The 60948-nt window shown below is 37.8% G+C and overlaps 1 protein-coding gene across 3 annotated transcripts; it reads left to right on the top strand.

The window, feature by feature from the left end:
- Positions 1-3893: 3893 nt before the first annotated feature.
- Positions 3894-56761, top strand: FRMPD2 (FERM and PDZ domain containing 2). Of its 3 annotated transcripts, none has more exons than XM_083866371.1 (42): positions 3894-4026; positions 5747-5878; positions 8213-8297; positions 11691-11841; positions 12338-12409; positions 13083-13257; positions 13538-13688; positions 13785-13923; positions 14818-14970; positions 16330-16515; positions 17423-17579; positions 19990-20200; positions 21056-21159; positions 22126-22224; positions 23322-23429; positions 23551-23667; positions 24127-24362; positions 24930-25034; positions 25969-26062; positions 26573-26658; positions 26850-26997; positions 27891-28105; positions 28922-29020; positions 30189-30553; positions 33038-33233; positions 34113-34271; positions 34912-35086; positions 36170-36380; positions 37525-37562; positions 40068-40154; positions 40561-40625; positions 42064-42225; positions 43061-43211; positions 44450-44526; positions 46563-46648; positions 47182-47297; positions 49202-49350; positions 51060-51150; positions 51559-51893; positions 53375-53590; positions 53857-53919; positions 54746-56761. In XM_083866371.1, the coding sequence occupies exons 1-42, from the start codon at positions 4011-4013 to the stop codon at positions 54815-54817; spliced, it is 5853 nt and encodes a 1950-aa protein (XP_083722497.1). In that variant the 5' UTR covers positions 3894-4010; the 3' UTR covers positions 54818-56761. The 3 variants fall into 3 exon arrangements, with proteins under 3 accessions (XP_083722497.1, XP_083722496.1, XP_083722498.1); XM_083866370.1 differs by having other exon boundaries at positions 32939-33233; XM_083866372.1 differs by lacking the exons at positions 36170-36380; positions 37525-37562 and having other exon boundaries at positions 32939-33233.
- The last annotated feature ends 4187 nt before the right edge of the window (positions 56762-60948 follow it).

Raw genomic sequence — 60948 nt, 5'->3', positions numbered from 1 at the left:
CTGAGTGCGGTGAATTCAACACTAAGTTATCCATTATCTACTTCAACATTTTTTCAGACTCTTCCATCTGTGTGATTTGCCCATGGTCAGTACTACTGTCTGCTGAAGGAAATTTGTTCTTCCAAAATAATGCATCTCAGGCAGAAGCTGCCCCTTTCAGTCCACCAGAATTGCTCCACCGCCCAAGTAAAAACCAGCACTTTGGACTAACAAAGGTGAGGAATATTGCAAAGTGCATCTTGACAGCACCTCATGAAGACAAGCTTATGGGTTTTAATGCAACATACCAGGCACCTACTGTCACATCCCATTTCTAATAAAACTAATCAAATTAGGCTATAGTTACATGTATCTTGCAGCTTGCCATTGGGTTAGCATGCATGTCAACATCAAAATCAATTTTGAACATCAGCCCCACAGGCCTGCAGAAATGTATTATTCGTAAAGGCCCACAGAAAGGGAGAATTTGTAATCCCAGAAGCAGCAGGACTGCAGTATCAGGATAGAGAAGTCAGAAACATGTTCAGCTTTGTTACCAATTTATTTTTCTTCTCTCTGACAAATGAGTCCCTCTGGAAAGACAGCAAAATAAAATATTCAGGCACCTAAAAGCTTTGGATACCACTCATTTCCCTCAGGCAGAACACAGTATTTTCAGATTCCCATATAACTGACCACTCAGATACTAGGCAGAAAAAGCAAGCTGTGGAATAAGCAGCCTTATTCCAGTAATTATCTTCCTGCATTTAACAGCTAGTCAGTCCCACAGGTAGGAGAGAATTTTAATCAGCAATGGGAGAGCTTCAAAATTAAGAAAGAAGTTCAAATTTCTTTTCCTACTCCTGATATCATTGAGCAGAGGGCAGCGTGGCTCAGCCTCTCAAGCCGAACAGTAGTAATGATGCCAAGATGATTTTTTTCCCTTTTATTTTATATAACTTTTATGTACTCTCAGTATTCTTAGCTTGCCTACTTGTAATTCCTTAAGTCTGATAACTTAGCATAGTCCTAGTATTTTCTTAAACCAGGAGACCAAACATCCTTAAGGCCTCATAGTAGGAGGCTGGAAAAACCTATGCTACCTTGGGAAACCAAGATCTTCTCTAAAACATATCCTGTAAACTAGAGATTTGGTCCACCAAGGAGGGAATTCCTCACATGGGGGGATATCACACCATTCATCCAGGCCTCCCATTGGAGTATCCTTGTTAGATAGGCTAATTTGTAAATTTTTAAGATCTATAAATTGTATACATGATCTATCATATGGGTACATTGCAGCGCATCCCATCTTTGCAAAATGATGTGATGTAAGGATCCTTATTAAATACTGAGGTAAAATCCCCTTATCCCTTAACCACGCCTAGCTCTCTATTTTTTAAGACCAGGAAAAGGCGTCACTAATTACATGCAACTTAGTCCATAAGGTAAGAGTCACGATTTTACTTTTAGATACATTTAGGCCAGTTTTTTAAAATAGTCATATGTGTGACTTCTGCCATTTTGTGACCAAAGGCACAAAAAGATGGTGTATCTAGTTTGAGGCTTTTCTGTACTAAGTATTGATTTCACATAGGGTTTCCTTATTTGTTTTGACAGATGCTGGTGTATTCCTTAGGAATGACCCTCTATTGGTCAGCAGACTACCAGGTTCCTCCAAACCAGGCCAGTAACACAAGCATTTTTGTTTTCTTTTATTCTGGTGGCTCTAAGAATGAGAGGCATAATCTGAAGCATTAGTGTTTCGGACCTAGAAAAGAATTGAAGAGCTTGTGTCAAGGTCTAAGCTTCACCAAAAATACGAGTTCACACAAATCAGGGAATTTAGTTGGAGATCGTCTTTCCTTTCTTTTCCTTTCCCTCTTTTTTTTCCTTCTGTTTCTTCAAAAACCAGAATTGTTCCTCTTCAGACGAATTGTAACTTGATTTTAAGGGTGAAGATTATTTATTCCAAGATGATTAGGAACAAGCTACCCAGGGAAGTAGGTTGAATCTCATCCCTGGAGGTATTTAAAAGATGCATAGTTGTAGCACTTTGGGACATGACTTCGTGGTGGACTTGCCAGTGTTAGGTTTATGATTGCACTCGATATTCAAGGTCTTTTTCCACCTAAATTATTCTGTGATTCCATTAATCTAAGATAGATAGGAATTAAACAAAAACATCATGTTGGCATGATTGTGGTGCTGTGTGCATTTATGTGCTTTCTCAAAAATGAGATAGAAGAATAAAACTAAATAACTTCCCTTATTTCTGAGGAAATTCTATCAGCATCTCTGCTAGCTGAAATTATAAGTTTTTTGCTTACCCATAATCCTTTCAAAGACTCATAACATACATTTTGTTTCATTTCTATATTGATGCTTTTGGTTGTTTGTTCTCAGTTTGGAGAGCACAGGTTTCTAGTAGATTTAACCTCTCTTTCACATTCTGAGAGAAAAAGCTTTATAAGCTGAATTGCCTTAAAATATAAGTATCTGGTCTCTATGACAACAGTTTTGGCTGGTATAACTTCTCACCTTTTTGAAGCTAATGCTATCACATATCTTACTTCCATGAATCTTTGATTCACAGTCTAATTAACAAAGCTCTGGAGCAAACTGATCTGTCTGTCACCAAGAAGCCCCTAATTGGGCCGCCGATCATTCTTGGAGTTGTCAATTCCCTCCAAGGCTATCCTGGATCCCACCAGAGGTTCATTCAGTGCTGTTATGCTGCTTATCTGGAATTTTCCCAAAGTCTAAAGGAATTCAGTGTGTGTTTCTCACCCAGAGTGAAAGGCTTACAGAAATTCCTGGTCCCATTTTACACAGGATTTCAGTCCCCTGGGAGATGTCATTTGACAGTATCTCTATTTTGACTCAGTCCCTACAGCTGAGTGACCAACTACATACACTCTTGCTGACACTGTGTGAAGATCTGCCACATAGAAGACTTTCTCCTGAATCCATTCTGGAGGCGTGTGAAGCACATCAGAAGGAATCTGCTTCCTTACCAGCAAAATTCTACATAAAGAAAATGGTTCAGTTTGCAGTGGGAAGTGCCAGCGAGGTAGGTACTGCTCTTATACTCCAATTATCTATTTTTCTGTGATGAGAGAGGTGCACAACAACTTGGGACACAGGCGAGTGATTGCCAAAATTAATGCTTGTATGGATTAAAGAAGTGAGATTTGGTTCTAAACTTCTAGGCAGGAAATTGTGTGGGGACGTGTAGGGGCAAATAAAGCAATGAAGCTCTCTCACACAGCATTTCTACACTCCTGGGAAGTGATAGAGCTTTTGTACTTACAAAAAGTAAGTTTCTTTGGTTAGTACTGAAGCAATCATAGCCTTTATAGAGACCCCATATTTGCCAAAGTAAAGAACTTTACACAATAGTAAAGATTTCTCCCTTGCCACTCTGGTTTCAGACTTTCTTCATGAAATTCAAAGAAATCTCATTTACATCATGTTAAGAAATTAACATTGTTCTTGAGTAGAACTGAATTAACATTGTCCATGAGTGGAACTGAATATTTGCTCTGCAATCAAGCCTGGCCACATGAGGTCTTAATAAACAAGCACATAAGTTTATTCAAAATTTGAAATATCAAAACCCTTTTTTGTTGATAAGCTGAATGACAATGGAAGAAAAGACACCAGAATTTTTTTTGTTCTTGACCCGAATTCATTAAGATTCTGAGAATAATTTTTCCCTTGCACTCTTTCTTACTCTCTTTGCTGCTGTAACAGAGCCAACATACTCAGTCCCACTTTGTGTTAATGTGAGAAAATTCAGTTGCTTATACAAAGCAAATAAGCAGCCTCTGACAGCCAGAGGGCAAGGATCACTTCACTATGGGAGTCTGAAGTTCACATATCATATGACATTGACTTTCAATGTTACTGCCTTCTAGGCAGAGCAGGTGGTCACTGAAGACAGCACAGCCTCGCAGCTGAACAGGAGCCATGTGATAAGGAAAAGACTGCATGAAAAAATACCGGACACCTCAACACTCTCATCCCAGATGAATTTTCACCAAGGTAAAGAATAATTTAGAATCTGAACTCTCTAGTAAGGATACAGACAGCCTTTTCTGTGTCTTTCCCAAGGCAGATGGATAGTTTAATTTCATGTGGTAATGATTACATGTAGTGCTGGATAGGATAGTTAATGCTTTACATATAAATTACTTCATAATGGAAAGACTCTGAGGCAAGTCAGTGAGGTTTCTTTTCTGTATTTCCACAAAGGACAGTAGTCTCAGGGCTGTGAAGCAATGATAACAAATCAGCTTGCACAGATTTCATTCTTAAAGCACTTTGCATAAAACCTGTGCATATAAAACTCCTCTCCTTTCAAACTGACTTTGTACTTTGTATACTCCGGTGTATTTTTGAAGGTGGGATTCTGTGCAGTTATACTCCTGCCATTAAGGAATTCATCTTTCCTATTTGATTACTCAAGCAAAGATTTGTGGTTTCCTTTTTGATTTTAGTTTAATTTTCTATACAAAAGATATTTTATAAATTAATTGCTGGAATGATTTCAAGAAAAGGCCAAATCCTGCTCACTATATAAGTAAACCAATTTTTTATTTTATCTGAATAAGATCAAGATTTATTATCCCTCAGAGTAATTCTATTATTGTATCTTTTTTTTAGTGTCTACACTGTACTGTTCACTTTGACAGAGATCTCTGATTTTGGGGCAAGGGGGAAGCTGGCCCAAGCTATACAGGCCTTTTTTTGGATATGCTCAACATTAGGTATATGAGCAATACAATTCATATTCAGCAAATCACACATATGCTCCTTGAAATCAGCTAGAATCAAACACAGACTTAAATACATCTGGAACATTTCTATTGGGTATTATTGGTTATAAGAAAAGGGGATTCTTTTGAAGACATACAAACAAACTACCCCTCAAGCCATATCAGTTCACTTACTCAAGAACTGAGCTTGTAGATTCACACTTTGCAAAAGTAGGTAGAAATTCTGCTCCTACCAAAAGGGATGGCCCCATCTTCAACCCCATATTAGCCACAAATTCCTGCCAGTTTCCTTACACTGGTTCTAGGGATAATGTATCTGGTGTGATCTCTGTGTTTGCCAGTGATTCAGGTCACTTGATTTACACTTGCCAAAGGACTTCAACGAGTCAGGGTGTCAGTTACACTGAAAATGTGTGAGCAGCACTTTGCAAGACAGCATTCCATTTCTTCCTTTGTTTTTGACTAAAAATTATGCTTCTGTAGAAGCATAAGAAAGAATACAAGCCAAGTCAGTGTGCAAGAAAAATATGTACATCCTAATGAATTAGGGTGACCCCCTTAATGGAATTTCTGCATCTGTCTCTGGTAGTGGATTCTGTCTAGGCTTTGTCCACACTGCACACAGAAAGAAGAAGGTATAGCTCAAGGTTTTGGACCTCAGTACAAGGAATAAGAACTTTGCAGATTATCTGCACTTTGCAACCTTTCAGTTAAACATGTAGAACAGAATTAATGTATTGGATTTGTTTTATATGGAACAGTAGAGAACTATGAAAACCAATTTTGGTCAGAAAAAGATTATGAAAGTAATAGAATGAAGTTACCAAGCTTTCCTCAGTCTTTGAGGAATTGAAGTCAGGGTTAGAAGACAGGAGGATGTGAACTATATAAAAATTAGCCGATCCAGATGTTATTTATCTTAACATGCAAATACGATGATTTATAATAAAAGTATATGATTCACCACATTTCTTTTCTGTTTTCAGACAAAGGGTCCAGATTAATGAACTATAGTCAGTCAACAGAAGATTACAGACAACTTTCTGTGGATTATAGTGACTCTAATAGTATTTCTGAAAGTACATCTTTGATACTGTCTAACCGAGGACACAGGAGAGGTAAGATTTTTATAAAAGACTATGTTTGCAAATAATGTATTCACCTCTGTTGTATCCTGAAGTGTGGGACTGACCATGTACCAAGTGATTGGCAGTCCCGTGAAACTTGTGGTTGTGTGACTGAGGAGGTGTATTTGTGCTAAGTTGTAGAGAAGAAAGATACTTTTATATTAGATTCTTTTTCACTTGTCTCCTACTGTAAAGCTACACAGTTACCATGTAGCCCCATCACCTCTTTCTTGCTTCATGCCCCCTTTGCCAGGTAAAGTTGTTCAGCAGATCACAAAGCCTGATATTGTCTTTTTAGCACGTGGGGTCTTGGCACAGAAAAGGTGGGGCTACCCCATAAATGCATATGGTGGGCAATGTCAAGATGTCAGCTTTGAAATCAGTTGAACCTATATATAATACCAAAGAGTGAATGTTCTATGAGGACATAATTCAGAAATTGGCCACATCCTGGGGAAAAAAAAATAAAAAATCGTGTCATAGCCTCTCACTCCTAAGCCCTCAACCCAAGGATGAGAAAAGTGAGGCTGCTCATGTTAATGCTCTCCTCCTGCAAGGCGCTTTTCTGAAGCTCCAGAATTGCAGTCAAAGCCAGCAGCAATAAAACCTGAGACTGCAGCTGCTCCCTGAGTGACACATACGTGTCAGCCACAGGCACATGTAGTGAAGGCAAACTCAGAATAGAAGCCTGATTTGTAAGTACTAAAAAAAAAACTATTTTGGTCATAAACTTGACAAAGGTTCATTCCAGTGACTTTGCGCATGTCTCAGTCTCCACTGAAACACTGATAGCAGTTCATACCCAGGAATTTGTAAGACAAGATTCTAAAAATACCTGAGTAAACACAGAATGTGAGAGTTTGTTTGTCACAAACATTCTTTCATAAAATATTTTTTTAAAAAGCATTCCTCTCTGAAAATAAATATTACCATCTAGTAGAGCACCATTATCAAAGGAGATCAATATCTCTATCAAAATTCTACTTTAGAAGCTCCTTTAACATATAGTAAGTCTACAGGATCAACTTCTTTTAAAAATACATGTTAATTTAATGTCAGGTAGGTGCTAGATTTGTGATCAAAGCATGGCATTCTGGCCACTGAAAGTAGCCAAGTTGTCCCACTACTGTGACAGCTGATATAGAAAGACTAAGGAGAATTTTATCTGCTTGTCAAAATATATTTTTGCAATTATGTGAAAACCACAGGGCAAGCAGAGAATTTTGTAAGGTTTTCCCATTAAAAAGCATGTAGTTTCAGAACACAGGACTGAATCTTAACTTTGGTAACTAGCTTATCTCAAATCTCACATTTTGTCACTACCATCTGCAGCTTGAAAAAACCCCACATGTTTATGCTTATTTTAGCAATGTGACTGTAGATTTTCTAGGTTACAAAATTGCAGTTGGTTGGTTGGTACACTAGAATTCAGTGTCACATTTTCATGTTGGAATTCAGAGTGAAATCTCAGGGCGCAGTGCATGAGTGTTTTATCTAAATGATTGCTTCTGCACAGCTTATCTTACCACCTCTATCATGCTGTTTATGTAATAGTGTGATATGCAATTCTCCAAACAAGATCAATGAAATGATCCAAGTGAAGAAAAATTTAACCTTCTCACCCTTCCCTAAAGATTTCAAACATCTCCCCTGATACAAGAAACATTCATAGAACTGGCATAACCCTCTCTGGTTCTGCCTCTAAGTTCCAACCTTCATGTATTTGGACAAAGCAAAACCTGTAAATTCTGTAGCAATAGAGATGATTGAAGGTGAAAAACAATGCAATCCTTATTTGCTAAGGACCCACAAACCATCCACTACTCCCACCATGGTTTTATTATGTAAAAACATTCAGAATATATTTAACATAGCAAGTAACCAGTGGAATAGATACAATAATTTTCATTTCATTGATTTCATATTCTACTCTTATTAAGCCAGAGAAGTTTCATGGCTTTTTCTGCCCATTTTACACCTGAAAATAGAAGAACAAAAATTGGGCATAATTTCTGAAGAGAACAAGCTGTTTCACAAATTACCCCCATACAGATGGAAATGACAGTCATTGTACCTACATAACTGTTTTCCAAATTACATTCACATAAAGGGTTATGAAGAGGAAGTAAAAATAACTAGGGAACTGGGAATACTGCTGGTGTAGTGTTCATTAACCTTATTAAATAGCCATTTATCACGTCCAAGTGAGGACACAAGAGGGGAAGTTGCCAGTCTAAATTTCTTCCTTGTTGTAATTGTCCCAACATCTGATGCTGAGCGCTGCTACTATTGTGTGAATTTTGAAATTTCCTTTATTTATTTCAGGAAGAGTTCCAGAGACACAGAGATCATGTGACACCACACTTAGTGGGTCAAGGACACAAAGCAGCTACAAGCTCTTCATAAACAGGTAAACTCAATTCAGATTTTTATAAGATGGAACCTGTTTCATAACCAAGTGAAGCCAGCAACTAGTGTGGCAATGCCAGTGTCAGAAAATGCCTGAATTGCCATCTGAGCCTGTTTTGATAATAGATACTATTCATATAGAATAAATAACTTTATGAATACACAATATTCTCTTATTTACAATAAATAAATAATGTTCACCTACACTTAATCAAGTGTTCCAAGTGGAATGGTCCAAAAGCTCTAGTGAGATGGAATTTGGGCCCTGAACAACCCATAAAAAACCAAGCAAATTCAGGATTTCCACATTTATTCTGTACTCCTGTGTCCTGCCAGATGCCACACACCTCCCAGAACAGTTGCCCCCAGCTGTGTCTCCACCAGGCAGGGAACTAGCACTAGCCCTCTGTGACTGAAACTACTGAGAAGCTGCTCCACAGAGACTGTGAAAGGATGGATTTGAAGTTATTAGAGGTCTTTTTCTAACCATAATAATCATATAATTTTATGAAGGGAAAAATCTTTTGAAAAGGTATGAATAGTCATTGCTTTCCCTGTCAAGGCATTCTGTCAGAGTCTTCATTTCTCCACATTCAGATTTTGCCTTGCTGTCACTTTAAAGGGCTGTCACACCTTATGTGTTCTGGAGTGGTTATGTCAGACCATGTATATAATGCATAATTTTAATTTGCATTTCCACCTCACTCCTTAGATTGGTTTCTCAACTTGTGTCAGTCATATCCAGCCCTGCACTGCCACTTTGCTGGAGAGTTGCAGCTAACCCAGGGACACAAGACCTCTGCTCTGTCATGAGGATTAGCCTTGTTTCAGCCATGGCACTGCCAGCAGCCCTGTAGACACTGACAAAGAAAACTGGGAAGTGTACAAGTGATACTGACTCCTTTTCAAAAGCCAGGGAAACACCACTGCTGCCAAACAAGGGTTTTCTAGACTGGGTGTTAGCACAGTGCAGCTATAATCATGGTTGTTTCCAAACAAAAAAGAGATGTAAGTACTGTCAGCCTCTAGGCACCACAAAGACCAGAATCCCATAGTTAAGCACCATGTAATCCCTATAGACATCCCATTTAAATTGGGTTCTTGACCCAGTTAAACAGGAGTTTCTTCTTTTAACCATGACACAAATAATTGAGGCCCACAGGAAATGCTCAATTTAGATCAACTCCCAATTAAATGTGTCCTGAGTAAACAGTTTGAACTTCCTGATAAATCAGCCATGATAATCTGGGCAGTATGAGATATCCCAGTACACCTGTAAAACTGCAACAAGAGAGATCTAAAAGCAGATTGCAGGATTTTGTCAAGAAAGAAGTCTCTGTCTACTTGTCTGACTACACAGACATACATTTATATGTGTGTTCACAGACATTTATATATGCATCATATATCTAGCAGTTATACGAGTGACAGAGGATTTATTTACTGAGTACTTCAGAGCAATTGCCATGCCTCTGACTAACAACCTGAATATGATCTTAATATGCTTGATCTAAAATCATGCTGCCAAGAATAAAAGTTCCCCTCCTCTGCTGAAAGATGAACTCTGTTCTCCAAATTTCCAGCAAGCTGTTTCCCATAGAACTTCAAGGACTGCAAACCCCACTCCTGGTTGTAAACATCTGCAACCGAATTTCTACCATAGTCACCATCCTATTACAAGTACCATGACACAGTGGAGTGGAAATTACTTTGGAAATCACCAGTTTCCCATGTAGGAGTACAACCAACACAAAAATTAGTGATGGGTTTACTATATATAAAGCTTACTAATATCATCATGCTCATTCTGTAGGCTGCCCAATTAACATAATTTACATGTCACAAAGTGAATCTCACAAGCAAGGCTCTGGTCTATATCTAAGGAACACACAACTGTCAAATCTGGCATCTCTCACCTAACAGGAAGTGTTTTCCACAGGATAAGAAAGCCTTCTTAACAAAGAATCTTGGATTTTGAGTTAATAATACTTTTTTGCTCACAAAGGTCACTTCAAGTAATTTTGAGCCACATTTCTTATGTGAAAGAAGGGAAGAAGAAGAAGAAGAAGAAGAAGAAGAAGGAGAAGGAGAAGGAGAAGGAGAAGGAGAAGGAGAAGGAGAAGGAGAAGGAGAAGGAGAAGGAGAAAAGAGAAGAGGAGAAAGAGAAGAGAAGAGAAGAGAAGAGAAGAGAAGAGAAGAGAAGAGAAGAGAAGAGAAGAGAAGAGAAGAGAAGAGAAGAGAAGAGAAGAGAAGAGAAGAGAAGAGTTGAATTCAATTGGAAGAGACTCAATTATCTAGTCCAACTGCTTGACCACTACAGGGCTGATCAAAAGTTAAAGCATGTTATTAAGGGCACCTCCAAATGCCTCTTAAAAGCTGACAGGCTTGGACCAGTGACCATCTCTCTAGAAAGTCTGTTCCAGTGTTTGGCCCCCTTCTAAGTAAAAAAATGGCTCCTAACATCATCTCTGGACCCCACCTACTGTAGTTTTGAACCACTCCCACATTCCTTGTTATTGGATACTAGGCAGAAGAGATGAGAAACTACTCCAGTTAATTTGTTAAAAACTTTCAGAAAATCCTTGAATAGTTTCCTGAAGTAAGTCTGCAATGTGCAAAAGAAAAGGATGAAACTTTGGGATAATGGAAAAGCTTCCATGTGTCTTTGGCTTTTGTTGAAAAAATACAATTAATAAAAATCCACCTCAACGAAACCCCTACTTCTGAACCACATAATCATTATTTGTTCATTTAGTATGTAGTATATTTGAAGTTTATTCTAAGGATACACATCTGCTCACATAGAAAACGCCATTACTTTCTGCATTAAAATTATAGTACAAGAACAGCTTTCTGATCTGAAATTTCACACACCTTTTTCTTAATTAAATTGAAAATTCCCTCAGTTCCCTAGGACATTAATTTATCCTAATGAATTAGTATTCAAATAATTTAATTCCCATTCTTGGAAAATTCTGAATAATGTAACAACAAATATTAAGGTTTTCTGAAGCTTTTTTCTTGAGAAAATAATAAAGGAGGAATTTGCTTCATCCTGTAGAATTCCCAGAAGGGAATGGGGCTACACTCTTTGCCTGTTGGCTTCACCAAACTTAAACCAGCTGGATCTGGATCACCAAATGAAAAAAGAAACAAACCTGACTCTATTGAATCAAAGCAGAGTTTAGATTTATCTGTAAAGGGCACCAGTAGTATTACTCCTGTTAAATTATTTCTTTTTTTCTGTAAAGAAACATTGAGGAGCTTATAACAGACATTGCTCTGGACTTCATAGTATTCCAGTAGTTACTGTACCTTAAGCTGTCTGTCCCCAAGTTGGTGTTGTGTTGATTGCATGTTAAATGTTTTTCTCACTATGACATTTCCCTTAAAGGTCGGTGAGTGCTGTAGAAGAAATCCCAGGTGGAACTCAGAAGAACAGTCGACAGAACCTGCTGAGCTTGGGCTCCACCTTCTCTGTGTCTACAAAGGACTACTCAGCAGCTGCTGCATCACAGAAATGTTTGTTCCACAGGAAGGAAAAGGTGAATGATGAAAAACATATAAGCTGATTTCAAAATGTAAATATCACTAAAGAGAAGCTTCTCATCTAATTTTTGTTCGGTAGTGATATGCATATTAGCTACTGAGTTATCTTATTAGATTAGTATTCTAAATTGACAGATTCAAAATTAGGCATGATCCAATTGTGCTGTCAGAACTGAAGGCAGAAAAAGCAATTGTCCATAAAGACTATTCAAAAGCTGATAACTGAACCCCCTCTGACCTACATATGTGATTTCTTCAAAGCATGAAATCCCATATGGATTTTTTCACCAACCACTTTGACAGCAGCTTCAGAAAAGCAAAAAAAAAATTACAGAGACACTTAACCCAAACATTTTCCAGCCAATGGTGCTCAAAGGACGTAATTTTTTCTACAACACATGTCTGTACAGATCAGCAGAAATGGGTTTCATTGATACTTGTGTTTGGGATCTTCATTCCATTAGGAAGACTTACTAAATTTCTAAATTGCAGTTTTCAGGTCCAGAATTTATTATTTTGGCTAGTGAACCACCAGTGACCTTACAGCTACCTGGATCAATTGTGGTAAGTATGAACTTTAACAATTTAGAAATTATCCAGTGACATTTTAGTCAGGGCTCTTTGTAAGTTGCACCTGAGTCTCAACCCAGTATTCTTTCCATGTCCTCCTCTCAAAACAAGTTAGGGTTCCTGCAGAGATATTGAGACTTGAAAGGATGTGCTTTAATTCTTAGTGCTATTTAGTTATTTCTGTTGGTGCTAAAAAAGCTTAATTTATCCTTCTCAGCTAAGAATGCTCACTTTAGCCCCAGATTTTTGAGACAAAGACTGTACAGCAAATCTGCAACATGACGTCTAGTTCCAATCTATGGGACTTCTCCAGCCTACAAGCACATACTTTGTGTTTCATTAAGATAAGGTAGAAAGTTGACAGCAGACAGCAGGAAAAATGAGGGCAAAGTGAATTTGGACTTAGCTCCAAATCTAGACTAACCCTGGTGACTTTAGAATTTGAGTATGCTCAGCTGTTTTGTTGTGGTTCTCTGGATTTTAAAAAATTAGAAATGTTTGTGATATTAATTTATGAGAAGGGAGACAGAGATTAGCATGGTGTTGTGACCAATTCCATCAGATTGTATAGAGCCAGGCTACTAGTGGGCCTCAGTAATAACATGCTGTGGAACTTGCATTGCTTGTACTCAGTACTCATTCTTCATTCTTTCTTGTGTGTTCTTAGACTAAAAAAGGGAAATCATATTTGTCCCAAAGGGATCTCAATGTGATTCTACTCAATGGCCAGTGCCTTGAGGTGCAATGTGACATCAAGACCAAGGCAAGAGATGTTTTCAACACCGTGGTGGCGTATGCAAACTTGGTGGAACATTTCTACTTTGGCTTGGCTTACCTGAAAGGTAATGAAACAACTAAGTACCATGACAGCCCTGTGCCTCAATGCCTCTGTAGTTCATACCAATCCAGCAACTAACATTTGTAATCCAAAAATTACATATTGTCCTAAGTTCTCCATCAAAGGAGCAATAAGTTAAATCATGACACAGAGAAGTAAATCTCAGCTGACATCCCCAATCCATTTTATTTTTTATTGCTAGTGATGCACTCTATAAAGACAGCAGAGCTTAAAGCTGCTGAGTATATCCAGGTTTATCACACAACCCAAATTTCTCATTTCAGGTAAAGAATTCTTCTTTTTGGATGAGGAGACCAAACTCTACAAAGTGGCCCCAGATGGCTGGAATGACCAACCCAAGAAGAAAATGTCCATCATTAATTTCACACTCTTTCTAAGGATAAAATTCTTTGTCAACCACTTCAATGTTATTCAGTAAGTGCACAGTTCTGCTGACTGAAGGAAAAGCAGTAGCATTTAGGGATACCATTCAAAGCTCCTCCTGAGTTCCTAAACCCTTCTCTGTTCCAGGCACGGCTTGACAAGGCATCAGTTTTACCTGCAGCTTCGTAAAGATATTTTGGAGGAGCGATTATATTGCAGTGATGAGACTGCTCTGAAACTCGGCGCTTTGGCTCTACAGGCAGAGCTTGGCAATTACGCTGCTGAGGTGTGGAGAAATAATGCAGTATTTCTCAGAGGTCTCTCTCTACAACTTTTGCAATTTTTGTTTGTCACATAGCATTTAAAGAAGAAATGTGAATAACAGAATACTTCAGTTAAGTCTTCCAGATAAGTCCTTCAGACTTAATTTTAAAAATTACAACATCTTTTCTGATTATGGAGTAGTAATGGGCGAGGTGAATTTGCCAGGAAATATGGCAGAATGATGAGAGAGTCTAGGTCCTTCATAATTGATAATATATCCTAAAACTCCAGAAAATCTGTAGAAAGTTTCCAACACAGGCCCAGCTTGAATGTGTGGAGGGGTTTAAAGAGATTAGTAAATAGGGAAGAGAAAAGCAAAGGAGCACTTCAGAATTCACAGCTATTTTATGTGTAGGCTCAGATCCACGAGCTGCAAAGTCAGGGAGGTCTCTGTATATCTGAACTAGCTGTCCTAGTTTACAGGTGTATAGAAAACACCCATTTATGTTGTCTTCCATACCTTCAGCTATGTAAATCAGTGTAGCTCTGTTAATTGAACTCTGAGTGGTCTGATCCATGTAGTCAGATCTATCATGGCAATGGGCCCCCTGCTGTAGGTTGTACAGATGCAGCTGTAGCTGTCAGCTCTAAGTGCAGGACACACCTGTAGGCCCAGCTCCTTTCCCCCCTCTGCCCAAAGAAGTGGTGTGTGCTTTGAGCAGCTGCCTGAGCACGGGGACAAGAGGCAGTTTGGCTGTCAGGACACTGTGTGCTGTTCCCACTTTCCTTTGGGAAATGGCAGCAGGGTGACTTTTGCAGATGGGTCACCCTGAAAACGAAACGCAATGAATAAGAAAAGTCAAAAAAGAACAACAGGCTCCTATCTCTTTGTTTTTTCCATTTTTTTCCACCACAGATGCATGGAAAGAGCTATTTTCGTGTTGAAGACTACGTTCCAGCAAGTCGAATAGAGAAGATGACCCTGGCATATGTACAGAGAGAACTTGCTAAGTTACATCGTATGAACCGCTCCCTATTTGAGGATGAAGCTGAACTAGAATTTTTAAAGGTAACTTACTATACCTCAAACACTATTTATTAATTTTGAGGTAGAAAGCCCCTCTCTATTTACCTTTTTTTTTTTTTTTTCTTGCCTAATACAGAGGATTTTAGATATGGTGAAAAAATATGAATAGTCAACAAAAAACTGCAGAATTTCATTCTGCTGTAGATACTGTCACTTATCACTGAGAGTTTTTATAACACTTTTTGGTGTATTTGCAGCATTCTAAGGCTTGATGTAAATTTTTGGCATGTTACCAACATGTCTGGGCTCCAGAAGATTATAAAACATGAGAATAAACACTTTTTTGACTTCTGAAATTACAGCGGCTGTTCAGCCACTTTCTAAACATGTAGTGATTGTTTGCTTAAAAATATCTGTGAACCCTGGAAGTGAGAAAGGAGTTATCAGAAATATTTTCTCACTTGACTATTTCTCTAGTGTTCTAAAGTGTAATGATGACGCAGGATTTAACTTTTTCCCTGCTAATTTCTCTTTCTCCCCAAACCTCTCTGCTTTTGATTAGATGAAAAATACCAGGGACTAGATAATGGATAAATACCAGTAGTCATTAAATACCAGTAGTCATTTTGCTGCAGTGCCACATGCTGTTATTTATAGCATCATTTTACTTTAGTTGCTATTTCATTATATTAGTTCCTCATCTAACACTGTCAGTGCAATTGAAGAAATAGATTGAAGCTTAGCCTTAATGACAGTCCCATCATGCATGGCAAATCCAATGAAGAAAAGCAGCTTTGTTAGTATCTGTTTCAATGAATAAGTCTGTAGAAGGAGCCAACACATTATACAAAGTGAGAAAGACAGACCCCATGGCAAGAACATGAAAATTCCAAATATGAAAGGGATTAAAAATTAAAACCCAGATTCAGCTAGTGATTATAGATGCCCCAGTTTTCAGGACCTGAACATTTGTATTATAGTTACTTTCTGGAAAAAACAGATTTTCTTAAAGTGTTTTATTTTGGTCACTGGAAATCTCTGTTCACAATTGAAAAGTCATTTGAGGATTCTACAGTAGCTTCCCAGAAAGAAAATATAAGGTTTTAGGATAAACACATATTGGTCTGCAGACCAGACAGTAAATCCTAATCATATTCCGTAGTTCTGTAAAGTGTCTGAGTCACATTTAACCTTTTTGTGGCCAAGTACAGGAGGTAGAAAGACAAGCCTGAACCCCCAGAACCTCTGGGTGAGTTCCTCAGAATATCCCCTGCACGGTTAGATGGCAGGGATAGACACTGGTTCCTCAGACACTCAAAAGAATTTTCTCCTCCATCTACCTAATTTTCTTCCCATTAATCATTTTGAGTAAGGCATGGTAAAAGCACTTTTTCTCTACAGGTGACTCAGCAACTTCCTGAATATGGAGTGTTATTCTATCGTGTATCCCAAGAGAAGAAAGGGACAGAAGGGGACATCATCCTGGGAATCTGTGCCAAAGGCATCATTGTCTATGAGAACAAAAATCACACAAGAATTGCCAGTTTAAGATTCCAGTGGCGTGAAACAGAGAGAATTTCAGCTCATGTGAGTTGGAACTAACTGAATCTCTTCTCTACTCTACTACTTTACTGCCTTTCTTCCTGTTGCTTTGATAAATTTAGTGCATTCATAGAGAGAATTAGAATAACTCTGTACAAGTAAGTCCATTCCGAAAAGAGTTTAAAATCCAAGCTGGATCTGGATGTGGATATGAAGATACTGAATTTTTTGTGAGGTATAGTTCTGTAGTATTTATGCTGAGGCCAAAGACAAATTACTATAAAACTCAACAATCTGGTGCTGACTATTACAGACACTATTCCAAATTTCTCCATGGCATATTCCATGATCATTCCTCTCTTGTCCTTACTGCTCTTTTCTTCTGTTTTTCTGCCTACATCAGGTCATGGGACCATGCCTTCCACTTTCCAGATCTCATTATCCACATCCTCATATCTTAGTATATTGATGTCTGCTAACAAAACAGTATTGGTGATGAGATTGTGACCCATTTCTAAATGTCATTTTGACATTAGAGGTATATCAATGTACTGTTGTGTGATTTAGGTGTCATATTGAATCACATATTTCCCAGCTTGTTTGCTCTCCAAAAATGGTCCTTCTCCCCCTTGAAGATATGTTCCTTTTCATATTAAATTTGTTTAATAATTTTAAGGTCTTTAGGACCAAATCCTGCAGTTTCAGCAACCTGCTATCAATGCATTCAATGTCCTAAGGCTCTTGACTTTCGACATAGAAGAGTTATGATCCCAGTGACAGACATCTGGCTTACAAGTGCTGAATTTACAACAGACACTTACTGCATGCAAAAGGGATGCAGTCAGGCATAAATACAACTGAACAAACCAACAAGATTATATAAATGAACTGTCAATGCCTCAGAGTAATGACTGATATATGAAGCAACCTGTGCTTTTTTTTTTCCCTTCAGAGAAAAAAATTCATGATTGAAAGCAGCTTCAGTGGCAAGAAACACACCTTCATTACTGACACAGCAAAGACATGTAAATACCTACTGGACCTCTGCTCTGCCCAGCACAAATTCAATGCACAGATGAATTCTAGGCAACTTCGGCAAATTTCATCAGGTGAGCTATAAATGCACTTTTGTTACTGGGACCATAGGACAAGGTTATGTTTTAGGTAAGGTACATGCACCAAATCTGAGAATTAGAATCTACCACCTCAGTTTCACTCTGCTTCAGTTGGAAAACAATGTCTTCTACTACACTGAAAGTTAGAAGAGCCTGATTTGTCTGATTAAGTCTAATTTGGCACATACATGTTAGTAGGCAAATGTACCCCAAATGTAACCTGAAAAATGTTCCACACAAATTAAAACTATAATAGTGCCCAGACATGCTGGAGCTGAACTTAGTTATTTTGCTTAAGACAGGGCTGCAATCCAATGGTTCAGCCCCAGGACAAAACCACTAAACCACTAAAGACACATGAGTCATACCCACTTAACTATATAGCTGCTAGCACCTCTTATCTTATGTCTGTGGAAGATATGAATAGTACCTCCTCAGGCTTCAGATTTTCCACAGTTTCTGAGACAAGATTCTGCTCCATCCAGGGCAGGTACACAGCACATCTCATCCACAGTTCTCAGCATATTCTGTAAAGATGGGTGTGGATTATTATGGGGAAACCGGGGCACACAAGAAATAAGAGCCTAAGCTGACAACTGTCATCACTCTAGACTTCAGTGGAGCAACATGAATTTTCACTAGCTCATCCACTGCCTTCAACAGAACCATGGTCATTTACAACCCCTGAGTGTTTGACCTGGTGAGTCACTGCAGGAGAATCAAGTGTCATGCCTTATCTGCTGAAATGCTCCTTTCTGTAGTAAAACTCTAGAAGTGTTGGTGACCATGGAATGTAACAGCATGATTGATACATTGCCTCTTTACCACTAAAATTGTTTCATGAAAGGTGGATTTTTTGCACAAAATTACCATGGAAAAAGGCTCTAGGATGGCATTTAGGTTCAAGTCATCTTGAGCCTAAATGTTTGTTGTTTGACATCTCCAGCTTCTAACATAATTTAGTGGGACTGTGCTTTATTACATTCAGATGACTCCTAATAGTGCATCTTACAGTTTCCTGTGTCACATTTGCTTGTGGTAATTTATCTTAAAAATTACATTCCATATATAAGAGAATAAAATTATTGAGAGCTAAGAAAATTATAACCCAAGTACTGATTACAAGTACACCAAATCACAGAAACAAGCCAGACTTACACAAGCACACGTGACTGCAGGTTCTGGGGTTCAGTGTGTGCTTGCTGTCCCAGAAAATAAGCTTAGAAAGGCAGTGACAGACAGTAGTTCAAAATTCTGCCTTTGGCACCACAGTGAGGCTGGAAGAGGTTATGAGGCTCTTTCTGCATGCTTCTGCCTCCAATGCACTGTTCAGATGTATAAGTCACCATCACTTCAAAAGCTGAAGCATCCCTCTACTTCAGAATCACCGTGGCAGCTACCAGGCTGCACTAATACTGCACTCATACTCTGGACTGTTAAGCCTTCTGATGCCTTAAGAAATGCCTCTGATCAAAGCCACTGAGGAAAGAGGGAACTTAGATTTAATGCTGCAGAGCAGTGTTCTAGAAAGCTGTATTCAGGCTACCATTTGTTAGGAAAACACACGGGAGTTTAGTCATGTACAAGCAGAATTTAAGCTCATGTTTATGCTAGCCTGTTTCAAGTGGAGGTTTTGTTTTACTTTCCTGTGTGTCTCCAATTGCCTGCTGTCTTTCTGTCCTCAAAGTTCCCTCTCCAGCCCACCCACTGAGAACCTAAATAAATTAATGTCTCCTTCAGCACCACCTCGTTTAAGAAAAATGAAATCTTTTGAGAGGACAGATTTGTATATTGCAGAGCCCAGGTGTCATTAAGCAAGTAGTAGATTTCACAGAAAGGTAGACAACTGGATAGCATGTGTTGCCACCAAGATGGTCCCCATTTGACTTGTACAAATGACTCAGTTCCTTGGTGTCTCATTGAACTTTGGAGAGCATGTGTTCCTAGAGTTCCAATGTGTTCCTAGAGTTCCTGTCTTCTTGGATATAAATATACTGGAGTGCAGGGCCTGTGAAGGATGAGAAACTACCAATCTGGATAATTCAGACTCATAAGACAAATGTTTCTCATACACCAATCATTTACAAAACGCACTTTACAGAAATATTTGGGTCTAAATTAAATAGGGCTGTACATTTCACCTGTCTTTGTGGAAAGTGCATTTGTAATACAATTCACAGAAATTAAACCTAAATGCAGCATATACTTTTTATGAAACTAAGCTCCTTCTATTCACCTCAAGGCCTAAGTATCCTCAAGGATAAAAGAACAACTATATCTGTAATGTCAATATTTTTTCTGGCACATTCAAAAGATTTTATTTAAAGTTCCTTTGAGCTTAAAAAGATGTGATAATATCACTGGATTTGTCTTTGCTTCTTCCCTTCTCTTGTTTCTCATTCAGAGGACAGTAAATTTGTGGAAATAGACAAATCAAATTCTGCATATGCAGCTCAGCGTGAACACCTTGCCCTTATTCAGAGATTGTCTCGCTCAGAGAATGTGCTTTATGGAGCAAACCTGGAAAACCTTTCTGCTGGGATGATGAGCAAATCTTGTGATAACCTCAGTGTGGAAACCAACAACAGGACTAGAGACAAAAGCAATCTTGGCAGGTAGGTTTGCTTTTTCTGAGTGGGTGTAAGAAGACTCAGACATAAACATTTTTTTTTTTGGTTCTTGTGGTCACACCAAAAAAGGTCTGGGGCTCCATGGTGCCAGCAGTAATGCAAACACAGGTAGCAAGTTAATAAAATAACAAAGAAGAACTTGAAAAAGAGTGACATTTAAATTTTACCAGACTCTAGAAGAAACTAATATTTGGGTTATCGGGAAGTATAAAAATGAGGGAGAATTAATGTAAAATATTTCATGTCTATGTATCTTCACTGGAAATTACAGTATTCAGAACCATCAGAAGCTGGTTTTGATCCGGAATACAGAGATCATTACCTAGTTGATTCCTCCATGTCCAAATGTGCAAATCACAGGGAACAGCGCAAGAACTTCTCCCTCTTTGTTTTGGTGCAATCACCTGTGTAGGTGGTTACTATAGCTGCGCAGCCTCAAGGCCTTTGATGAATTCTAGTGCCTTTTAGAATGCTAAGAGTTAGAATAGAGTCAAGGAGAACATGAATTACCAGAAAAATTTTCAGGCATGGTTTTGTCTAAGTGGACTAAATTTAGCAGAACTAAATGAATCATGGTGAAGCTCTGCTGTGTTTTCCTGATACCTGCAGTCAGCTCAGAGCAAAACACAGGAGGAATCAGTCATCATATGAATGGTCTAATGGCAGCTGTTATTACCTCTCCCCTAGAATGAAATATGCCACAGAAATCAGAATACTCACTGAAAGGCTATAAACCTGTGCATTCCCAACTTGGCTCTGAACAGACTAATAACAATGAAGAGTGCTAAATACCATTTCTGATTTTTTATTGTAACACAGTCTTCCTTTCTTGCCTTGCAGATCTTTATCAGGGCTATCCCAGTCAGAAATGCACATCAATTTGAATGGAAAGCAAAGGAGTTACGACTTCCTCTCTATCCATTCAGCTCAGAACACCATAAGTGGTGAGTATAATAATCAGAAACAGAGACAGTACCCTTCATGTTTATTGTTTCACTAGAAGGAGACCAACATATATTTTACTGACAGATTAAAGACTATCCTTTTTTACTTCTAATCCTGGAAACTAATCCAGAGTTTAGCAAGACAAGCTGTTTTCTTCCCTTTAACTCCTGCTCTGCATCAGGTTCGGTGGTAAGGGACTTTGTGATAGAATTATTCTATAATGGTGCCTAATGCTCCGCGGGGATGTAGTTTAGTACCATGGAGCAATATCCCTGTGCTCAGAGGCCATTGTTTGGTTCAAAACTGAGATCTACAAATCAATAAATAATGCATGAAACAGCATAGGCTCCAGGTCTTTCCTCTCCTCTTGCACTTGCATGACACTTCCTGCAATAAGGACTGGATATTTAATTTTCTCTCAGAGGCCAGACTGCATGCACATGGGGAGCCAATCTCTGGAATATGAAGCTATGCTTATCTGGTTAGTCAACCTAAAAATTAGAACTGCACTTTAAACACACCGTGACAATTGCTCAATATAAGGAGTCACTATTGCAATTGGTGTTGGTTGGATTGCACTTTCGGTGCCAAAAGAGCCCACAGGGCCTTAGGCTAGGGCCCACACAAGATTTTGTGTCCAAATCACCCTCAAGTTCAATGGGCACTGCATGCCTCACTCTTTAAATATTTTAATCTTACTAAAAATATTGCAGAAAAACATACATTCACCCAGAAAAGGAACATTGTAGGAAGACCTTGCACAGCTCTGTACAGAGTTTTTTTGAAAGAATGAAAACTTCTGAAGACTTGTTTGAACTTCCTTCCAGAATTATATTGATTCAAAAGTAATGTTGAAATTAAGGATTAAATATATATTAATTTTTGTAGCTCCAGTTTTGCATAATACACAAATATACTGTCTCCTGCATTAATCTACATTTATTCTAGCTGTTTTGTTTCTGCAGCACCTGGATCACCAGCCATGCAAAAGGAAGTTTTGCTAAGTGGTCTAGAAAGAGAAATCATTTGTGTCAGACTAAAACGTGACCCTAAGAATGGATTTGGTAAGTGAGGAACGTAAATGTTGTTTGTTACTGGGAATATCAGATCCTGGTGCTAACACTGATGCTTTCTGACTCAGGCTGGGCAAGACTGTAAACTCCTTTAGTCTGTCTATTCTTCTTATAGAGTAAGAGTACTCACAAAGAGTCCATCTTTGTGAAGGACTCAGAATTTCCAAGACTGAAAAGGACTAAGCACATAAATCGATACCATTGTATTTTCAGAAGATTAACTAAGGCCACAGAGACCAAAGAAACAAAGTGTTAAGAGTAGAATGAAAGTAAAATGGTTTTAGTTTTGTATCTGAAACACACATGTACTGATTTTATTTATCTTAGACCTTAGAGGAGGTGCCCTTGGGGGTGGAAAATGTTTACACAAACTTGGCATGAACGTTTCTCAACTTTTGGATTGTTATTTGGATAATATTTTTGTTATCTAATACCTTAATCACACTGTGTCCGGTTCTTGTGGATGAGTTCAGACCATCAGGTTTCACAAATTACCATTAATACAATTAAAAATCAAATTTATAAATGGTGCAGGCCTGTGTGTAATATCTAATCACAAACCCAACTATTATAGCAATGAGAAGAATATATTTCAATAATCAGAGTTAGGATAGTGAAACTGAACTACTGAACAATAAATTTAATTTTCTTAGATCTCTTACATTAGAAGTTTACGTCGCCCACCTCAGGTTTCCTGGTTCCATGATGTAGAATGATATTCAAATTTATCTAAGGAGCTTTTATATCATTTCCCTCCTGCACATGTTAAATGCTACAGGTCCACTCAGTTCATGACTCATGCAAGAAAGTAGTTAGAGTCTTTAAAAGTACCAAGCCAGGAAAACGTTTTTTTTTTTATTGTTTAATTTATATCTAAATAGTGACCAAAGTCACCTGCACACTTTAATTATAATGTAAGTTTAAAGCTCTCCCAAGTCAAGACCTTGCTGTGCTGTAAATCAAAGCTCCTCATCCTTCAGATCATATACAAGACTTATGCCATTGGAGTAAGAGCCTTTTGTGCTCCTAAGATTAATCTTTTTCAATACTGCCAGCGTTTGCACTCTCATGCTATCTCGTTTTTGCAGGTTTTGTAATTATTGGAGGAGAAAATGTAGGAAAATTAGACCTTGGTATCTTCATCGCTTCAATTATCCCTGGGGGACCTGCAGACAGAGCTGGAAATATCAAACCAGGTCATTTTCTGTAGTTTTTAATTAGAATTAAAATACTTGCATAGTTCAAAGTTAGCTACTCTGGATTTATTTCCTTATTTAGACGTGCTTTCTCTTGCTTTTATCATTTTTTTTTTTTAAGGAGGACGACTCATCTCTGTGAATAATATTAGTCTTGAAGGTGTTTCATTTAATACTGCAGTTAAAATCATACAGAACTCTCCTGATGAAGTGGAGCTCATCATCTCTCAACCCAAAGGTATAAAGGCAAATGCCTCTGCTGGCTCTGGGATGCTAATAGTTAACTCAGGACACTCATATTTATTGGGCACTGGGAGGTAGTACTATGTTCCTGCTACTGACTGCCAGTTAGAACAACCATACACTAAAATAGTCGACTTCTAGGAGGTATCATGTGATGTCTCTGCTACATCAGTGTGAAAAATCTCTTATGGGCTGCCTTGCTGAGCACTAAAGGAATTTTGGCATTTCTTTCTCTGCCAGAGAGTGATAGTCCTCTGCAGTGAGGAAGCACACACGTTTCTGAACACTTACAATAGCAGTGCTCCATTTTACACTAACTCATTTTATAGATCTGATTTCACAATCAGTTGACATATGAAGTTACTTGGTCCTCTTGTGCTGGGTTATAACAGTATTTTTCTCTCAGTTTACTTGCTATTTGCATTCAACGTCTTATTTTGGTATGGCTTTACAGACATATATGAAGAAGGATTAAATGAAGAAAAGAATCTATCAAGAGGAAACAGCACTAGTGGATCTGAGATCTCTTGTGTAGACAGTGGGAGAAAAAAGATTCAGGATTGTCATACAGCTCTCCCCAAAGAACAGGACACAAATATAGATGAACCTGAGAAGACTCTCTCTTGGAATTTAGCATCAAAATTGGGCCCTAGGATGCCAGTCCCTTCAGCAGATAGCCTGGATATAGAGGTAACTGAGATTTTGATGCTGCTCAGTAATGTTACACCCAGAACACAACATATAACAACATACCAGATACATGTAGAAGGGAAAGTAACTGTGAAGGAAAGGAGACAGAAAACCTTGGAATAAATTACATTGGAAATGTCAAAATGATAGACATGTCTGGAATATGTGAATAGATGGGGAAACTGTTCTACAAAATGTTTTAGAAATTCTCCTTCCTTTTCCAGTGGAGGGACAAAATTTTGATTATTTTCTTGTGATATTTAAGTTTTCAAACCAGTCACAGAACATGCCGTGTCTAATATCCTACTTTTAGACATCCTCCCTATATATACTCAGGTTATGTGCATTTAGACAGATTGCATGTTGAGCTTCATTAGCATAAGCTTCCAATAACATCAGGGATATAAATGGTATCGCTCCAGGTTTACAGTGACAGCAGAATCAAACCTTTTACATCTTCTGGATATGCTCTCTTCCTTTTTTTAAAAAATTCCTTTCCCCCCCACTTTCTTTTTAAATCGAGATGCTGTAATCTCATTAAAGTTTTTGGGGTTTTTTTTGAGACAGGCAGCTGGTTCTTCCCACTTGCCGTCTCCATCAGAAACCAACTCAAAGGAAATCTACACGGTGGAACTTGTTAAAGAAGATGGGACTTTTGGAATCAGCATTACTGCAAGTGTTACTGTTAATCTTTAATTGTCTCTCAAATTGTTAACTGACTGAGAACAAAGACAGAAGATAGACTGAAAGAGAAACTGTTAGCATGGCACATTTTAAACCTCAGTGTCCAACTGTTTGACACAGAATGCATGAAATACTGTCTTTGCTCATTCTGTGGTTCTTACCCACACCATCTGTGAAAGAAGTGTCCTGGCACAAAACACATGGCAGTACAAACCCTTTTTGTCCTACTCAATTTGAGAACAAGATCTACTACCGAAAGCAGAGTTTGGTCAGGGAGGACTAGACATGGAGCAATGAAAACTGTCTGCTGTATTTGGATAACAAATCCTTGTCCTAGATATTTAAGTTGAATTTATCCCTCCAGGCTGAGATGTCCTTACAGTCTTTGCTGAAATGGAATGTGAAGCAACAGCCATTTCATTGCCTGCAGAAGAAATTAAGGGCTGTTTTTTTCATCTGAATTTGGCCAGGGGATGTAGATGGACATAATATGATTCTTAGGTTAATCTGGAGTTTCTCTGAGTGCCCAATTTCAGGTCCATGCCTGATATATTGTCTGAAAGATTAATAATTGAAGAATGGATATTGCATAGCTTAGAAGCTGTGCTAGAGAATAACTGAAAGCATAGTGAAAACTATATATGAGCATAGGGAAAACTTTATGAACATTTTGTAAATATTTTTATATAGTCACATAAAAATACATTGCATTTTCCTGAGAAAAGAAAAATAAGATTACTGCCTATAGAAGTATATTACAACTTGATGGGGTTTTGGAGTAATATCCTCTTCCCCTTTTTTCCAATATTTAAAGAAGAAAGTAATTCCTGAAGCAGTTACTTTGCAATGCTTGTGTAAGTTGCTTTGATTTTTACCCTAGGAAGAATATATGAAGACTCTAATCTGTGGGCATGTTTTGCAGGGTGGAATTAACACCAGTGTGCGCCATGGCGGGATATATGTGAAGTCAATTATTCCCAGGGGACCAGCAGATAAGGATGGACAAATAAAGATAGGTAACACGTCTGGCAATAAAATCCTGGGCTGCAGAACTCACTGTTAGTGTGGACAATCAAACACATTTGGGATTGGAGGTGTTACAACTGCAAAATGTAATATATGGTCCATCATTCCTCAGTGTCCCTGTACTACATGTAGGGATCCCACTTAAAAAACAGAAGCCTCATACCAACATTGTAGAGATACCCTCTGTAGCTGCTATGAGGCTAGTGACTCTGACATCACTGTCACTGTGATAACCAGATGCTATCACTGTATTTGCTTACAGAATGTCCTGGAATGTTTTAGCTATAGAATTTAGTTATAGAATGCTGTACAGCAAGCAGTATTCCTTTCCTATGAATTAATATTAATTTGACACATGTAAGCATAAAGATCTATTGTAACATGGGCAGCCTCAATGTTTACACCCTCTGAATCTGAACATCAAAGCAACTTAATGACTTAATGTCTTTTTTTTTTTTTTTTTTTTTTTTTTTTTTTTTTTTTTTTTTTTTTAACCTCAGGTGATCGTCTGCTGGAAGTGGATGGCATCAGCCTCTGTGGCATCACCCACAAACAGGCTGTGGAACACCTTAAGAAATCTGGCCAGGTTTGTACAACAGCAGAGATCAATAAGATACCCAGCAGACTAAACTGGACTTAGTGTGAAGCGCAGTAGCCAAGCTTGGCTGAAAGAACCACCCCCTCTCTGCTCCAACCCCATTCCTCTAAACAGAAAAGTAAGAAGACTTAGGGCTCACTGTGTCCTGTGTAACTGGAACCTGCTCATCACTGTTTTAGATTGCCAAACTGGTTCTAGAAAGGGGAAACTACCAATTGGCAGAGCCATGTCTGACTGCTAATGACAGAAAGGAGGACCAATGTGCAGTTGTTTCTGTGGCAACATCTCTCACAGATGGCACCAAGGACGGCTGCTTTTTGACAGATGGTGAGTGATAAAGAAGGAACTCAGGGCGACTTCCTACAATGTGCAGGAAGGGAATGAATGAAAATAATTCTATGAAATTTCTGTGGGTTGGAAGGAAAACTGTATACTGAATAAAATTATAATATTTTATATTAATGACATTATCAAAAATCAATTCTGAGCAAAATATTTCTGATGCTCATAGAGTTATAGTGGCTAGATATAGCTGAATTTTTCCTTGGCATAAATACTGTCTCTCTCAGCCTTTGTGAAGCTGGGCTGGCAAGGGGACACCCCTGTCTGTACTCCACAGCACCCTGGGGCAGGAAGCACCTTTAGAGATCACTTATACTGAATTTAGCCAACAAATAAATGCTGTATCTTTTACTGAAGGTTGTCTCATAAACACTAAGTATTAACTATACTTTTCCATGGGGCAGTTACTCCTCTACACTGGAATTCAGCTACAAGCCTGGTGTTTGGGAAAGGCCTCATCTCTCATTCTTCACTGGAAAGAGCAGTAGCTCCAATTTAGATTATGCTGGTTACTGAAAGACCTAAACTAATACCAGGCAGCTACAGAATAGTAAAATTTATGTAACACTTAGAGAAGAATGTCAGAAAAAGATAGAACGTGCATCTCTTTATGTTGATACAAAAAGCTTTCTCCTTAATGGGCTTGTGCCAAACTGTGAACACGTGGTGGAAGAGATTCCAGTTCTCCCTATTCTGACTGAGATTTAAAAAATTACATAAGATAAAGGAACACCTAAACCCTATTTTGACTTTAGTATCAGTAGATCTACTTCTGCAGACACAGGGAAAAAGTCTTTTGAGAATATGGTTTATACTGGCTCCTCAGGGGGCACATGTGCCATGGTTCCAACTTCTTTTCCAATCTCTGATTTGAGCAGATAACACATTTGAAGTGAAATTAACCAAGAATTCTGGAGGCCTTGGATTTAGTGTTCTGCAGATGGAAGGAGATACTTGTGAACACCTTGGAGGAGCTATAGTCAGGATCAAAAGACTCTTTCCAGGGCAGCCAGCTGAAGAGAATGGAGAAATTGAAGTTGGAGACGTCATTTTAGCTGTGAATGGGAAACCTCTCAAAGGGCTCCTGTACCAGGTAGCAGGAAGTATTATTACTGGGGCCCCATCTGGGTAACAGGTTAATAAAGACAATGCATTTAAACTTAATTATCACCAGAGGGAGGCAGAATTTGCATATAATTAATCTGATTTTTATGTAGGATATCTCTCTAGAACTCCTATGTAGAATTTCCTTTCTAAATGAATTCTGACAGCGAATTTCTTCTGCTATTTAATTTATAAGTTTCTACCACTGGTGTATGAATGCTATTGTTAGATGCACACCAGTTGTTAATTAGTTGGAATCTTTGTTGCTGTTATGCATGATTGGAACAATTTTACCCCTGTGGTCATTTGTGCTTTGTAATGTCATGCTAAATACAATGCCCCAGATTCAAATTTCTACCAAGAGTGGTAAGTCCTGTGTAAGTTTTTAACCTGGAATGAGAAATTCTATTAAATGGTAATGGCCTACGTGTGGATTTATTTTTTTTTCATTGGAATATGGCAGTTTAGGGAACTATGCTGAAATAATTGACCAAAGATGTGTTACTGCCATATGTAGTTTGAATGAATTTGCCTGAAAATTCTGTTTTCTTAAAGAAAATAATTATCCTAAACCTATGTGCCTGATGGTGAAATAGAAGTTTGTAAACAGAACTGACTTGACTTTAGATACATGTTCACATATAAACTATGGTCCATTTGTATGAAAATCCTTCAGTGATAAATATGAGAGGCACAAATACAGAAATGTAACATTCACAGCAAAAACTTTCTCCATCTTGGTAAAAATGACACGTTCGATATACTGTGTTCCATCAGAAATATAACATTCCTTCTTTCTGTTTAGGATGTCCTTCATTTGTTAAGAGGAGCTCCTCGAGATGTTACACTGCTACTTTGCAGACCACCAAAAGGTGTTCTTCCAGAAATAGAGCAGATTGCTCTGGTAAGGCAAAGCTTCTCACAGAAACTTGCTTCTGTTAACCTGGAAAGACACTACTACATTTTCTGTGCAGTCTTAATTAGGGCAACTTTCCCTTTTCTCCAAGGCCCTCTATTCCATTTCTTTCCCTTCCTGGTTTCAACTCATCCTGCAGAGTTCAACTGACATTTTCTTAGCAACCAACATAACACAAATCTGGCAGACATGAAATATATTTCTCCCAGTCCAACAACTTTTGAGTTGCTATACTATCATTGGAGTGAAACAGCACCTACCCAAGCAGGTCTTCTAGTGGTGCTTCTAAAAATACTCTACCAGATCCTCAGCCAGAAACTGCAGATATTCTCAAATGCAGCTATTTTAACTCCACAAAGTGAGAAGAAAATAAAGAACTTTTCCTATCCAGACTATTTCTTAATGAAGTAAAATAAATGAAATAATGTTTCAACCAATTATTCAGGTTCTAATCAATAGTTAGCAGAATCTGCAGGAGGGGAAACAAAACACAAACAAAAAATATCCCCAAACCATAGACACTTCAGAGACTAAAACATTGCCATTAGATGTGGCAGAATTTTTACTCCTGCCTCTTGAACACAACTCATGGATACATAACAAGTACTTTTACAAGGAATATGCATTTGCACTACTCTTGCTCCATTCAGAATGTCCCAGGTATTGTTCCCGTCCCACCAGGATTTATAGCCACCCACAGGCAGACAGAAATGAGAGTCAGAACCATCTGCAGATAATAAGCTGACTCCTGCTGCTCTGCTGCAGTGTGCCCTTGGCTGATTTCTGTGGTCAGTTGCATGGGTGTCAAGTCTGGAATCCACATCCATGGAATGAAGAAAATATAGACACAACACTGAGGCACAGTATGAACGGAAATATTAAAAATAGCCACTAGCAAATAATTAATTGGGAAAAGTAAACTGGTGTAGTAGTTTTGATTGGAACTCTTGTTGAACATGAAAAATAAGCATTAAGACAAAAGAGTTATTTGGTGAGAGAGTACCTCCTATTTTTTCTCCTTCCTTCCAGCTATCATTAGGTATTTTCCCATTCAAAAGCTTATCAGTATTTCCTTTTCAAAATATTTTGCTCTTGAAGGAAAAAAAAGATGGGAAATTAAAAAGAAGTTAAACTAACCTTTCTGGTTCTTTGGTAGACTCCAGCACCATCTCCAGTTAAGGACTTTGTGGCAGAAATGCCAGGCAGCACAGAGGCAGGAAACAGTATGGATCAATCTACCAGTGATGGAGGTAGCACCTCTCCAGACCTGGAAGACTGCCTTGATTCTCCAGTGGGAGAAGATTTCAGTGAGCCTCCTGAGGATGACAGCTCAGCTTACGAAGAGCAGGAAGATGAGCTTCGAGAGAAGCCAATGCAGAAACTCCCCACTTCCAGAGAGAGTTTCTATAAGCATCTTTGGAACATGCACCAAGAAGCTTCCAGTTCTGAAGTCTACCCCTCTCTAGAGGAGGAAGTGAAGCAGAACTGCTACTCACCATGTGAATTTGGACAGGCCAAAAGGTAGGGAATACCAAAATCTGTCCTGCAGCCCTTCCTTCAACTCTTAGAACTTTGAAAGTTAAATGCTAAGGTTTAAGTACAGGGCTCTGTGCATCTAATCACGCCTGATTACTGAAGATTTTTTTTATCATCTTATTCTGACTAGCCTAATCTGCTTTCCTTATTTACTCTCATCTTATTAGAATTTTGCAAAAGTCTGCATTGCAAGATGCTTGTAAGACTTCTGCACCACTGTAACATTTATGTTGTGCAGCTGAAGGTGGTTGCCATTTGAAATCAGTGGAAAGACTCCTGTTCACCTAAATAGGAGACAAATACTATATAGATTATATGATTTCTTACTTTCTTTTTTTCAGAGTTGACTTAAATAGGCACCAAATTTTTTTCTTATTGTGTGATCTCTCCATTTCAAATTTTTTCATAGGAAATAAAAACACCTCAGAAGACAAACTAAGATCATGGAGGAAAAAAAAAGGTTATTTTCTGTTTTCTGGTCTTCAGAAGCCAATAGAACCCCTGAGCCAGTGGAATTATACAATAAAATATAGTGCAAATGGACTCAGTGTCTTTTTATACTCCTTTGGATATATCAGACACTGTCACACAGAAGACAATCCATTCCATTTTCATCATCTTTCCCAGTGCAGAAAAGTATAAATTATCAGAAAGAATTGATGCAAAGACAAATTGAAAGTCTTCTAGAGGCCTTTAACTTACAGCTTTAATTTAATTTCTATTTCTCCACACAGTCACTTGAAATCATTTTGTTACTTTTGGCACTCATCAAGCCCAGCCCCAGACAGTCCAGTCTCTGGGGAGTGACAGCACTACCTGACCCTGCAAGTCAAGTGGGATCATAATGGCAGTTCATAATTTCAGCTTCTCTTTGTCGAGTGGAGAAGCTTCACTTGATTCATGAATGAAGCTCCTGCTTAATTATATGCTTCTGTACTTCTGAGAGTAAAACCAGCAGAAATATTTCTGCAGCAAACGTATTTGCCAAGAGATAATACAGCTTCAACAAAACTAAGTTTATTGTTGGAAAATATAAATTCCAAGAAAAGTTTTGGATTCTTCCCAAGAAGGAAATTCCGAAACAAATGTTTTTGTTTGATACATTTTCAGTATCATGTATTATCAGCTTTTGAATTTTTAAAAGGCAGCTAGAGACGGTTAGGATGCCATGAATTTTAAACAATATTTTAAATATAATCTCAATTTAAATCCTTCCAGCTAAAATCCCCAGAAGAAAATAGGCATTAATAAAGGACTTCCTTTTGATTAATGAAGAATTTTCACCAGACTGCTCAAAACCTTTCATGCAAATGTATAGACTTTCTGATATGAATTTTATAGAGATCTTCCATGATTTCATACACGATGTGCAATTTGTTTTCATTTTAGTTGTCTATGTTTATTTGGGAGATGATGGACCGTTCACTTGTATCAAAGAGCAAAAGATCCTGGCTGACTTAGATATGAATATGCCATTTTAGGTGTTTTTAAGATGAATGAGGTTTAGCAATATTTCAATAAGGATGGATATGAAGAAAACATACTTGAGAAAAAATGTGTTTCCACCATTTTTATGAGCTTTAATAGTAAACTTTTGGGAGAGTACCACAGTTGTTCCTAGGGTTCATGAAGGACAACAGCCAAAACTATTAAACACAGCATGTAAGATTACAGTTTGGGCTTGAACATCAAAAGTGCTGAATACTGCAATATAGTGGAATAGAATCAATAATAATTTTAATTCAATTAATTTAATAAGTCCATTGAAGTTTTTCAGACAAGTCGTAAGCTTCAAAGCAAGCATAAGAATAAAGGCAAGCTTACAAAGAGGAGTAAGGACTCCTACTTTTCATGAACAAACAGGAATTACTTCATATTGCATGTTTCTGGTCTGTGCCCAGTACCGAGGAAAGATCTGTAGAAGCCAGAAATGTGGCTGGCGTTCCTTTTTCCAGAAAATTGCTAATATAAAAATTATAGTGATATTTTAATGTCCATACTTCTTACCAGAAAAGTTAATTAATTTGTTTATGGAAGATGAAATAATTAATGGTCTGGGCTTTGTCCAAGTATTCTTTTCAAGAAGCAAGCAAAGTACTAATTAATACCTTAAAAAAATTAGAAGAGTGTAAGATTTTGCAAAGGTAAATAAGGAAAGCTTTGTAATTTTTTAAGTAGCTTTGCAAAATATTGATTACTTATTTGTTTCTATACTACCATTGGAGGATTCAGACAGCAATTCAATACCATAACTAGTAATTCAGTAATTTTCATTAAAATGAAAATAAGGTAATGCAGTAGACTTTTCAGTGGCCATCTAATAAAGCATATGGAGGAAAACCCCAGCACTGCAATCTTTTTATTTTCCAGCCGCGTGTTTAATAAGAGTCATGATGCCCTATTGAACACAAAATGTATGCCTGAAACTCTCTCTCTAACCCCTATTGATGAAGAGTATCTCACTGTCAGCTCAATGTCTGTGACCTCCCTTCCACGAGGAGGAAGCTCCAAGACAGTCTCTGCAACCACTGTGACCCCACGGCCACTTATTTGTGGTCCCTCATCATCATCCCTGCCTGGGAGAGAGACACATGACAGTGACAATGAATGGGAAGACTTGGAGGAACCAGAAGAAGAGAAGGAAGAAAATGAAGACTGCACTCAGGTATGTGATGGGCAGCAAATTACCAACAGGTAGAATACAAGGGAAAAGAAACAATTTTAAGAATGTTACAGCCTTAAACATTAATTTTAACTCATTTTCTGTGCTATTTCCACGTGACTTCTTCTTCTTCTTTTTTTTTTTTTTTTTTACTTTCTTGAATATCCATAATCTTCAAATAAAGCAGACCTTCCACTATGCCCAGCTATTTGCCTTAAGGCTACTTCTTTTTTTCTTGACATCTTACTATTTCTCCAACTTTCCAAAATTCTGCATTATTATTCTCAGTGTACAAAGGCCTAAAAGCTCTCTAGTAGCTTCTAAACTTAATTGGAGTCAGCTACTTGGGTTTTTTCTGCCATGTTTCAAGGCCATGCAGAAAATCACTTTGTTACAGTGATATTGCTGTAATGTCCTGATAAGAAAGTATGATCCTTGCGCTAATTACTATTCAAAATGTAAGGCTCAGTCCTGCCAAATGCTGAACATCTTGCGTTCCTTACAACACTAATGAGCTCTGAATTCCTACTAATTTGAGAGCACTGTGGACAAAATTTAGCTCTAGGCATTTCCTTCAGTGGGACAGCAATAGCAGTAACAACAGTAATCTTTGCACCCTGCTATTGCAACGCTTGTCAGCTCAGAGGACTACAAGCCTTTTTTCACACATTCCAAAGGCCTAATCCCACGTCCTGGTGGCATTTTCTGCCCTATAAATCAATCAACATGAACCTCCACAATTCTGGGATATGGCAGAACACCTTTTGCATACTCTTATATCATCTGAGGATCTGATTCCTACCTGCATATAAAAATTATGGAAGATGTTACTGAAGCAACAGAAAAGCCCACATCAAACACACCCTGTGCTTGTTTTAATAGGAAATGGAGATCTTTGTGACTTTGACCAAGTCAGAGAACAGTGGTTATGGATTCTCTGTAGTTCTTAACAAAATTGACACCTGCCTGTACGTTGATGAAATCTTGAATGATCCTGCCCTTTCTGATGGAAGATTGAGAAGGGGAGACAGAATCATTATGGTACAGTACCTGTTTGAATTTGTTTATGTAGAGAAAATATTTGCGGATCAGTGTAATTTAGCTTTGGCATTCTTCATTTTGTATCACTCATTTATCATGTATTTAGGTATGTAAATAAATGATATAACAAATCTAATTCTGCTGACCTCAGTTGGATAAATTTCAGACTGAACAGATTATAGGACCAGGTAAATAACATGAATCTTAGAGCAATTCAAGACAGGAGAGACATTAAATATCTTCCCAATTAAATGACATAACCTGAATTGATGTAATAAGATGATAGGTGACACACAAAGGATGCAGGAATTATGTACTAAGAATAAAACCTTTTTTTCAGCCTGGTTCAGGTTCAAATTTTTGCATAAGACCCTCTTCCTTGTTTTTTGCAACAAGATCTTGAGCTTCAATGGGAAAAAAGCTACTTTTATTAAAGCTCTGCATTCGGAAAAGTAAAAGTTCTGAAAATAAATATTACTGCAATCTTAACTGTTTAATTTATTGACATTAAATACCACAGCAAAGCAATAACAAGGAGGAAAAACTAATTAAAGTTCATAGGCAAAAAATTAAAAGTAGAGGGAGAAGTGAATGATGGTCAATGAGATCCATGAAATGATTTTACTGGTTTGTCATTTAGGTGAATGGAATTGATGTCACATCTTTGCCATGCAATGAAGTCCTGACTTTACTGCAAAGCTCTCCTCCAGATCTGCACCTTGTGGTTGGTCGTGCTGACAGTGACCCACGTCCCTCAATTAGCCCAGATGAGATTCCTGAAATTACTCTCACAAAGGGTGCCGATGGACAGCTAGGTGTGTAGTAAATGCTGTATTTGCTATTTTGTACAGGAATGACAGCATAAGATAATCATAAGCAAATATGGTCTTGAATCAGTATGATCCAAATTGACCTTGACACCTTTGTGCTCTTCATGATCATCCATGACCAAGGAATGAGAGTTTTATTTTGGGCAACACCTAAGAGGGAAGACTAGTATCTCTTATTAGACTAATGAAGATAGCTGGAAAAATGATCTTTGCATCCTCACCCTATTAACTGAAGTTTCTAGGAGATTTCCAGTCTCATATTTTTATGGTACTGATATACATAAGTCTTGGGTAGTTGGATAATAATATCTACTACCTGCAGAGACACATAAAGATCTATTTGGTGGGAAATAAAAAAAAATAATTGAAGAAAAGGTAAAGTTTAAGAAGGATGAGCCACAGATTGAGACTACAGTTTGCTATTCAAAAATTCTCCACTTGAATCCTTGATTCACCACAGACACAAGGCTTTATCTACATTGTGCAATACAAATGATAAAAGAAATCCCCAAAATGTGTCTTGATATTTCTGAAGCCTGTTATGAGCACTGCACACAGATGAAACTGTAGACTCAGGAAACAGCATGGCTGTATTTGCTCATATACAACATCCTGTTTCCAGCTAGGAATTAGTTTGTTCAGAGATTCCTTGAATGTCATTTGCACTGTGTAAGCACCTCCTCAGCTGTCATAGGCCTGCCTACCCAATGGCACCCTGAAGACTACAAGGCATTTAAGTGTGCTGGTAATGAGGGAGCTGCTGCCATGCAGCTCAGTGTCCTATTGCAATGACTATTGAACATCAGGTGAATAAAGCACTATGGCAGCACTGAAACACAGAGATAGAAATCCACCATTTAAGTTTGTCCATACTTTTTTTAACACCTAATGGCATTTCACTCTTTCAGTCCAGCTTATACACCCCATCTTACTGAGGCAAGACTGTTATTTATGTCAGTGATTTCTTCAGCCTATCTTTCAATGACTCACATTTATTCCACTTTAAGTCACTGACAGTGAAATTCAAAACACTCTGCCACAAAAGATACTTTCTCTGCATTATTCTAGGCTTGAAGCTGACAGGAGGAGCTGGAAGCAAGTTACAAGGTATTTATGTGCTAGAGATAGTGCCTGGCTCTCCTGCCAGTGTGGAAGGCAGTTTGCAGCCACGAGATCAGATTGTTTACATCTGTGGACTGTGCACTGAGGGCATTAGCCTGGATGATGCAGTGAGAGTGTGTGAAGCTGCCACCCAGAATGTTCAAATCAAAGCCACAAGGTAAATCTGAGCATACTTGATCCTAATGCTGAAGCAAGTTTCTAAATTTTACATCAACAAATCAGACAACACAAAACAGAAAAATGCTTTATCTCAAAGGTCTGAATGTTGCAATCTTATGTCTTAACTCCCTTTAATTACAACTAACACAGCAAGTACAAGTAGACTCATACAACGCAAATGAGAACTCTTCAAACTTCATTATCCAAAACCAAATGTGAAGCCTTTAACTGTGAGGCTGAGCACTATTTTCATATGTCTTGTTCTCTAGGGAAAATCTTTGTATTTCCATCACTAGTGTCAACTTTCTCCTTACAACCTCAGATTCACAACTACAAGCAAGAAACTATCTCTGATCAGAAATTATGAGATAATTCCAAGAGCCAAACATTTTAGAAAGGTACTAAAAATGCAGCATTTAACCTGCAGCATGACCAGAAAGTCTTTCCAGGCCTGAAAAATAATTGGCTTTAAAGGATTTCACTTATCAGTTCACGGCTGCACTTTAGATTCATTGTGTTCCACAGTCTGATATCACACCAGCTCAGGTTCTGGACTGATGCAGAAATAGCTTCCAAAGATCTCAGAGGAATAGTAAAATATTAACCTAAAGCATGTGAGAAGGGAGTTATATAACCAGAGCATGTGACAGAATGGCTGTCACAGCTGTCTTAACGTAGTTCAAACTTTGATTATTGTTTCATTAACTTGTGCTTCTGTAACAAAAGAAACTTCTGCCTCCTTATACAACTTGCTTTACAAGTTAATAGGCAGCACCTCCTGATTGTCAGAATTTACAAACTAAGGAGGTAAACAGAAATAGGGTAAAGGAACTTACAAAAGAGCATTCCACATTATACAGGAGGTAACCAAAGCTGATTTCAAAATGGACCAGAAAGCAGTTCTGTATTGGGCCAGGTGATTAAACATGCTTATTTTTTTCCCCAACACATTTCAATAAAATGTTTCACTAAGTCAAATATTTTCATATACTGATATCAATTCTCTTTAGAAAGGCACCACTAACGAAATCAGAAGGGGAACTACTATTTAGATAATTGAATTTCTAAAAATAATTTTCATATGTGCTTTACAAAGCATGCAGCACTTAATGGCTCACATATTTCACTCTTTCTGCCCCCAGAAATGGCAATCCAGTGGCTCCTATAGAGAAGGAAAATAGTAAGTAAGGCTAATATTTTTGGATTTTAGTTCAAAACTTGCTTCTAATTTTAAAAGTAAGCATAAGTTATTGATTCATTGCATTTAAAAGTTATTAACAAATTGTAACTTGGCATTCAATATTTCTGTTATGGCCACTTTAAGGGTCTGAAGAAAATTTGGTAGCTGTTTAAAGACAGAAATAAAATGTATAATTCTCTATAAAAAAAGTAATTTGTTACATATTCAGTTTCTATTTTTTTAATTTCTTATTAAATAGGAATTTTATGTGGTCATATTTCAATATCTGTTTTGACTGCAACTACTCTCTAAGGAGTTTTCCAGCACTTCTTGAGCCACTATTTAATATGAGCCACTACTTCATCATCTAGACCACCTTTTTAATATAGTTATTAATAAACTATATAAAATCAGCAGGCAGCAGTAATATCTGTTAGTTAATATGAAAGCATTCCTGCCAGGGGAGATATTTGGAACTCTAACTGATACAAAACTTCAGTAATCATCTGCACTACAAAGACTTGACCAGAATTGCTCTAGCAGAGGAAGGAGTCTCAGCAATCACAGGCTGCACCTGCACCCTCAGGTGGAAGGAGAGGTAGCACATCTAGGTCAGCACATAGAAAAGGTGTTAGTTATGCAAGTAGTACTTTCCAATGCACACTTGACTGCAGCATTAATTCAGGCCTAACCCCAGTTTCGTTTACCTGACTCGATATCTCAATTTTTTTTTTTTTTTTTTAAATCATGCAAAGATGACCTTAAAAAGTAAGCCTGGGCCATAATTGTTCACATGCCTACACTCATCTGAATACTGGCATATGGTTACATCAAGAACTTATTCCAAGTCAAGTTAGTTATAGATTTCCTACTTTACCACACGTAGCCATGTGTTCGTTTCTATAAACTGAAGCAATTTTCTACAAGATACGGATAAAGTTATGTGTACTCTCAGTTAACATGATAGAACCAAAGCATGGCAAATGTATATCCTGGTAGGACCTTGCTTACACAGGCTTGTGTGAGCTTTGCAGATTCCAAGGTTTCTCAAGACACTTCAGATGGGTAACCAGACCTGATGAACCTCACAGAGTTATGAACGCTATACAGAACTCTATACAGTTACCTCTCCTATAAGACAAGCTGTGAAAGGTCCTGCACATGGGTGAGAACAATCCCAAGCATTGACACAGGCTGGGCAGAGAAGGGATTGAGAGCAGCCCTGAGAAGGACTTGAGGGTGTTGGTTGATGAGAGGCTAAACATGATGGAGCAATGTGCAATCACAGCCCAGAAAGCATGTCCTGGGCTGCACCAAAAGCAGTTTGACCATCAGGCTGAGGGAGGGGACTGTGCCCCAATACTCTGTGGGACCCCACCTGGAGTGCTGCATGCAGCTCTGCAGTCCCCAGCATAGGAAGCAAATGGACCTGTTGGAGCAATATAAAGAGGAAGCCAATAAAGATGGTCAGAGGGCTGGAGCACCTCTCCTATGAAAACAGGGACAGTTGGAGTTGTTCAGCCTGGACAAGAGAAGACTCTGGGGAGACCTTAAAGCATCTTCCAGTCCTTAAAAGTGTACTGGAGAGGGACTTTTGACAAAGGCATGTAGTGATAGGACAAGGGGGAATGACATCAAAATGAAAGAGGGCAGGTTTAGATTAGATAGTAGGGAGAAATTCTTTACTGTGAGTGTGGTCCAACACTAGAACAGGTTGGCCAGAATTTGTGGACACCTCATGCTTGAAAATCCTCAGGTCCAGGCTGGGTGCGGCTTTGAGCAACCTGGTCTAGTGAAAGGTGTCCCTGCTCATGGCAGAGGGTGGGAACTAGATGATCTTTAAGGTCCTTTCCAACACAAACCGCTCTATGATTCTATGATTCTTCCCTTTTATAGACACTTTGAAAAATCTATAATAATTTTGTATTTGGTGTTCCATTTGCTATCATCACTGATAGATTTATAGATAAATCTGTAATAACTTGTTGTTAAGAAAGCAAGCCTTCATTTTTATAGGCTTAGTTACAAGAACACATACTAAAATTGCAATTGCAAAAGGTACCTTTTTTTTAAACTACAGGACATCCATTATTTACCATAATTCACACATTAAGAATACTTTGTGGAAGACAGCTAAGATATCAATGAAATATGATAAAGCAAAGCCACAAAACTAGAGGGGGGGTGGGTAGAAGTGGGAATGTTCCTTCATCTGCCTGATCATTGCCACGTGTCTAGAGTGACTCAGTCTGGTCTCTGATTGCTCTTACAATTTTTAAAATAGCAATGGCTAAGATGCAATATCTCTGCAATTCATGACTGAAATGTTTATTTCTCTGTGCAAACTGGCAAACTTAATCATGCAGTGATCTCACACTGCTCCATACGGTATCAATATTGGACATTGATGCTTTGTTTAATAAGCTAAGAACAGAGCTTACATTCCATGTGTACACTAAGTTTAGCAGGAGGCCTGTCAGAACAAACATGCCTGTATGTTTTTAGGGCCACCAGCTGAAACAGAGAAAGCCAATATTTCTTTGTCAAATGAAAACCTGAACTCCCAGGAACAGCACCTGCTGCATCAACATGGTAAGGAAATTTGCATTTTTCAATTAGGGTTAGTAAAATTGTGCACCTTTGCTTTGAAAGAAAATAAGTCTATAGGTGATAATGGTATTGCCTAGGAAAGATTAATTCTTCATACAAAAACCTGCCTCCCTCAGAGATTTGGAGAACATTTATGCATTTCTGTTGTCCATCTGGTGTCTCTGTAGCACGCAGCTCTTAAAGCTTGTTTTGGAACCTGCTCACAGGGAGGTAAAAAGTCACAGTCAGATTCACATTTCAGGAGTTCTAGGCCACATAAATCCATAGGATTTATTTTATATTTCACATATAAAATGCTTTATTGTTTCTCTGAATGAGATTTTGAGTGTTATACTGTAGAATATTTTACCAGGACAACTATCTAAAAATTGTTGTTGCTTTTTCACAGAGAAACATTTGGAGGAAACAAACTGTGATGCTCAGCAGAATACTCCAGACTCTCCAGAATGTAAAGTAAGTGACACTCTGAGGTGTGAGGTGGCTCCTCAAGTGAAGTGAGCTATATGGAGTGAGGCTTTTTCAATAGTGGCATTTATTTTCTTTTGTTTGTTCCTCTCTTTGAAAATGTGACTATAATGCACTTGCAGAGTGTCCTGTAAGTGTTGAATTGTATTCAGCATTCACAGAGTAGAATGCACTGGACACTTCCTGAGGACAGATTCTTCTGTTGCTGATTTTCAAAGCTTAGAAAGAAAGTAGCACAGGAAAAAAGACACAGAATGTCACAGCATGGGATTCTGGGGAAAATATGTGCAATTGTGAAACATTTTCCACAATAATCTTTGAAAACTGAGATTAATATGTTTCATTCTTCAATTTTCAGATGGACATTTGAAAAGAGAGTAAAATTAGCCCAAATCTTTGCAGTATTATGTAGCACTGATAGACACCAATATGGTTTGAATTTGGCAAGAGTAATGAATTTTTAAAGTTATTTATTATTTATTAAGAATTCCTGAATACACAGGAATGTTGTTGTTCGGGGATAAAAAGGGTTATTTCCATGCTTGGCATACAATGTTTGAAAATTCTTACAAGTGCAAGCATCATTTCTGTTGGTGCAGACACATGAAAAGTAATGTTACTTGAAATTATCCAAATTGGAATTGATATTTAATCTGAATATATTAACTAGTTTTCTCTTGACTGTGGTTTGAAAGAAAAAAACAAAAAGCTGTCTCTTGGTAAAATTAGACCTTCAACCTGGCAAAAATAATTGGAACAATTTTCTCACTTCTGATTATGTCATCACTATTACTGCTTCTTCTGCATGATTTAATCCATGATGGTTTCTCTGTTCAACTTGCAAAAATAATTTCCAAGGCTGATATTTGTGGCATTGGAACTAGTCATGCTGCAAGTCATAAACACTTCTAGCTTGCCTCTATTTCTGACATAGTACTTGACCCTAAAAAAGCAGCTGATTTTAAAAGCAAATGAAGTGCTAAAGTAAAAGCAATGGAAATGTTGGAATTACAAGATTAAGATCTATATTATAGAAAAATAAGAGAATAAACTATGTACTGTATTACTGTCATGCTGGAGATAAGAATGCCTTGTTTGTCAATTAAGGTGATTTATTTGATATATTATAAAAGGATTACGGAAGTACACATTTCTTTACTCTTAAAGGGGTTATTTTCCCCAGCAGCAATTATTAAAAAGAGTGTGAAAATAAGTATGTACTATTTTCATTCTGATACATACATGCAGCTAGCTGTTATCTTGATCCCTAGATGCTCTATAGATCTATTCAAGAGTAGGATGTATCCTATAATCTGCATTTGACAGTGAGGACTATGGGAATAATGGGAATCTTTGGTAATAAAAAGGTAAACAAAATAGAACCCTGGATAAACTCCATTTTAGACTGCATCTTTGTCTATTGTAGGACTTCATTATTAAGATTGAGCTGGAAAAAGCAGAAAATGGAAGCCTAGGATTTGCACTGGTAGGTGGAAAAAATGGCAGGGCTATCCTAATAAAAGCCATCAGCCCGGACAGCAGTGCAGATCTAGATGGAAGACTTCAAGTTGGTGACATCTTACTAAAGGTAATGTTTGTTCTTCATTGCTTTGGTTTATGTTTTCTCTACTTAGTCTATAATGAGCATCTGTTCAATATAAAGGTGCATATGGGAAATCTGATGCTGCTTTGCAAAGTAAAGGTGGTGTCCCTGGGCTCCTGGTGGTCAGAAGGTTGTCCTGGGGCCCTGTGTGTTCCCTGGATTTCTGTCTCCTGTGGAACTGGGACTCCCCAGAGCTGGTAGTGGGACACTCCAGAGGCAGACCCAGAAAACCTACTCAGAACTGTAACTGTGCCTAGTGAGGATTCCAAAGAAGGTTCAGGGAAACCAGAGTTAACTGGGAAAGCATCAGGTCACAGCTAACCAGGAGCTACTGGGAAGAACCTTCATGGTGCCACTTAGGTCAAGACAAACAAAAAGCCTTGGCATTAGGGCTTTTGAGTATTTATTTAGAATCTTATTATCCTAGCCACCCTGGCACCTTTTAATATAAATCATCCTTTTTGTAACCCAAATTTATTTTTTCTTCTTCCTCCATGAGTTTTAAAATTGTTTGATTTTCTGGTTTTCATTTACTTCCATCTCTCTTTCATCTTCTCACTGAGCAATGGGGGAAAGCCCACTTACTATCTCAGACTATAATTTTGTGGCATCCTGCTGGCAATCATGGTATAAAGACATAGACAAGAAGGATCAAGCACGTTAGCAGAGAATGAGAATCCTCTCCCATAAATGGGAGAAAATTATGACACATGAAGTTATATAAAGGGCTAGGATAGTTATCCCAGTGCTAGGATATGTGATTTTAAAAAAGGCTTCATGTTACAGGAATCTGGAAATACACATCATTGTATTTTTTCAGGTGAATGAGACTTTTGTGTCTGGTCTGCCACGCCAAACAGTGACAGATTTGCTGCGCAAGGCTCAAGGCACTGTTCAGCTCACTGTCTGCCGAAGTGTGGCTTTGCACTGGGCTTATTCAGGAAACCACAGCAACACAAAGGCAGAGCCTGGTAAGCAGCTACATCCTCTCCATATGACAGAAGTGGGATTATGTGTTGCCTGAATTCAACTTTGGTATTAGCAAAAACAAGTCAATTTTACAGTTAGTCCTGTTTCATAGCTGTAGGTACAAACTGCATTCTTCACCCTGATTTGCAGCTCTGGCTAAACTGCTCAAGACATAGGACCTCAGGGAAGGAATGCCTAAGTGTGATTTTTAAGTCTAGGAACAAAGCTGTAAGACCCTCAAAAATGCTTTAACTCAGCTTAAGTTTTTATGTCATGAATGTTGGTCTGATTTTACCCCATTTTATGCAACTCACTGATGGAATCACAGCCTGGTTTTGGCTTAGTTGCTAAAATACTTCTCCCACAAACTTCACATCCCATCACTCCTACTTAGCTCCCGAAAGCACTACACCTCCTGTTCTGTCTGGCAGACAGATCCTCTCTCTTCTGTGCTTGTTCATGCTCAAATGCAGAAGCCTCTGCTCCCAGGTCTATTGTTATTCATTAGAGAGCACGCCCATGTTGCATAGGGCAGTACTTAGAGGCATGACTAACCCTCTGGAAGAACTTTGTGCTCTGCTCTACTGCGTACTCAAAAATTAAATACTAATTAAAACTGGGAGTGGAGGCAAGGATATAAAATTACTAACAGATTACACAGTTATAGTCCTCAACTTTCTATTTCTGTGAATACTGAAACATTTCCTATAATGTGGAGAAACCTAAGTGAGAAGGATATAGAATTCCTCCTTCTGGCCTGATGGTTACAAACTGAAGGCTTTGTTTCAAGTATTCTTAGTCAAGAAGACACTGATATTGCCATTTACTTCTTACATGACATCAGTGAATTACACAGTTTCTGGGAAGTTTAAACTGTTTTCCTGCAAAACACAATGGTATTATAGGAGTACTGGCAACAAAGTTATCTATGGTATTTTTCCCTTAGCACTGTGAAGGAATGAGGTGGAATAGGGAGGCAGATTTATATTGTTTCAGGTTTTTTTACAACTGATGTTGATACAGGCAGTCTGAATTTTGCTGGCTCTTAGGTGGTGACATATGGCATTTGTGCTCTGTTAACCCTCCCAGGCATTCACAAGAGGGAGACTCCATGCCAGTTTATGACACCATATCTCAGTGCCCCATCTGAGGTCAAAGTTCTTTGGTCTAAGCAGCAGCAGAGAAAAAATGGACCTATATTTTCATGCATTTCATTTTGGTTTTGCTTTCTGATATTCAGCATGTGGTGGGGGAAGCCTGCAAGCTCAGCCTGTTTCCAGTTTCAAGGAAGAAGGCTCCAACCAAATGTACAACAAGGTAAAATTTGGAGACGTTTTCAGAAGTTACCAGGCAATGTACTCGTCTGTTTGTTTACAACTTGGGTTTGCTGCAATGTGAGCAGGAACCACACCTTCTTAATGAAAAAAAGCTTAATGTGAGGGAAGTGTGCTGCCATGACTGGAGCTGCTGACATTTGAGTGAGTCAGGATTCCACTGAGATAAGAGCATATGATAAGTATAATACATATGCTAAAAAGGTGGAGGGAAGAAAGGTTGCATATGCAAGTCTTATTCTGATTCTTTATAATACTGAAATGAATAATTTATTAATTTTACTATTCTTTCAGTATTTCTAAACCATATACATGAAAAGATTTCTATTCAGCTATCTCCACTAATGGTCATAATTCAAATGCATTTAAATTTCTTCAGACATGGCTATGATTTTGAATTTTGGTAAGCCCTACAAGACATTCCACATTGAATTTCTAAAGTTAAAACTGTAAAACTCCTCAGTAAAAGTTAGAAATTTAGGTCTTGTTATCCTCCAGAAAACAAATAAAAAAACCCAAACCCTGATTAAAGTAATGTAACTGAACTAGGAAAAGAAAAATGGTAAGAATCCTTGACATAAATAAGCCGAGAAAACCTTAAGGAGGAATTTGTTTGCAGAAGTTTTAAGCATGCTGTTGGAATGGGTGTTGGAACTAAGCTTTTAGAGACTACCGAAATGTAATATCAAAATAAGGTCATATCTATGATCTGACGAAGAAATACACCCAACAAATAATATCAATGAGAAGTAAGAGATAGTAGTAAGGTTACAGGTTACCTATCAGATCCCCAGTTAGAAAGGTATTAAAGGAAACATTTAGTTTTAAGCAAAGTGGTTATGTCTATCTAGTTCAGCACAGCACATGACTAAATTTAAGCAAGTGCTTAAATTGGTTCCCTGAATTGGTTCCATTAACCCCTCTCTTCTTGTTTCCAGCTTGCCTTTAGTTGTCTCCTAGGAGTAGGAACTATTTCTGCTTTACTTTATAGAGCACAGCTGCCATCTACTCCAGAGATGTAGACTTTGAAAATGACAAGCTACTAAAAAAAAGTAAAAATGAAGCAGTAAACCACATTTTCTTCACAAATTGAAAACAAAAATCAATTCAGCAGTCTCCGATCTATGTAATCAGTAGGTGCATGAAACTGGGTAGATGAATTCATGCTTAGATCAGCAGCTACAAACATCTCTATTCTAATGGGGAAATACATGCACAAAAGCAAGAAAATAAAGCACAAATGGGAGATAACATTAAGATTCTCTGGGGCATTCAGTATGTGAAGTATGCAGTATGACAGGGTGTTTTCTGGGTGCATCTGAAATATTAAGTAGTGACAGAAGAAACATCAGTTTGAACTAAAATTTAAATAATTATTTATCCAGTGTTACAGCTGAGAAGAAGCTACTTTCATATACTAACAGCAGATACCCTGCATCATTATTTAAATGCAGGACGTAGTTATTACTCCGTGGGATAGAAAAGCAGCCACCAATACTATTGCTTATATTGCATATGGAGGGTCATCAAGGGTCTGCCTTCTCTGTTAGTCGAGTGCTTGTTCAGCAGAGGAGCTGCACCCTGGTTCTACTGTTGGCATCATTGTGTCTAAGATAACAAAATGAAATTATTACCAATAGTTCCATCTCAGGCGCTGGTGCTTCCTGCTGCCGAGATTTGGGAGGGAAAGAGTATGAGTCCTTATCCCTGTGATTCCATTTTCTTTCCAAGATCAGAGAGGATATAACAAATTTTTCAAAGTTCAGTCATGCATGCTGAGATGTAGAGGTGTCTCTAGACTGTATTGTTCTATTGTTTGGAAATTCACAAATGCAGCTGATAAGGCTTTTTACTCTGACTGGTTACTGAAATACACACTTTCTTCTGAAAGTGGAAACTATTATATTTTCCCTTTCCTTCTTGAGTGAAGGACACATTTCTGTTAGAAATAAGAAAGAGTGTTGATGAAAGTAACTATGTACTGATTTTTCACAGCTTTTTCTCATTTGAAACCTGCAGGATGCAGAAAGAACAGACAAATCTCCTCTTCAAGGTCAGCTGGCTGGACAAGACTATAAGGATATCATCAGTAACATTTCGGACAGGTAAGTCTTTCAAACGAAGTCAAACTATTAAAATAAATAGTATGGATAAATTATTATTTTATTTCTAGTTCTGTCCTAATACGGTATGAAAATGACAGAAGCACGGGTCTATTGGAATGCAGCTCCACCTGCAGGAAGAGCTGCTAAACAGCTTCCACACAACTACTGGGAGAAGAGAATTGAAGCTTCCCGGTGTAAGGGCTAAAAATTGAAAAATGTCATACATGCAAATAGTCTCTAGCTGTGAGAAACCTTACTTCAAATCATTTTTAGCAGCTTTTTATTCAGAGTATGCTCTTACCTCTGAAAAAAAAAAACCCAACAACGACCACATACCAACAATAGTATTTTTCAGTAGCTATGTTTGCAAAGAGTACTCCAGACAAAATGCTCATTATGATCTTCAGAGTTCTGACTTATTGAAAATAGTTGCTCAAGAAAGTTAAAAGTGAGCACAAATAGATTAAACACAAAATCTTTGTATGGTTCAGATTATCAAAGCTTCTGCCACTTCAACTGACGTTGTTTTACAGGTCACAGAAATGTGCAGAATGTGAAAGCTGCAGAAGAGAAAATCAACAGTCTGAGTCAGGCAGCTGGAACAATGAAGATGATGTTATGCCCCACAGGATTCCTGTTCTACCTAGAAGTAATCATGCAAAAACTTCTCTTGTTTCTTCAACAGTATAGCCCAGCACCTCCATATATGTACATTGAGAACAACACCAGTCCCTTGTATACAATCTAAGGACTTGTTCTTTCAGTCTAAAAGGCCAAGGCAATCAAAACACAATTTTTACCACTGATGGATATAAGGGCCATCCAAACTTTGTAACTCTAAAATGAGACATGCATCATGAGGTGTCTCCTCTCTCCCTTACTGTTTCCATACAATTTCACAAAAAAAAAAAAAAAAGTAAATTAAATAATTAAAAAAGCAGAATAAAGAGTCAAATTTTCTCTCAAGAATTTATTCCCAGAATCACAGAATTTCACCCCCCATGACAATTTAATTAAAAACTCTAGAACTGTGCTTAAGCATGTACTGAAGCACTTTCACAGCTCAGGTGCCAAAGCCCCTGAGACACCAGAAGAGTTTACAGAAAAAATCTACCCAATTGTTTCTTTATGAAAATTAAGCTACTTCTGCTCCAAATGAGAATAACTTTCAAAAGGGATCATACTGAGGATGCTGCAGTATCTCACAGATTCTGTGAAATACAGATTGCTCTCTCTTCTTGCTTCTTCTCACCTGGTGGAAGCAATGAGTTGTTGATGGCTCTTATTAGACATAAAACACAGGTAACCAGGTAACTCCCTCACAGTACCAAGCCCTGCTGGCCAGCAAACAGGAAATGATAACCAGTCTATCACTTACTCCCTGCTCAGAGTTTGGAGGTTTTTTATTCCCCTTGATCTGGAAGGAGAGGTGTATGGGAAATAGTGTGCTTTGTCTGGAGTGGGGATCTGTCTTCACTGGCACTCTCAATTAAATAATAGGAGTCTCTTCGAGGGTTAAAGAATGGAATGCAAACAGAAAGCGTCTTAGAAGCTCAGGCAAGGTAGGGGCAAGTTGTAGCCCAGACAAAAACACAGCAAGCACAACTCTATTGTAACAGAAATCAGTTAAGAATAGCGATACCTTACAAGAGGAAAGCAGAGCTTTTATTCTTGTCTTCCACCTGCAATAAAACCCTGGAACATATGATCAGCTTTTCTTTGAGGCAGCTGGTATGTTATCCTTGCAAACAGTAGCCTATGTCTAAAAAACCCAAATTCCATAATTCCTCTGCCTCACACCATTATTTTTTACACAACAAGCTACTGCTTTTACTCATCATGGGAACAAAAGTTTTTGTATCACTCCAGTAGAGTAGTGATATTTCTTGAGATACAATGTTTATCCAGTTTCTTAATCTGTCAAGTACTGGATCAGAACATACATTTCAGGATGAGCTAAGTAGTAAAACTGAATCCTGACTTTGGTGCATCAAAGATAGTTCATATCTTGTTCTTCAAGGGCAATGTGAGTTAAGATGAGAAGAAAAATACATGTGCTTACTTTAGGAAGGAAGAATTTGCCATGATTATTCTTAGCACAGGAGTGTGGAAATACTGTCATGGAAGTGTTGGAAACATGAAGATGATTCTCTGTGAAGATGTGGCCAGAGTCTCCTATACCAGTATAAACTAACATTAAAGTTTCCAATTCTGCAAGACCAGCTTATTTGAACAGACTGTATTTAGAAACTCTGTGAGGAAATAACTTGCAATAGTTGGATCTGCTTCCAAATAACAGGAAATGTGCTGGTTGTATCCATGATGTTGGCTTATTCTTCTTTCTGCTGTGAACATAAGTTGAAAATATTTTCTTCCATTTTCTCACATTTCACTTCCACAATATAAGCAGCAAAATAGATATACATACTGCACCTCCCTAGTTTTCAAAGCCAAGATTTTGCACTATGAACAATGATAATTAAAAACTTATTGGTTTTTGTTGTTGTGTTTTGGTTTTTTGTTTGCTTTTTTGTTGTTCTTGTTGATATATAGACAGAACCTTTGCTTCTGGAGATGAACTGACTCAGTTAATTAACTTGAAACCATCACAGAGTGGAGTAGATCCAAGGACTGGCATAACAGGTCTTATTCAAGGCCTTCAGCTGCGGATTGAGAATCAAGAAGTGCTAAAGGAGTTTATGGTAAACCGCGATTTCTTTTTGAGAACTAACAGTTCAGCACAACTAAGAAAGTGACTTTTAATAGCCTTCTGTATACTGTATGGGAGTTCAGCTTGTATATCTTTATTGAATCCTTTTTTTCTGACAATTATTCCTGCTAAAATAGGTTTTCTACTCTGCTGTTTGGGTCACAGTACAGCATTTGCATCTCTCTCTTTCCACATGTCAGGCTTACACCATTCCCTGTTGAAAGATACTCCCCATGTAGAATGAAAACAAATAATGTAACATTCATAGGTAGATTAGGAATCACTTTTTCCTAAACTGATTTCTTCCTACTACCCCGTCAGCTCTGCTAAACATCTGCCTAAGAACTACCCTAGGGGCTGCACCTAAGCAAGAAATCTATGCTGCTAAGGATTCACTAGTGTAGAAACAGTTGAAAAGAAAATGTTCCACACAGTGGCACACTTCAGTTACCCATGGAACTCACTGTCACAGGATGCTGTAATGGTCAGGGACTTAGTGAAATTACAAAGAAAAGTAATGCACCTCCATAGGTACTGAAAACACATAATTACATCTGATTGCATATAAAACATTAAAAAAATGTAAAATTAGCAAGGCTTGTAAAATCTCGTTTCAGAACATAAACAGAGTCTGCAGTTATCATGAAATTCCCAAAGAATGGATTATTTAATAATTCTTCAACATAGTCCTGGATTTTTCTTTAAAGGACATGCTCATTAGCAGTGAAATGGATTGCTGCCACTTTTCCACAGTAACTGCAATGTTATCAGTTTCTTTCACTTGCCTTTATATCTCTGACTTTCTGGGTACAAAATCCCACAGGCTCAAATATATAGGATTTGCTGACATTCCCTGAAGGCTCAAGGGCATGTATTAATTTCCATTCATTACTTTCCATTACTGATGTAGGTATAGCTTACTGTAAGCTGAGTCACACATCTGCCCATAAAACATAAAGATCTAATGAGTAGTGCTGGTTAACAAAGCCAGTGGATATTTTATCTGAGTAAAAGCCACAGTAACTGATGAAAGTGTTCAAGAACTGTCACATGTACTTCAGTTCATATAAATGTATAGTGGCAGAATGTGATGGCTGAGTGTTGTACAATGCATAGCAAATAGGTAGAAGAATAAAAAAAACATCGAGGTAACACAAAAATGTAAATGAAATACACTTGCTCTTTCCTGCTTCTGACTCCACTGCATTTGAGTCCCCTAAATTTGCTGTGAAGTTCTTACTGACTGTATGATTTGCACTTAATGTCATTGGTGCTGTTCCCCATACTCATCACTTTCTCCATCACTGAAAAATATTCACTGTCATTATCGCACTGTTAATAGTGCAATAGTCATTGTTAATAGTGCTTTAGTCATTGTGTTATCAATCATAAATGCTGACATTTGGCCAAGACAGTATTCCAAGCATCTATATTACAGCAATATACAACAGGGACTTGTAGTGATGAGGGTTGGAAATACCGCTTGAAAATGTAGAAATATTGTGCAGGGTGAAGAAAATACAAAGCAAAATGAATTCCTTGCCTAGAAGTTTAGAGAATGATGTACTGATTCTCTTCTGTAAAAAGTCTATTTGCCAGTCTTGGGTTATATACAGCAGTAAAGTTTGTTCACACTGACACTGTAAAAGGTGTCTGTTGAGGATGTGAACAACATGGATTGACAATTTCTTTTTGGTCTAGGCTTTAGAACATGTGAAACCAATAGATGACTGCAGAACTGGCAAAGCACCAGAAAACCAGAATAAAAACAGATACCAAGATATCTTACCATGTAAGTATGCACAGAAATGAGAACATACATTTGGTGAACAAAGTCATCAGAGAAACACGAGAAAACTTTCTTGACCCTTAATATCCTTCTAAACTGCAGCAACAGGACAACAAATGCAAAAATTTGTAGCATCTCTATATATCAGTGATGCAGTATGTTTATTCTTAGAGGTTTTCCTGGTTTATAACACTAATATCCAGTGGCAACATTCCTATGCAATACATGAAAAGCAGAATTGGGTACACTATTTTGGAACACTGGCAAACAATTCTGTAGTAATGAGAAGGCTTTTCACAGTGTTATACAAATACCTTAAGAGAAATAAAGCTGCTATATCCTGAGTGCTGGAAATGGTAGAACTCTGTTTCAGATCCACAGCTGAAATAGCATCTTTCTGTTTCTGTACAGATGATAAAACACGAGTTCCTCTGGGAGAAAAGAATGGCTACATTAACGCAAGTTACGTTAGAATGAATGTTGGAGAAGAGGAACACTTTTATATTATAACACAAGGGCCTCTGCCATCTACTATGTCTGACTTCTGGCAAATGGTCTGGGAGAGTGAATCAGATGTAATTGCCATGATGACAAAAGAAGTGGAGCTAGGGCAAGTCAAATGTCATCGATACTGGCCTGAATCTCCCTATAACACTAAAGACTTGGCTAATTTTTATCTCAGACTGCACAATTACCAGATTATGGAATACTTCATCATTAGAAAAATAGAAATAATCAACAAACAGGTAAGTTGACTTAATACTTTCAGACAAGATGAAATTGATTATGTAGTTTACGTGAGTGGATATACAAGTAGTATTGTTTGCTTCTTCCATAATATATGCTCAGTATTTTTTTAGAGATGTAAAAATCTGAATAACAATCATGACATTAGGGTCCATGAGGTTCTTCTTTTTTGCTCATTGTATAAGCAATGGATCCAATATTACATCTGTTTGGACAAGAACTTCCAAAAGCATGACCTCCAATAGTCACAGAACTGGTCTGTTCAGTGTTTCTCAGAATTGCTAGCTGTTTTCATCAAATCACATCCATACCAGAGTGGATTCATATTCTGTAATGGTGGTTGGATGGAAAGAAAGGAAGAAGGTGGGTTTTATCCTAGAATTTAGGACAAATGATACTGTTTTGTTCATGAAAAGACAAAAACACAGATGAAACTACAAATCTATCAGAATTTTTTTAGAAAATTAACAAATACAGAATCCAGGTGGAAGAACATGGAAAACAGGGCAGATATAAGTCCATAAGTCTTGCCTTGATATTAAGTAAAGCTTTGCAAAAATTTCTGCAGGACATATTATTTTGTGCATAATTTAAAAACCTCTACCAGACTAAACTTTGGTGCCTTTTCCATCAAGATAACAATTGGTCTATTTGAGGAAATTCACCTTATGCCACTGAGTGTGAAGCACTGTAAAACATTCGATATGAGTCTTTCCAAAAGACTCCTAAAATGGCAAGAATGAACACCATATTTGATTGTTTCAATGAACGTGTTAAGATTGCTATGTTTGTACTGAACTAGTACCAAACTACTACAGAAAGCCACAGGTCTGCTTCAGCAGAAATCCACACTTACATTTAAATTCTTCTGATATTTAAAATCCAGGTAGTTAGCATTCATATTTTAATGTGGCTTTGTGAAATGGCTGCAAGAAGTGTTGACCCAGGAAAATTCAATTAATATTACTCTTTATTTTATCTACATTTTATTCATTCTTGTAAGGATTTTTAGTTGGTTTGCATATTGAGTATCGAATCATAAGTTATTCTTTTATATCCGATAGCCATCATATATTTACAATATTACCATTGTGACTTTTATATTACTACTCTTCTATTAGTAAAGCTTAGTTCAGCTACAAAAACCACTTTAACAAACAGTACTGCAATGTTCTAATTTTAAAAATGCTTTTCTTTTTCCTTTTTAACCAACAAATGACATAACTACGTTCTATCAAGGCAACAGAGTAACTTCAGTGCCTTGTTAAAGTCACATGAAGTAAATTTCCTAGGCCTGTGTTTCTGAGTGCATTCTTTGAAACCTACAGAAACTTGAATGGAGTAAAGTACGAAAAGCTAAAGAATTTTAGGGTAAACAAACAATTTTAAGAACGAGGCTGAAGGAAAAAATTTAGTGGAATTCCTTGAAAACCGGTTTTGGAACTGATGATTTTTAACCTTTCTGGTCTCTCTCTCCCAGACAGAAGAAAAGCGCATTATAAGCCATTTGCAATTTACCACTTGGCCAGACCACAATACTTCCAAACTGGCTGGGCAGCTTGTAAAATTCATTTGTTACATGAGAAAAGCTCACAGAACAGGACCTATTATTGCTCACTGCAGCACTGGCATTGGAAGAAGTGGAGTTTTGCTGTGTGTTGAAATTCTTCTCAGCCATATAGAGAAAGATTTATGTGTAAGTATCAAACAGGTCATTTTTAATTATTACAAATTGTATGGATGTCAACAAGATGGTGGGAGCATCTTAGAACAGAATAAATCCTTCAAAAATTCACCCTAATAAATTGAACAAACCCAGCTTTCATTGTTTTAAACTACAAAGATAATAACTAAAAATATACTATTTCTAAAAGAACTGTCACAGCTTCCACATCTGAATATGCTTAAATCTTTCTTTATAATTTGCATGTCAACCAAGTAAAAACTGTTCTCTTCTGATAGTTCAACATCAAGCAGATAGTGAGAGATTTGCGAGACCAGCGTTTTGGCATGATCCAAACTAAGGTAAGTTCTAAATATGCAACTAGATTTTTTATTTTTTTTTTTTTATCCTCAGTCAGTGGTACAGTTCCCCATGCTTTGATAAATATGGGGCTTAAAATATAATTTTAGTGCACTCACTTGAGGAAAGTAACAGCCTTCTAAGCAAGTGGTGTCTAGTTTTAAATATGAAAAGTCCCTTATTAAATAAGTGAAATAAAAGCAAAGCAGCAATATAGGACAGGTAGCACACATTCCCCTTTCTTTTTCTAAAGCAAGAAGAAAAGCAAGTATCAAAGAAACAGTGATTTACTATAAAGCCTATCCAACAAAATTACATCCTTCAGTTGAATTCTTGCTACTGCAGAGTTATCATCACCAAGCAAACTCTTCTACTCCTGAGCTAAACCCACTCCTGAAAAGATTTTTCACACAGAAAAAGACAAGATGCATCTAACTTACCTTAGAGAAAACAGTTGGTAAGAATAAAAGCAAGAGAAGACTAAAAGAAGTTCTTCCTACAGGCAAATATTTTAGCACATGCTTTGATCTATTTTTCTTCAGGGTAATGATGGAGCATGTGACTAAATTAGGCAAACATATAACCTTCACTGTCCTAAAAGAGAGTTGAGCACATGCTTAAACTACAGTATTCCTGTACTTTTACCAGTAATGGAACAAAAAGAACAAGGATTCTCTTAGATATGTAAGCTTTTTATCCAAATGACAAAAATGATGATGTTATAAACATGTAACATATAAACATATAACTTCAGCTAGTACATCATTCTTTGCCTAAAATTTATGTTGAATGTAACCAGATGTTTCACACTGGTGTCTCCACACACAGGATGAATATTTATTCTGTTATGAAGTTGTGCTGGAAGTCCTTCAGGTCCTCCGAGCAATGGATTCCTACTGAATATGATCTCTTCAATATGACTCTTGTTGCTATTCCACTTGGACTCCAGGGACTGCTCAGAAACTACTTTAAAGAGATGTCAAGCCAGCAGAGACAAATGTTATATTACATGTTTTTTTAGATTATCCCAATTTCAAAGTAATTTAAAAACCTTGTTTAACATGTCCTGCATAAGTCGTTTATTTCTTGGCTCAAAGCATGAAGAAACAGCCAGACAGCACTGCAACACTGCTGTGTTAAATTGCTGTGGACAATTTTTGCATTCTGTGTAATAACATATTAATTGTTAGGAATATATGTTGGGACTGCAGCAAGGCTATAGGAGCCTTTGGAATTAGCTTTACTATCCAGAGGGCAACTATAAAAGTCTAAGATTCTGTTGGTATTGGTGGAAGATTAGTTGTCCCTCATCTGTTGTTGTTCACTTTTGGCTTCTGGACTGCAAATCAGTGTTTACTCCAGCAGTTGGAAGGACTCAATTTGGTGACCTTTGGTTGCTTGAACAACACAGGACCATTTCCTGTCATTACTCCAGCCCATGAGTTTATGCCGCTGTCAGTACAAAACTTAAATCAAGAACAGAAAAAATAGAATGCCTTTAAACTCCAGTTCTCTTCAAAGGAAGAGGAGTCTAATAATTGGATGGAATATTAATTTTTTCCAGCAATATGAATAGATGCAGATAGCATCAGTATTTTCCTTCTACATCCATAGAAAAAGGAATGTAACACTAAGCCAGATGAAACAACTGTGTGTGTGTTGTGGTACACACACACATTTCATCTTTCCCTAATCCTTTACATTGATTAACTATCTTCTCATTCTTACCTAGGAGCTGAAATATGGAATGTCCTGCTGGTTTCAGTAGGGGCTGAATCAGCCACCAAGTTAAAGAATTCTCTGTACAGTTTATTTTTCTTGTAAAAAGTCTTTCTGTTCATTTGTGTGGATTTGAGCAGAAATCTGTTCAAGGTGCAAGACTGTATTTGTCTCCATAGTAGTACTTCTAAGTCCTTATCTAGAAGGTGACATATAGAAGTGATTAAATGTGCATTAGAAGAGTAACTTGTAAACATAGGAAACTGAAACAACCTAACTAAATTGTATATACTTTTAAAACTTACTTGGTTTCTGTAAAAGAGAAAATATTAAGAGACATTGTGTATAAAACTGCAGTTGAACCAAGAAAATAAAATACCTATTTTATTATCTATTACAAATTAGAGGTTTATAATTCAGAAAGAATGGAGTATTAAATAAAAATTTAAAATATGTTTTTTAGATAAAGCCTTTGTAATACAATTATAAGTAAGGCCACAGCCCATTTTTTCTTTCTGCCCTCCAATAGTCTGAAGGCAGGAAAATATAGAAATGCAATTAATTAGGTGAGTCAGATGCTAATTTCAAACATATTAATAAAGTTCCAGAGCAATGCTAAATAAATCCAGGAGTAACCCTGGATTTACATTGATATAAACATATACAGAATTCAATGTTTTGTCTTAAATTCACTGAATTTGGTCCTTCCTCAAAGCATTACCCTCCATACATTCTGCATTTATTATCTTTACATTGCGTACAAAGGATTGTTCACACAATTTTGTTAAATGTCAACAGCCAATCTTTTTTCATAACTTTTTACCTTCATTTGGTATTTGGCCTTTCACTTTGACTTTAATTACTGCACATGTATTGTTAGGCAATCAATGCATTATACTGTAATGAATGCACAATTCGTCTTTTGTACCACAGTAATTTAATAAGCTTCCTGGTGAAAATTTTCCTGTACTTTATGCAAAGGTGTTTTTTTTTCCTGCGGATTAGAACAAATATTTTGGATTTAGAAGACAATCCTCATAGGTCATTATTTGTGCATCATCTGTGCAGCTGTTTGACAGATGTGCTTGCTGTTTGACAAAAGTTTTTCCTGTTTTACAGAGATATTAAAAGGATTTCTCAAAACAATCTGCTCAATTTCTATTTATTTTTATTAAAAAGAAGCTGCAATACTTAACTATTTACCAATATGAGCTCTAGGGAAAATACTTTATTGATAGAGGCTTATCTTCAAACTTCCTCTATTTTGTGATGATATATAGTGGAATCTGGCCACATCCAGCAGCTGATAAGCATTTCCCCACACACACAGCTCAAGTGAGGGTCCCACTTCTGTGTTCTTTATTCATGCAAAACTCCTGTGAGATCGAGGCTCACTGATATGCATTCATTTGGAAAAGACAACCCACTCTTTAAAGAGTTCACGCTACTAGACAAGTCAGGATAAACTGAAAAGAAAGGAAAATATATCGTCCCATTTCATTCATAGGGAAGTGAGGCAGTGGTTGGTGATTTGTCCAAGGTTTACAGAGTTTTGGAAAACTTGGGAACTAAACACAGATGATAAAATCTCTGATTCTTCCTACACACAAAGCTAACTTTCCTCAGTCAGAAAAGAGAATCATACTGCTCTGGATGATTTGTGATGAGATGTTATTTAGCATATTAAGGGCTCTGACTGGAATTTGCAAACATCCTAATATGCCAGAGATGTGTTATGGCAGAGAACCTCAGTCTGTGCCTATGGTCACTCTTTTTACTTCAGAAGTGGTATTGAGATTACCCTTTGTGCTCTACCACCTAGTTGCCAGTCAGGACAAACTGCAGTGCAAATGTGAACAAAAACAGTGTTAGCATTAATAAATAGAACTTTAAATGATACTTTGCATAATCTGAGTGTCTTACTCATTGGACTTACACAGGAACTCCAGCTGCAAAACACTCAGTTACTAGTGAAGGACAATGGTATTTCTCACAGCTATTAAATCACAAAGCTGGGCTCAACATGAAGATTACCTACCTACTGCTTGCAAAGCTGACTAAATATTATGGTAATACAACAAAAAATAGAAGTTGTTTCAGATCCTTACACAGAAAGGAGAGCTTGCCCTTGCAGGCTAAGCAGACTGAGAGCTAGACCCCACTACTAGATGAAGCTCTTAAATGTCCAGTAATGTGTGTGATGGAAGGGCAAGCGCATATAAAGATATGTGTAACATAATCTTGCACAGGTGTAGCTTTGTAGGGTTAGAAATAAGCTTATGAAACCGGAAAAGTATTCTGTACTGCCATACTGATATAATCGGTTTTGTCTTGGTCACTTACTTTGTGCACACCAGGAATAACAAAACTGCATACTTCATGCTTCTCCAGGCCCAAATGCATGGAACAACTAACACTGGATCCCTGAACCACAACTCAGAATAGCTGAGATTGGAAGGAAGCTCTAGGAACCCTCCAGTCTAAACCCTCCAACTCCCTGCAGTGTCACCTTGAGCTCAGGACTCTGTTCATATGGGTTTTGGGTATCTCCAGGATGGACACATGTCTAGGCAACCTGTTCTGCTAATTGACGATCCTCAGAGTGAAAAAGTTTTTTTTCTCATGTTTAAATGGATTTTCCTGGATTTTAGTTTGTGTCCATAGCATCTTGTCCTGTCTTTGGATACCACTAAGAGGAATCTGTTTCTGCTTCTTTACCTCTTTACTCCCTCCTGTTTAGGAATTTGTACATATTGATAAGATCCCCCTGAGCATTCCCCTCTCCTTGCTAAACAGCCCAAACTCTCTCAGCTTCTCCTTACACAACAGACATTTCTTAATTCCAATTTCTTAATCATCACAGTGGCATTAATATGGAAGTACTAGTTAAGAGAGATTATAAAATTCCATCCAACAGCTACACCCAACACCCAACTGAAATTAGGAGGTAGAGGTTTTGGTGCCTATTAACACCTCTTAGTTGCTGTTTTAATACCACTTAAGGACTAATCAAGGCCTGATATTGTTTTATATGGGAGATTAAGAAAAGATGCAGAGTATGAAGCATATCTCAGATGTCAGTCTGAAATATCTGTCAGCAATCATCTCTACCTTTTTACACAGTTTTAACTGTTCAGTGTCCTGTCATATGAAGTAGGTGGCTATTCAGAATTCACTGCCTTTTCTGCACAGCACCAGTTACACATTCATGCCTGAGGGACAGTGAACTTTTTGCAATCCTGTTCTGAATTATACAGCTATTTAGCTTTCTCGTTAAACCATTCAAAAACAAAACCCCAAAAAAGCAGTTAAAATGCCTGAGAGCAGTACACCCCCAACCAGGCGACAGACACAATGGGGACTATACAGTAGCTGTCCAGCACCCCAGCTCATTACACAACCTAGCAATTAACTGAGGTTGCCTATGCTCCCTCCCTTCCCTTCATTTGTTCTCTTGAGAGATGACAATCCCTTCTTCTCCTTCCTGTTCAACACTCTTGGAAAGACATGCCAATGACTGTAGGCTTTCCTTTCCCATCACACTGCTGTAAAAAGCTACTAACTACTTCCATTGCCACTTTCCTTCATGGCTGAAGCAGATTTATTCCAGGCAAAGCACCAGCTGCAATACCTCTTGGCTCGTTCAGTACACCTACAAATAGTTCCCAAGGCAGAAACAACATGCTGTGAGTTTGCTTAATGCCAGCACCTTTGGATAAGTGACAAGGACACTATGAGAAATAATGAACATTAGGGAAATGTAGCTATAGCAACACAAGTACTCACAAAGCAAATCCCCACCATAAGCACAAGGAAACTGCTGTTATTGTATTTGTAAAAGTGCTGATAAAGCAGGAGCTTGGGCTACTACATCAGGAGAAAGCATGCCTGGCCTGCACTCTTGCCACAAATGGTAACACAAGGAAAAGCACTCCTGTAGCAGACAGAAACTTAGCTCACACACTTTCAAAAATGGTGGATGAAACAACAGATTCAAATCTGAGTCTTTGTCAGAAAATCCCAAACTTCCCCCAGCTCTTTATTTTACTGCAGATTTAGCACCATGTAATCAAAGGAACCATCCTGATGACACTGTCATGCTGATCAGGAGGCTGCCATTGTTCCAGAAGCAGGAACTGAACCTTGGTCTCTCATTAACCTATGCTGCTTCCACCTTTTTTTCATCCACTGAAAGCAGACAAAATTTGTAGCTGAGTATTCAACAGGAACACAGAAAATGCTTTCTGACTTTTTTTTTTTTTGTTAATCCTAAGTTGAAACAATTGAATAACTCTCAGGGAATTTTGACTTTCACTTGATATAAGAAATAAAAAGTTAGTTTATTTAACTTGGAATAGCACTACATGATTTCCTCAAGAACTCCTGGGTTCCTCTCTTCATCATATCTATAATTCATTTTAAGACAAGTTCTTTAACAGTATCATGCCTCATTTTCTTTGTCTACTGCTTTGCTGTGTTAAGGCTGCATGATTCACAGGTAATGCTCCAGAAGTGCTGAGTGAGTACTCAAGTAAAAGACAATACATGACATGAAATATTCTTCATTCTTGCACTTTTCAGTTACCACACATTCCCCTTCACCTCTGCATGTGCATTAGGAACATGGAGCATCTATCTCTACTATTAGGAAATTACCATTGAATCATTAAGAGAAAAAAAAATCACTAAGGGAAAGAGTAGGATTCTGCTAAGGTATTATTTGAAAACTGGGTAGGAACAAAGTAGTATTTCACAGCTAGACATTCTGCTAATATCATCTAACTTGAGTCACTTAGCATGGTCTCAGCATCATTCCTTTTGCTCTACAGCAATTTTAGATCAAAAGACCTAAAACTGTTCCCAGAGACAGAACCCAGACAAAGACAGGAATGCCATCAGCACTGGGATGACCACACCTCTCAGCTCAATACAAACACCCAACTCCTTCAGAGCAACATTGCTCCAGGCATCTCCTCCCAGAGCAGTCCATTCCAGCTGCTGCTGGGATTTTCAATAACATTTGCAATAATATCCACCTATTCGTCCCCTCTTAGTAGTTTCATTAATAGGGCAAAAGGTTTACACACCTCACTCCTGGTTGTGCACCTTGACTCGCAGTTTTTTGTGAAGCCCTTGAGGAATTCAAAGTGCAGCTAGGCTGCCTCCAGGTGGTCAGGACTTCACTGATCAATGGTCTGTAGTCAGTTTAAGTGATTACAGCCTCGGGCAGGAAAGAAGAACTGTTATCAAAGCTGCTGCTCTCTGTAGCTTCAGTCAACAGGCTGCAATTGTTTAAACTTACCATTGGCTGA

This window comes from Zosterops lateralis (genome assembly GCF_965231275.1).
Source record: "Zosterops lateralis genome assembly, chromosome: 8".
In the NCBI taxonomy this organism is placed as follows: Eukaryota; Metazoa; Chordata; class Aves; order Passeriformes; family Zosteropidae; genus Zosterops; species Zosterops lateralis.
The sequence above is the reverse complement of the archived record's forward strand: the minus strand, read 5'-3'. Positions and strand labels throughout refer to the sequence as shown.

Coding starts and splice junctions, on each gene's coding strand:
- FRMPD2 (XM_083866370.1), top strand. Junction 11,842..12,337: donor TGTTCCACAGGAAGGAAAAG/GTGAATGATGAA, acceptor TCTAAATTGCAG/TTTTCAGGTCCAGAATTTAT. Junction 40,626..42,063: donor CAGACTCTCCAGAATGTAAA/GTAAGTGACACT, acceptor TGTCTATTGTAG/GACTTCATTATTAAGATTGA.